Source organism: Eutrigla gurnardus (assembly GCF_963514095.1).
Source record: "Eutrigla gurnardus genome assembly, chromosome: 13".
Taxonomy (NCBI): Eukaryota; Metazoa; Chordata; class Actinopteri; order Perciformes; family Triglidae; genus Eutrigla; species Eutrigla gurnardus.
Window position 1 is genome coordinate 2,636,055 of NC_139936.1, and position 54,033 is coordinate 2,690,087.

Below are 54,033 nucleotides of genomic sequence, written 5' to 3' on the forward strand. Positions count from 1 at the left end.
ACTCTCCCCCCGCTACCTTTCTGGTCAGGTGGCCGGTGGGAATCTTGCTTTTTAAAAATGACCCCCTGATACCAAAAATCCAGCCTCCGTCTGCGTGTGTGTGATGTTTTTTTTTTCCTCGGGCAGGGCCGCGAGACGTTCACAGCCCCGCAGAGAGAAAACGAATCACAAACCTCCAATTGTGTCTCAGGTGGAAAATCTTTCAGGATTTTTTTAGGTTATCTAACGAAAATATTGTCACTGGGCTCATTTCCTTCGTCGGTGCCAGAACGGCAGACGAGTAAATGTGTGAACAGTTTAGTGAAGGCCGACTCTTAACTCCACGTGTGTGTGTGTGTGTGTGTGTGTGTGTGTGTGTGTGTGTGTGTGTGTGTGTGTCTTCAGCTCGGGTTTCAACACGTCTTGTTTTCATATCGAGGCCACGCTCGCCCCGACCTCTCAGGTCGTCTTTGACCGACGCACGCCAGCGTACAAGCCGCGATGATCGGCCGTACTCGCTCATATTTTATGCTTTAGGCGACAGGAAGTAAGAAAAGAGGCATAAATAATGAATAAAAAACGTATCCTGGGTGAAATTTTATTTTTTGGTTTACCCTCCTTCTGCTCTGTGAACCCGGAGCAGGAATAGAACAGCAGAGAAGCCTGGATGTGTTTTAGAGAAACATTTAGATTCACTCTAAATTATGAAATAAAAAATGATTCCCAAAAGTTCAATAAATAGTCGGACGCCACTCTCATATACGATAAATACGAAGCTACAATAAGCAGCCAGTTTAGCATAAAGGGTGAAACAAAATGCCAACGACTCATTGATGATGATATATAATAAATCCAGTATTTATTACAGTAATTTATTCTCACCGGACATTTCATAACAACGCTTACTTTTTTATTTAGGATTTCCAAATAATACATTATTAAACACTTCTCTAGAACAGTGAGTTCATTATTGGAAAATGAATAGTTTTATAAAAGCTGTTTCATTAAGCGCATTTATCGATAAACTGGCGTCCTGTTAAGAGCGAGAAATTTGTTAATCCAACGCAAAACAAAAAGTAAACGTTCACATTTTTATCACACAGGTCATTAGCAACTTGTCGATAGTCATAAGACTCAATGTGACTTTAATGTATTTTTCCAAAACCCAACTACGTGGTTTTGTTACCTGAAAATGTTTTCCCGTGATGACGTCACGTATCGTGTCATAGTTTGAAGCTGTATTTGTGAATTTCCCCATTCTGTAATCAATAATGTTGATCTCATCTCCGTTACACTGTTTATGTTTTATTATTAGTTTCTTTAAACACTCTTTAAAGCCTGAACGTCCTCCAAACTATGTCAAGTATTTTAATAAAGAAGTAAATTTAACCTTCATAAACACAAGAGGAAGTCCAAAACTCCCTGGATCATTTTCGCGCCATTCTACAAACGCACGTAAAAACTCCGACGTTTCTGGGACACCTGAACGCACCTCGACACAACAACGCGGTTCAAAGTGGAAACATCAGGATACGAACGTCAACGTACTTAGCCGAGTATCATGTGACTGTAGTCACGTTGTAGTTATTTACCTGTCAAAAGATTATAATCCAGCAGGAAGACGCTCGTCCCGCCGGATTAACGCGCCGGCCGCCATCTTGGCTGGAAGTAAACTTTCGCTTTGCAGCCGATTTCCAGCTCGCGGTGTTTTCGATTCGGCGACAGAGAGGCAACGAGTGTGACGTCACTGTGATCCTCCCAGGATTGTAACGATAGGCTAACCGTTTCAACATTCATAGTTTTTATTACTATTTCAGTGTTTTTGGGAGATTTATGTCATTTTTATTCGGTTTTATGGAAATAAGTTTGTGTTTTTAAGTGAAATACCCAGTAAAGACAACATGTAAACGTGACCAAAAACACAGACAACCAGAGTGTTGAATCGTCTCATTAATGTTGTATTTATGTGTATATTAAAGACAGTCGGAGACGTTCAGTTGTATCTGAGTTTAGTGGCGATGTTGACTCTTACATATAGATTTAAACCAGCTGAAGGTACGTTTTTCCTGCTTGTTTCTCCATTTACTCTTGAATGTTTATATAGTTTAGTTTACTTACAATGGATTCCTATTATATAACTTCTTACCTTTTCAATAAGACCATATATGTATATATATATGGTAACGACAAAGGAAATATATATACATATACATAAATAATGTGGGAGAATTCCTGTTTTTTTTAGGGTTTACTGGATGACAGTGCCAGCCGGCGGCCGTGGAGCCTCCTGTCCTCGTCTACACCTGAACGCCTCGCTGTGAGCTCACCTGGCTGCCGGCCTGAAAGGAGGTGAGGTTCAAACCGATTGTGCCGTCCGTCCTGTGTAAACACGACGCTGGGCCGTGTTTACTGTAAATGGGAGCCTTTGTTGCATCTGTTTACTCGGCTTAATCCACATTTATACCAGAAACCCGTTCATTGTCCTCACAACTCCTGTTTCTAGCTACCCACACACACACACATGCACACACACATGCACACACACACACACACGCACACACCCACACACATACACACACACGCACAGACACAGTGTTTCCTGTTCAACATATTATTCTTGCATCTAAATCAAAGTGATCTCCACCACGTAATGAGGAAAAGAAACATAAAAGTCAACAAACTCCTTTCAGCGTCAGTTAGTGGGCTGACAAGTGAAGATGAATGGCAGCAGCGTAACCGTGCCAACAAGCCCAACACCTGGCTGTCAGATTGAAGGCATGATATAAACCTAGATATATATTTATATACACATATAAATATGTATATATATATACAGATATATGTATCTATATATGCCACTCCCCGTGTGCTCCTGCAGACATTATTAAACGAGTCAGGGAGCCTCAAACAAACGTTGTGATGTTTATCTCGTGGTCATGTGACCCGGCAGGCGGTGCGTGGAAGCTTGCCGGGCCACATTGAGGAGCTGTCAGCGAGATGAAGGAGCACCCAGATGGTACTTCCAAGAAGCCGCCGCCCCGACAGGCGGCCCGGAGGCTTTTTATGGGCGTGGCCTCGGCGCTTCCAGCCGCACAGCTGTATCGGTATGTCACCTGAACTCCCCCCCCCTCGCTCTACGACCCCACCCTTCGCTGCTACGACGACGGCGAGATCATTCTGTCACAGACAAGTCATTCGTTGGAATGGTATCAAGCGTCGGAGAACGAGGTCAACCATCAAACAACGGAATGTGCTGAACGCCACCTCGTTAAAAATAATAATAATCAGGTCTATCCTCAGGGGACCAAGAACCTGCATAGCGACCCACGGCGCTAGCACGGCTGCTAACACATAAAAATAAAAATCAGGTGGACATTCGGGGAACACGTTACCATGGTAATGATCACTGAACAGCATTTTATTTTAATGTTATCAGGAGAAAGACATTATTTATTCATCAAACCAGTCAACTTTGGTCAATTAGCAACTTTAACATTTTTGAGAATGCACATGTGACAATGACAACAAAAAGGGTTTTTATGGTCTGTACGAAATAAATAGCAACATTGCTCATTTACAGCTTGGCTGAAAAAAAACAAAAACAACAAAAAAAAGGGTTAATCTTCATATTTAAAAAGGCATACAGATGAGTTGTGATACTCATTAACTCATTAATTGCTAAAAAAAAAAACGCTCTCCTTTTTTAAATAAAGCTTTTCATGTTTAATATGCACCTTCAAGAGCCTGTTATAGTTAAATAAATAGAATGCTTTCCATTTTGTAACATGCACATCCAATTTGCCCGGGGAAAGTATTTACACTTCACTGATCCTCCTCGTCCAACAAATCCTTTTTTTTTTTTCTTTCTTCGTCTTCTTGTTCCCCTCTCTCTCCTCTACGACTCGTTCTCACCACAAACTCTCACACATACACAAATGTACAGTCACTCTTGCAGACATGCTGCATCTAGTTTTACTATTAACACAATATCTAAACCTATCCAAAGTGATCAAAATGCTAACGGTGAACATGGAAGTCCATGTAGTGTAAAGGAAGGAAACAGTCCAAACACCACATCTTTACCAGGAGGGGGGGGGGGGGAGGGGGGGCGGGGCTTACAAAAGGTTCAGTTTACATTTGATCATGCACTGTATAAATTCACTGTCGTTTTGGATTTGAGTTTTTAATCAGCAGCTTCAATATCTACTTGTTTTCCTTTAAGTGAGCAAAGAAAAAACTAATATCTCAAATCCTACTGAATAATCTCGAACAACATTTACCCCCCCCCCTCGGGAATCCTCCTACAACAAGTGGTTTCACTATCTGTGAGTCAGCACACATCACCAGGAGCTCCTAGCAGGTTTCTTCTGCGGCGGCGGCGGCGGCGGTCGTGGAGAAACGTCGTGTTTCAGGTTCGGGGACGGGAGGGTTAGTTTTCTATCTGTGCTGACGGGTGTGTGTGTGTGTGTGTGTGTGTGTGTTTTTCCCGCTCCTCCCCTTTCATGATGCGAAGTAAGAGTTCTGCATGGAGTAGAGGCGGTCGATGGGGTTTCCCACGCGGGCCTGCATGGAGTTGACGTCCGACGACGCCATGAAGCAGTCGCTGAGGCTGGTTAAGGACGTGTCGCTGTCGATGTCGTGGAATGCAGAGTCGTTGCCTAGGAAACGGAGACAGACGTCAGGGTTATGGGGGCACTTTAGAGGGAAAACAGCACAAACACCCCCCCCCCCCCCTCCCTCCCCTCCATCACTCTGACTGTGAAATCAATGCAATCTTGTATTTGAGATTTACAGCAGCGTTGGGAAATTATAATTACTAATAGTCACTCTGGGAAGCGGCTGCTGCGTGTCATCACAATCGGCTCGGCGGGGTTTTTTTTTTGCTCGATATCAAAGCTCACTTTTTGCGGCCCTCGCCGGGACGATAGCGGCCTGCGAGGGAGCATGTAAACAAGGGGGGCTTCCTCCTAAAAGATCTGGCTAATAGCGAACGGCTTCCGCCTTTCATAAAAGCCCAACATGTTATTTCTCCGGAGGGAATAGTTAACTTTATTACACTCTGGATCTTAATGATAGTGTTGCACAAAAATGGGGACAGTGTTTTTTGAGACGTCTCTTTTTAATGCCTTGCCAATATTGTTCTTTTCCCCAAACCGAAGGAGTGATGAGACCGGGGATTTGGTGGTCGCTCACTACCGCCGTGAACTAAATGGAGGCAAATTATAAGGAAGTTATGAACTTCGGGAAATGGTCCCTGTGGGAGTTGTTGAGGACATCACTCAGAAATGTGTTATTCCAGTCACATCCTGTGGACTAACGCTTGATTGACTTGATCCGCCCCCCCTCCTCCTTTGCATGTTTAATCCCCCCCCCCCCCCCCCCCCCCCAGTTGTTTCCCCGCTCTGATTCATTAAACCCTCCGTCACTGTCCGGCTTCATCTCGAGCCAACCACATGTTGTTTAAATGTCTGGAAAACGTCGAGAACGGAGGGGGCGTGTCTCCGACGCCAGAGAGTTAAAACCATATTAAACAGTTTTTAACTTATCTCATGTGGGCGGAGCTTCAAGCTTAGAGGAGGGCAGCCGTGAGGTGGATCAAGGGACAGACATGTGTGTTTCCTGGAGATGTGTTTGGTGTTTCGGGTGGGAGTCGGTGGATGCTCACCATATGGGTTCATGTGGTCCCCGGGCATCTGTGGGGGGGTGAGCCCCTGCTGGAACGGGTCCGTGCTGTAGCCGTTCTGATCCATGGCGACCAGCTGCTGCTGCGGCGGAGCCAGCGGCGTGAAGGAGTTCATCATCCCCTCCATCCGATTGGACATCACCTCTGTGGAGGAAGCCGGGACAAAGAAACGATGATGAAAGCGTGAAGACTCCTTTCTGTGTTCTCCACCGACGGAACAGAGAAATACATGCATCTGTAAGCGTTTCCATGGAAACAGACAGTAGTCTTTTTCCTGTGGCTTTCTCCCACAGTTCCCTTCACCAACACGACTCTAACCGACTCAGGCGGCGGGACACAAATCTCCGTCATTACCCTTTGCAGTGGCTTTGAAAAAAAAAACAACAAAAAAAAAACCACAGACGAGTTTTTGAAGTGACGTCTTCTTGTTTACACATATTTCCTCGTCTGTCACCGAGTTATTTGTCCTCGCAGCACATTTGACGACGCTGCGACACAACAGTGTTCTCTGATAATTAGTGGTTATTTTATGAAGCTCCAAAAGGAAGAAAACCTCAGGGAAAGAAACTGAAGCACAAAAAGATGGATAAATAAAAACGGATAATAATAAAAAATTTAAAAATCTGCTTTTATTCTAAAAAAAAAAAAAAAAAAAAGTTAAATTGCTCCAGAATCTATGAACAGTGTATGTTTCCACGTTCCTCTGGACCCTGATTGGCTCCCAGTTGTGATGTCACAGACAGATAAACAACACGGTGAAGCAACAACAAGCAGACTGAGATGCAGGACAGCGTCCGGGTCGTACCTTGGCCGAGTCTCTGAGAGTTCTGCTGCTCCTGTTGTTGCTTGCTGTCTCCTCGCCAACTTCTTCATCTGCAACGGAGGAGTCGGAGACGTGAGGAGACCCCCCAAAACCAACATGCCGCTCTCTTTTAATTTGAAAGGGATGCTCCTCGCCCGTTCACCCTGGAGTGAACCGCGGCCCGGTCCGTCTCTGAGTGCACTTCATTGTCAAGTATCAAAGGTTGCCGGCCAGATAGCGATCAGCAGAGAGGAGGGCGGAGAACGCTTAATGCCAGATTTGCAACTTCTTTTTTTTTTTTTTTTTACATTTGTGGAAGAGGATGCGGCGATAAGTTTAACACGCATAGTTGTGGTGATTTATGAGCATGCTGGGATGGAAGGAGGCTGTTCCCCGACTCACCTTGGCTCTCTGGTTCTGGAACCACCACCTGGACCACCCGAACGCTGAGCCCCGTCTCGGCGGCCAGCGTCTCCCTCACCTGCAACACAAACAACATCATCCAGCCTCCGAAGGAAACACACTGAAGTACTTTCAACACACACACAATCTCTGATTTACTTTGATTTCAGTCGACTTTTTCTTGGTTATTTGGTGCTTCAAAGCCTTGGGCCGTGTGTGTGTGTGGGTGTGTGTGTGTGTGTGTGTGTGTGTGTGTGTGTGTGTGTGTGGGGGGGTGCTCCCCTATCTCAGTATGACGATGGGTGCAGGCGGTCTGCGTTACACCAGAACTGCCTCCGCTAACACAGACCAGAGAGCTGCCTCGCCACTTCAAAGCGCCGCTCCGAGGTGGGGGGGGGGATTTTTTTAATTTGAGAATTTTATTTGTGGAACTACTGTAGGGGCTTTGTGGTCGGCCAAAAACAAGCCAGGATCCGCACCTTCCTGCAGGGTTTGGAGGAGACCTCGAAGGAGGCCTTGAAGGCCCGTCATCTGCTGAGTGGTCAGGATGGTTCTGGGTCTCTTGGGCCTCCTGGGGTCCTTCCCGTCGTCCCCCCTTCCCTGGCCTTCCGATGCCTTTCTCCGGCTTGATGTCCAGCTCCTCGTCGTCGCTTTTCTCTGCAGGAGAAAGAACATTTGTTCTCCGTCAGCACACTGCTTGAACCGGCTCCACCCCCCGTTACCCCCGGTGACAGTCCGGCTGATGAATACATCTTTTTTCTGTTCCTATTCTCACACACACACACAGACACACACACTCACACACACACACACACACACACACACACACACACACACACACACACACACACACACACACACACACACCAGCGAGTGCATAATCAAAGGGGGGGAAGACATGTGTTTCTGATAACCGCGTTATCAATTTATTACAAAAAGGCAAAAAGGGCCACATGTATAGATTCGACTTACAGGAGTCTGAGAAACATTCGTCACCGAGCCGGACGCCGCGTCAACCGCCGATTATTGCTCTCAGCTTTGTCTGATTTACACTAAATCAATCTCTGATAAGACGAGCGCTTCAAGGCAACGGGAGGACGTGTGCGGATCGCATCTCCCGTCACACGGCAAGAAAATACATCTTTCCTTCCTTTGTTTCAGGCCTGAAAACGCCGACAGCTTTCAGACGGACGGCTGGGTTTTAACGCTCTGGGTTGTAAATGTGTCGCTTTTATGCTTCTATTCTACGAGCCCTTAAACCCAATACTAACTCGGTGTTATTAGATTTCTGTTATTAGTTTATTTTAATGTTTTACACTAAAGTCAGCCTGCTGATTACATACAATAACCACACATCCACTCTTCTCCCAGAACTGTTCTGAACGTCTTTGCTCTGAAAACGACGTGAGAGTTGATTCTCCATTAAAAGCAACTTTTCTTCTGATTAAACTGTCTGAGTCGTGACTCATAACATGAAATAAGTCACTTGATTCCGACGTGAGGGGCCGCGGCGCTGCGTGAACATGTGGAGGAAAACGCACAAATTAATAAAAACAAAACATCAATTCTCCGTCTGTGTGATTCCAGATGTAAAGCGGATGATTTCGGGGGGGGGGGAGTTGACGGCTCGGTGTCTCTGCTGGTATCTGCCTCTGATAAGAATCTACATTCTCTCTCTGCGTCTCCTTGAAGGTCGACCTCCGTTCACGGCGGCGGCGAACACAAAAGGAGACGAGGACGACGCGGAGCAAATATTCCCACAAGTTGACAAAAGTTGACACAGGCACAGATGTATTTGACAAATGCCCCCCCCCCCCTCCACTGCTTTTGTGTGTGCGTTTAAATGCGAGCCAGATGGCGTCGAACAGTGAGGCTTGGCGAGATGCCTCGTTGTGTGTGGAGGCTTCAGGAGAGGAACACTGGAGCTGATAAGAGCTTTCTCTGCAGAAAGCCCTCCGTCACTCACCGGGATACCGGGATTTAATTCTTTAACACGGGGGGCTCGTCCTGGTTCCACGTCCTACTGAGTCACAGACCAGCTCTGAATGCTACAAACACCGATAATTCAAGCACTTCAAGGTGCATTTCCATGCTTTTCCAGCCCCTTCCAGCTGTGGTAAACTCCATCTTTGTATCAATCCAATGGTCAGTATTCAGTCTACTTATTATGTCACTTGTTCATCACATTAAATGAGATGTTATTGTCCTCTAAACAACCAACATGATGTTTGGAGACAGCTTTTTACAGAAGGACCACAAATGAAAGGAAAACTAATTCCACTAACAGATCCACAGAAATATAATCACCAACTATTTTCATCATCTGTTCATCATCAAAAGTCATTTTTCATAAAGAAATGTCAGAAAATGCTGTTTTCAGTCCCTCAAATATGGAGATCTTCTTTTCTCTGTTCTATCATAGATGTCATCACATACAACACACATTTCAAGACCTTTATTCTAAATCCAAGCACCTTGAAAACACCACACTGGAATCCAAGTGGTTTTAAGATCTGTGAGTAATCTCTTTCAACAAATGATATTTAAATATTGTTTTCTGTGGCGTGTGTGTTGGCGAGCACCGTGTCCAGAATACAACACCCGGGCGCTACATGGCGGTGGCACCGCGGTGTCGTTCTCACCCCGGTGTGGAGGGGGGGGGGGGGGGGGGTTCACCTGAGTCTGAGTCATCGGGGCTGACGGAGCTGAGCAGGTCCTTCTCCCTCTCGTAGTCGATCTTGCAGAGCAGCTGACCCTCCTTCAGGACGAACTCGTCGCCCTTCCTCAGCTGCCGGTCGCACACGCAGCAGCAGAAGCAGTTCAGGTGGTAGACGCACTCCAGCGCTCGCATCACGAACTCCGTGGGCGCGATCTTCTCCAGGCAGCCGCTGCACTTGGTGGCGAACAACCTGCGGGAGAAAAGAGGAGGATTGTGGGTGATGCTGTTTACAGAAACACGATGGAAGAAGAAACAGAATATTCTGGATGTGAAACATTAAATGAAACGGCGAGATAAAGACACAATGTTCTGGTAAAGCTAAAGAGGAGAGGCTGGAGCTGTGAGTCACGGCCAAATATAGACCATCATGCATTGCTCTGAAGGAAAAATCACAGTAGAGAGATGTAGACAAATCTATGACAACAATATATTTCATGTGTCAAACGGTCACAAAGTACTTTGGAACAGGATGTCCTCCTTTCATTCTTAACCTTTCACAATAAAAGAGTCGAGACAAGAAGGTGGAATCACTGATTACCAGGGTAACTTAAATTACAACAAATTAGCTTAAAATATGGATTTATTCCAAAGAAAATATGTGGATTATTATTATTATTATGGATGGTCCTCTACCTAGTTTTAATGTTTTTAGAAAACACTCTCTCTTCCAAATGAAAAGCAGAAGTAAGAAGTCCTTCATTCCATCCTCCAGCCTTGTTTTTGTCGAGTTGCCCATCGAGGCTTTTTTCTTTTTTGACTAAGAGTCAAGTTGGCTCTGTGATCCTGTGGTCAGCCAATGAGGTGACTCCTTTTGGCAGCGACTCATCTGTTAAAATGTCCAGGGTTGGGCCCGGCTGGCTCTCCTCACGGGCACCCAGACCTGCTCACAGTCCTAAACCAGAGACCGGATCACGTTCTGGAGCGCTCACCGCCAAAACACCCCCATGATCCCTATCGAGCCCTTTACTGCCACTCTTCCACATCCTCGCCGAGCATCGGAGACGGCGATCCACCGCCGACCACCGGCCCGCTCGTATTTCATCTTCCAGGCTAATATCTCGCCCCCTCGCGCTGCCTCCATCACCATATCGGAGACGACACCTCCGTCTTCTTTTACACCCTTTCAGGAAGATGTTTGCATTGTTTTATTGGCGGCTGAGAGGCATTTAATTCGCTCCTCTGTTGTTCACAAGAAGCCACATTAAATGGAGCAAGAAGGCCGGGGAGTGCGGTTGATCTTGTCCAGCCGTAAAAGCTGGATTTATTAGCGGCCTCTTTGTTTGCCCTGGTCTGGAAGACAGCTGGCAACCGCCTATCTATTTGTGGTGAACATCTATTTCATTGTGCGAGGCAAAAAGGGAGGGGGGGGGGGCAGAGAGAGGAGCAATTGACATCATGTGCTGGTCGGTGGTGGAGGGGGGGGGGGGGGGGTGATAGTGATGAATATAATGTGTAAATATGAGGTTTTTGTTATGGTAATGCTGTTATAGGTGCTGATTGATACGGCGTGTGTTGGGACACGCGTGTGTGTGTGTGTGTGTGTGTGTGTGTGTGTGAGCAGCTGTGTAGAACAGATAGTGTGGTGGTTGTCTATACGCAGCTTGGTTTTGATGTCACGTTATCTTAATTAGATCCCATCATGGATGGTTCGACTGGTTCCCTCCTCCAGCATCTCCACCTGTATCTGGATCAGAAATATAACCACTAATAATTAAAAAAACGCGAGGTTTCCCTCCCCGAACCGTCCTGCAGCCGCAAAACAACAGAGATATCAGGAGCTGGCACTCACTGGGTTCATAAAATCCTTTAAGCTTCCATTTATTACAATAAGTTAAGAAGATTATTATTCAACTATGGAAAAAAAAAAAAACTCCTCAAGGATAATCCCTTGAAAAGGAAATGTTGGCACGTTTCTCAAACAAGCGACCGGCCAGACCTGGATCCGTCTTCTAAACAAAAGTTCAGATGCTGGAAAACAACATCTTATCCTCATAATAGAAAATAGAAGTCAAAAGAAAGAGGGACACACTGTTGTGGAGAAGCTTCAGTCGGGCTTCTGTGTGGTTTTGGGAGGATTAGCGTGTTAAGTGGCGGGATCAGAGGAAATAGGTGATGAATCTGTCAAGACAAGTTCCCAGCTCTGCCTCTAATGTTTAGCTAATGATCGCCGGCTTAGAGCTCAGAAAGAGAGCTAAAAAAAAAAAAAAAAAACGAGTGGAGGAAATGACTTGTTAGCGGGTTTTGATGCGTCCAGGGCGCCGCATTCACCTCGCGACCGCTCTCTCAAATCTTCTCATCTCGATGAAAACATTCTCATTCAGCCTCCTCTTTCTTCTTTCTCCTCGCCGCGTCTAATCTCGTAAGCCATTATTTTTCTATTTCCCCTCTCTGTCACTTTGCATTATTTTTGCCGCTGTAATTCCCATTCGTCCCTTCTGGAATCTTCCTGTCCCGCCTTTTGTCCTCCGGGGTCTAATCCGGACTTTCTGCCTGTTCTCAGTCCCCCCCCCCCCCCCCATTCTCCACGGGGTTCAGATGGAAACGGCCAATGCATGACGCCCTTCCTCTATGGCAACCGCAACCTCCACAGGAAGGCAACGGCGACTTCTCGGATGGGCAGAGAGGGCCTTTGAGACGCTGGCAGCAGAAGTAAATCCTTCTCTAAGGAACAAGGAGAATTAGCAGGGAGCAGTGGACTAGGGATTTAACCCTACCCCTCTCCTTTGAAAAGGCACAGTCGGTCCCACTCCCGCGGCTCGCCACAATCAAACAGATGAGGAGTGGGGAGGTGGCGGCGGGGGCGGGGGGGAGAACACAAACTCCCTGAATGACACAAGCAGTGGATTGTGGAGGAGCCCTAATCCCACTTTAATACCTTTCCAAGTTCAGCTGCTAAAGAATGCTCTTTAAAACAACACCGCTGTGTGAGCGGTGGAGGTTGACCAGGGGGGAGGCGGTCCATTCAGCCGGCCCGACATTACCTGATTAGGGGTTTGAGGGGAGCGGGGGCCGCCGGGGCCGGCGAGGATGTAAATGATCATTTTATATATATAGATATGTATTTATAGAGAGGAAAACAGAATGTTAGCAGCTGAAGCTCCGGCGGGATATTACAGATATCAGTGCTGTAGGAGTGGAACTGGAATCAGATTTAGGTGATCGTTTACCACATCCTGCCTCTACTTGATCCCGGCGACCCGCCACACTAAGACCTCGCCATTCTCCCTTAAAACCCACTCTGTGGACGCTCAGCTGCTCGGGGGGGCGCACCGCTCCCGGTGTGGCGGCGGCGAGGCCGATCAGCTCCTCTAAGCCAGTCCGCGTATAAAAAGACACCACAAAGAAAGACCACCAGCATGACGGCCCTACATCCCCCTCCCACACCTGAGCGCACAGATCAAGTGATGATCCTGTGTGGATCAATGGCAGCATCTCAAGCAGAGGGGAAGTGTCAATATTTACCCGAGACCTCCCCACAACCCGGACTCATAAATGAAGGGAAAAAAGCGTCTCAGCAGAAACGTGGCCTCCCCGAGGAATCATTACGTCCCTGCTCTTAATCCGGCGTCCGTATACCTGTAATCCCTCGTCTGGTTCTTACGTTCTCTCTGAGCGATGATCACGCCGTCGAGGCTGCGTTTTTTAGCAACAACAACACAAAACACCCGGTTATGAAGGAGACGAAGGCCGACGGGGACCGGCACTTATTTTGTCTGATGAACACTTCAGCCGAGCCAAGTGCAGCTGAGAGACCTCGGCCTCGCCGCCGCTCTTCTTCTACTCCTTTTTTTCAGGCCCTTTGGAGAACTATGCGCTCTCCCTTTGAACAGATTACAGGCAACTTAAAGTGTGACAACGTCTTAAGCTCTCACCACATGTTGCCAATGATTTCCCTTCTACAGACATTACATTTAATGCTTCTGCCGCAGTGATAAGCATCAGGAGGACGGGGCGGGATTAAAGCGACCCAGAAGAATCACAGACAGGAGGGGGGGGGGGGGGCTGCTTATGGCGCTTGATAATCATGCTACATTTAGCAACACGTGCAACAGTCTCACCTACTCCCCTCTCGCCGGTGAACAACACTCGGAGAAACACCGTAACAATTTAGGGAAGAATAGCCGGGCCATTATGTCACCGCAGCCCTTCAAAGAGAGGATGAGGATTATCCCGCCGGCAGCTGGAAGCCGTTACTTTGAAGACGGGCTCTCGTGTTTGGAGCAGGAAACCGGCGGCCACGCCGATCACGGGCCCCGAGGTGAGAGAGGAGGCCGGGTCGGACCAGGGCCTCCGGGGCGGGGCCTCTAGGGCGGGACCAGGGCCTCTCGGGTGGGTCCAGAGCCACCGGGGCGGGGCCTCTAGGGCGGGCAGGGCTGCTATGCCACAGTCGGTTAGCTTAGTATAGCTTAGCATGAAGACGAAGTGTCAAATCTGTACAGCAAGTTTTGGGTAAATTTGCTTTCTTGCCGTGAGTTCAGATGAGAAGATTTAGTCTCACATTTGTTCAGTAAATATAAGGGCCGTCTATTAGCTTAGCTTAGCATCAAGACTGGAAAAAAAGCCAGACATTCGTTCTTTAAACAACATCATCAGTGAGGATTGTGGTATCTTCATACAGAGCCAGGCTAGCCCCCCCCCCCCCCGTCCAGTCATTGCCAATGCTAAGCTACGCTACGCTAGCTCAATTAGCTCTCAAATGAATGTGAATGACTTTACGGGTTGAACGCTGTCGTGCGTCTCCGAGAGGCATGTGAGGATCGGTTTCTTAGCAACAGCATCAAGAGCGGCGAACCAAAGAGGGAAACATTTGACGCCCAGATGTCGAAGGAACCTTTTTCAACTTTGTCTCGACATGATGAAAATTACTTTGCTCTGTTTCGGTTGCTGTTGTCCTCTGGAAGCAGAGACGCTGACCACACCGTGCTAAAAATAGCAGCCTGAAGTTCGCTAATACGGGTCTGATTGCTTGCAGAGGGGACGGATGATAAAAGTGTTTAACTCGGTGAGCACGTGTGAAGAAAAAAACGCAGCTGAAAGGTTAAAACTTCGGGGTCGGCTCAAACACCAGGAAGGTGGAGTCTCCGTAAAATGATCTCGCCCAACCGGTTTCATGGTATCAGCATTTCTCTTTAGATTCATGGAGAGTAATGAAGCCAAATAAAAAGTGCCATCCTCGGGCTCCCAGGGGCCAGCTCCAGTCAGCTCTAAAAGCTGCTTAATCACCATCCCGTGCTTACTACATTAGCATAATAATGGCCTTTAAATTGAGCCTCTTTGTTTTTTAATTAAACTCCCAGCAGGTAAAAGTAAAACACATTAACGGGAGATGTGTACGCCGCTAACGGCCCAGAGGTGCCGTCTTCATCACGCCGCTCTGGCCACAGGGTTCTGCTTGTTCCCGCCGCCGCTGCCGCCGGTAGATTGCACTCGGCACAAGCAAAGATGATGGCGAGGAATGCGTTGGACGCCATCATCTCCGATGGGAACGCACTTAGCAGTCGCTGCCGAGTCCGTAAAACGTTGGAGCTCGTCTGGAGCGTCTTCCAGAGAATAAATACGGCCACTTTCTTTCTCTCTGTGCTGGAATGTGTTTCTGAACGTAGCGAAACCACACAGCTGCACAAAGAAATCCTAAACCTTTAAAGTCGTCAGATGATGTCATCGCAGGAGCTTCCCAGATTACTCAACACGTGAAATACACGAGCTGCTGATGTCTGCAGGGCTCTGAAACGCATGCAAATGATGTGATTTCATCGGTTTCAGACTGTGGGACGTGACTAAGCGCTGCACAGCGACATGAAATGCGACAAACACGCTGCATGTCGGTGTTCGTCGGAGCTCCGGCGTCCCTCACACGTCTCTGCTAATGAGCGTTCGGGAGGACGGCGTGGAAATAATCCTCCCCGGCCGCCACACAGGTAGAACAAAGCCCGGGAGAGAAAAGGACGGTGTTGTAGGCGGCGGAGGAGGCTAAGTACACATTTAAATACAAGAGGAAGCAGGCAGGCACACAGCATGCTGTTTGGACAGCTGCTGGAGCCGAGGATGTTCCAATGACGGCAACATTTAGGCTTCTTTTTTTTTAGAGCTCACGACAAACAAAACGCAGAGCAACAGCAGTAAAATAAAAGATATTCTACCTTTTTGCCTTAAAGTGGATGCTTAAACAAATAAATGGAGAAGACTGTGAATTACAAGGCTGTTAGGAAGTGCTCTGCCTTCTGTCAGTGTGTGAAGCGCTTTGAGTTTCCATCGCTGCTGGAGACGTGACATGTTTACAACGCCTCTAAAAGCCGAGACGAAAGGAAAAAAACTCCCGTTAAAAGCACCTGTAAAATCATCTGCACCCGTTTCTTTTTTATATGTTGTATTTCTTTACAATCCTACGCTCTCGTTTCTAATCTGCTTGGAGGCGGAGCAGCAGCCCCCGCCATTCAGGGGGCTCGGCCTCAGCGACGGACCGCCGCTCCACAGAAACAGCCGGGAGAGTGATGACTACAATAAGTGTAATGGCTATCACATGTAGCCGACTACACACACTATCCTCACAATGCTGCTGTGAAAAAATGGCCTTAAAAAGGGGATAAAATCAGGAAGTAAGTCTGTTTTTTTGTGTGTGAGAGAAAATAATGGACTCATCTGACTGGATTCAGAGCTGGAATGGTTAAAAAACAACATTTGGATTGGAGGGCTTTATAATTACTATTGACCCAGAGGTTCTGGCTCTAAGAAATAAAACAAACAGTAATATGAGGTGCTCTAAAGCACAAGTCTGCAAATATGCAAAGACGGGGTCTGGAGGAGAGCATCACGCTTTGGCTCCTTCTCCTCCGCTCTAATCTGTGGGCCTACACAATATTAAGACGGCTTTGGAGCCACTTGTGACCCAGCTGTGCACTAATGAAAAATTCCACAGCTCTGTGCAGAGGCCATTGGAGCTTGACCCCCCCCTCCACCCCCCCTCCCTCCTTTTTCCAGCCTGAACCAAGCAGTGTCCATCTTGAGGAGTTTACCCGGCCTGAAAGATACTGGATTAATAGGTAGCGAAGGAGAAAGAGAGACAATCTGTGCCCCCCCCCTCCAAATCTTTAGTATATTGGTGTGAAGTAAAGTGTTTGCCGAGGTTTTAATGGCCAGAGATGATCTGTGGATCATTGTGATGGAGAGGGGGCTCTGTTTACTTAACGGAGATCCAGTCTAAGCCCAAAATTAGTTTGTGGGAGGGGGGGGGGGGGGGGGACCCGGGAATTAGACGTCGCTCACAAGATCCGGATTCACGCGTTTGTGATCCGGCTGCCCCCCCCCCCCCCCCCTCTGATCGAGACAAAAGAAGAAGACAGTCAGCGTACAGTCGCCATGTTCAACAAGCAGCTTCTATCAGGATGTTTGGTCCTTTCATTATATTCTTATCATCATCTTCTTCATGGCATTTATTTATCTGCTGGAGCTTCATGTAAAGATCACACACACACACACACACACACGCAGAGATACACACACACACACACACACACACACACACACACACGCAGAGATACACACACACACACACACACACACACAGAGACACACACACACACACACACACAGTCCAATAACACAGAGGGAAAACAGACTACGGGGAAAATGCAGCAAATAAATAAATAAATTCGTTTTTTTCTGAAACATCCAAGCCGATGGATCCGATGGATCCGAGTGAGCGGGATCGATCCCGAGCATGTAATCCCCCCCCCACCACGCCGATAACACTCCCCGTCTACGGGGGAATCCCAACCAGCCACGCTGGTAAAGTACCACATACTCCAGGAGACGAGTCCATCTTTGATGAGCTCGAGGGGAAAAGACGACAGAGCTGGAATAAAGGGCCGGAGGGCGGCAGCGGGGGAGGGGGGGGGGGGGATGAAGGGAAAGCAAATGAAAAATAAACATTGTTATTGAAAGACAGGATGCTTTAAGACCCGGGGGCCAGGGATTAACATTCAGATTAGCATTCAAATAATATATTTGAATTTGTGATCAGCCGTCCTTCAAAGAGCTAAACCCAGAGATTAGCAGGTGTTATGCTAAAAAGCTGTGTTATTTTGTTGAAGAGGGAGGGGGGCGTAGCTACACTAGCCAAACAAATATGTCTTTTGAGTGCGAGGGGCTGGCATGGATGTATGGCTGTAACCATGGCGACGGTGGTCGTCGGGAGAGACGGTGCAGCGCTGGAATGTGTCAAACAGACAGAGGGGCGCAGAGCAAACCCCGAACCTGCTGGTTCACTAGAGACCGCCGTCACCGAGACCACCTACACATTCCAGAGAGTGGCTGGTCGCCGCGGAAACCAAAGGTCAACCCGCATCATCACCCTGTTTTTTAATTATTATTATTTATACATTCTTTCCCCAATGGGTTTGATTTAAGGAGGCGGGGCTGAGAGGAGCCAAACATGAAAAATGATGAATTCATAGAAGAATGAAAAAGAAAAGAAAATCACATTGTGAATTTTTTTTTTTTAGGAAACGTGTTGTTTTTAAAACAAAAAACGTCCATCGATTCCTTCATAATCTGATGTTTTTCTCTTCCTAGGAAACTAAATATGACGTTTACATCGCAGCCGATTACATCATCACATCCATCCATCATCTCCATAGTTTAAAAAATAAATCTTTTTGATTTGGAGTTTAAACACCGAATTCTGCTACTTGGAGTTTATTATTATCATTTAATTATTATATCTTGCACAAATATTCCATATTCACACTCACAGGTGAAATACTGTTATATTATAGAAATACAAATAGAGAAAAATTACCCATCGTGTTAACTATGAAACAATAACAACTAAATAAATACATTTACTTTAAGTACTGTGCTCAAGCTATAGTTAAAGATTATGACTTATTAGGACAAAAATACGACAATCTGACAAAATATGATGCTTTTTATAAACCAACAGTCTATAAGTGCAGTGATGCTACTAATAATCTAATATGATTTATAATGCTCTAAAACTCAACAGGTGAAGAACGAGTTATTTGTATCTTAAACTCAAGCAGAAATAATTTGAATGTATTTTTAGCTTTTCACAGTAAAATCATTTTCTGCAGAATCGTCTTCGTTTCTGTCGCCAGACATTTCTTGCAAAAACGTGTTTCTGTTGATAATTTCATCATTTTTATCTCCAAACATTCCACACCAGGTGTGAAAATAAGAACAATACAGGAATTGTCTGAACTTGCTGCGACCTGTGTGTGTGTGTGTGTGTGTGTATGTGTGTGTGTGTATGTGTGTGTGTGTGTCTATGTGTGTGTGTGTGTGTGTGTGTGTGTGTGTGTGTGTGTGTGTGATGTTGAGAGGGAAATTCTGTCTGCATCGTAGCAGCTAATGTTACTGTGAAACTATGTTGTTCACGTCTGGAAAGGTCTGCCTGCGTTTCTGCCCCAGGAGGTCAGACAGACAGACAGAGAGATAGACAGGCAGACAGACAGACAGACAGACAGATAGACAGGCAGGCAGGAGGAGAGACATGGAGGATGAACCTGGGGGGTTTAGCTCAGGAGGTAGAGCGGGTTGGCTGATAACCCCAAGATTGCCGGTTCGATCCCCGGCTCCTCCTAGCTGAGTGCCTGGTGTCCCTGAGCAAGACACCTCACCCTAATTGCTCCTGACGAGCTGGCTGTCGCCCTGCGTGGTTGACTCCACCGTGTGTGTGTGAATGTGTGAGTGAATGGGTGAATGTCAGTCATTACTGTAAAGGGCTTTGGATAAAAGAGCTATATAAATGAGGACCATTTAGGAAGGTTGAGGAGGAACGTGGAGGAGGAAGGTTGAGGAAGAACATGGAGGAGGAACATGGAGGAGGAAGGTGGAGGAGTCAGTTTGAGGAGGAACATGGAGGAGTAACATGGAGGAGGAACATGGAGGAGGAACATTGCGTCCCTCCAGCTGGGAGAGAACCGGTTCTGCAGGGTTCCCGTCCCCCCAAGGTGAGCCTGGAAGGCAGAGCAGGTCTGTCTCACCTCGACTCAACCCGGCGGTCTCAGCTGACTGTCATTATGGGCCTAACTGGCCCCTCCCCCCTGGGTACTGGCCCCTCCCCCCTCAGTGACTCATTGACTTCTCAGGGACGCCCACGGAGATACAGGTGCCTCCACTCGTATGAATCCTCCAGAGAGTTGGAGTGCAGCTGTAGCTATGCAGCCTCTCATTGGGGGGGGGGATACGGGAGGCTTCGCCCTTCAGACCGCCGCGATGACAATGTCTCCCGCCGCAGTGACACCCGCGGTCAGGCCTCTCAGAGGAGAAAAGGTTTGTATTCACACACCGATTTTACACTCTCTTTTAGTCCAGAGTGTCTTTGTGTTGTTGGGGGGGGGGAACAAGCAGCTGGTTCTATATCGCCGTGGCAGCACTTTATACTGCAGAATGATAAATGAAGGGGACGAGCTGCAGCTGAAGATCACACACACACACACACACACACACACACACACACACACACACACACACACACACACACTCTGCAGGTTAGACTCCTGCAGCTCATAGCCAGAGGTTATGAGTGTTGAAGGGGGGGGGGCTAACAGACTGACACGTCCCACCAGTCCCATGGAGACCTGAGGGACCCGGGTTTGGTCCCACGGGGGGGACCTGTCGCTCCTCTGTCCTCGGGGCAGCCATCTTCCTTTTTTTGTTCCAGCCAGCGATGCCGGCGCCCCGAGGCCTCGCCGCTTCACCCCTCTCCACGCTCCCCGTTGTCCCACACAGGTGCCTGTCAGAGGGGTGTCTGCTCCGTGACTGGTGTAGCCGTCCACATAAAGGCCTCCCCCGCCCCCCCCACCACAATACTCCCACTGTCCTCCCCCCCCCCCTCCTCCATGGCCCCGGGCTCAGCCTTTCATTTTGAAGTGGCGGACCAGCTCTGCACCAGCCTGAGCCCTCGGCCTGCAGCCTGCTCCATTGTTCGCCTCGGAGAAAGACTATTATTTCAACTCAATTCACTGGGAGTAAACACTGAGTGATAAGGCCCCCCTGTCCTACCCCTCACACACACACACACACACACACACACACACACAAACACACACACACACACACACACACACACACACACACACACACACACACACACACACACACACACTCCTCCCCTCCCCTGAAATATACACTGCCAACAAATCACCGCTCTCAGCCCATTGCCATCAAGCGGCTTTAGAGCGGAGCTCACTAATTCACTTTCCAACGCAGATCAGCAGACAGGCCTCATGTGGTCCAGAATATGGCGTTTAAAGGCCGGCCGTTATAAATGTCGAAGCAAACAGCATTCTCACACCTTCAGCGGACCATTCACATGCTAAAATCAGGGAAAAGACGGCATCTTAAATCTCTCTTTTCGGTGATATCAAAGCCCTCGGAGAGAGATCAGCTGATCTCAGGAACATCACGACGCACAGTGACTCACGGCTGCAGGAACAAGCCGCCGCCGCCGCCAAGAGCATCGTTAGCGCCATTAAAGACGCAGCCAAGGCAGAGTGACGTCATGTTTCAACTCTTCTTTAAAAAAAAAAACCCACAGTTTTTCAGTGTTGCTCCACAGAAAAGCCCTCGATGCCTCTCCAGCACGACGACCCGTACTACGTCTTAATTACACCGAATTATCAGCCGGCTTTAAATAGCAGTCGTTTTGCACCGTCTCCGCCTTATGTGGCTTAATATAATTACCGGGGCGCCTACTTTATCTCCGGCAGAAAGAGGCTGACAACAGTAGCACAAACTAATGTGATAAAAGCTTCGCATATCACGGCTTGATTCAGGGATTTTAAAGGTAAGTGTTTATGACAAGGTAATAATGCCTCATGCAAAAGGCTGGCGCGGTAAATTGGTTAGTTAAGGCATGATGGATGAGGGGGAGCCTAACCTTATTTCCAATAGAGCTCTTGATTTCTGGAGCTGTGGATAATGAATTTGATTTAATTAGACCGTCCCTCATCTAATTAAGGTCGGGAGAAATCTGACCCTGTGTGTAGTCTTAAAAACAGGAAACACCCTGAACCGAACGGACGGAGCGGCTTCACCTTTCTGGAAGAAAAAAAAGAAGAAGAAGCCTCGTTAAAGAGGCGTCACATTTAGCCTCCATTATTCATCCAACCCATCCTTCACCAAATTAAGTAACAAAAACTTAATCAATTAAAAATATGACTATTGCGTGAAATAAAAACAAACTACCAGCCAATTAAAAATAAGAGTTGAAAAGATGGTACCAGGGATTAGGCAACAGCTATAAAGGTCCAATTAAAGTAGTGATTCATCATCAGATTATTAATGAAGCTAGCGAGGAGGGCTCCTCTGCAGGATGGGTAATGGGCTGCTTGGCCTATCTTCCCTCCGGTGCACCTGCTCCTTACACCGCCAAGGTAATCTCTTTAAAGGCCAGGAAGATCCAAGCCCCCCCCAAAGGCACCCTCCAGTTCACTCCCCCCGCCTGCTCAGCCTCATGGAGCTTGACAACTCTCATTATGGCTCCAACTTTTCTCGGCTTCACCTCGGAGAAAAAAAAAACCCCACAACCTCTCTCAACGTGATCATCCTGACAGCCCCGGGTGTTGTGTTTGTCATCCTCCGACTAACTGGACGTACTCGCAAAGAAACCGCCGGGGATCCGAGGAGAAAATGATGTAAAAAAAAATAAATAAAAAAAAAGTTGTCCGGAGCCAGACCCCCCCCTCTACACGGCCCCCCTGCCCCCCCACAGCTGGGATTCTGATCTGCTTCCGGCTCCGGCCATGCGGGAGGAAAATATCTCTCGCTTCCAAAATATCTCAAATCGGCCGTTATTCCAGAAACAACACTTATCATTGACAGTCCATCTCCTGGTGCCCCTTGTAGGCTGGAGAACCAACACACACACACACACACACACACACACACACACACACACACACACACACACACACACACACACACACGGATGCTTATATAGCCAACAACACTGCAGATCCAATTACCTGTAATACACACTTTACACAGTTTATCTCACTCCCAGTCATTATCTAAATTATGAGGCTACCTGCTTGAGAAGTGTGTGTGTGTGTGTGTGTGCTTCTCTTTGTCTCCTAATGGGGCCCAGAGGGAGTGTTGTTTTGCTATGTAACCCTCAGCAGAGCTGTAAAGGAATGAGCTTTATAACCGTTTTTTTTTCCAAAACAAAAAGCCACGCTGGGGGAAAGCACCCGAACGCCTCGCCGTTATGCAGCCAACACAAACGGTATCTGTCATGACGCGGTGAGTGGTGGAATCAGGAGATTAATTATGGGATTGCAGGGAGGGGAAGGAGGAGCGGTCCCCTCATTACGTTACCTGGCGGGCCTCCAGAGGAAGCCAATTGACTTTTGGGAGGCTGATTGAGAAGTGTGACGAGTGTTCAGGGCGGATGTTCGCTCGGCCTCGGCGGCGGCGGAGCGGCTACACGAGGGGAGGAATAAAAAAATGGCGATTTGCACTCTTGTTCAGATTGATGGAATACTTTGGATTTAATTGGCACTAAATTCTCTTCGTGGAAGGTTCTCTGTCTGGAGAGTGTTGTTCTCCAGCGAGACCCCAACGTCTAAGAGCTCAAGAAAAAGAAAGAAAAGAAGCAAAAAAACACGCAGCTAATCCTGGTGCATTTAAATTAAAATGAAACTCTTAAAAGCAGTCGAATGCCTTGCTTTTTAAATTCCTAGATATTAAGAAAAAATCATCATGTGAGTGTATTTTAGAAGCTACATCTGCAGTCGTCCCTCCCGTCTTTGCGTGGCAGGTTTCGTATTTAATGAGCCGACCAGACGAGGACCACGGGAACTGAAGGCCGATCGCATCATTCAAATCAAGTCCACGCCAAGTGAGACGACGCCGCTGACACCCGGCCGGCTCCTCGAGTGCAGAGGAGAGTCTCATCCATAGGGACGCTCGCAGGCAATAACCCCCGCATGAGAGACAGACAGGTAGATTGAATAGAGAGACAGCTAGACAGGCAGAGATCAAGTCCAATCCCGCTGCCGTCATCTGGGCTGTGTGTGCGCTCACAGGTCAGGCTTAGATAATCTAATTCCTGGGCTTTTCCCACACACACACACACACACACACACACACAGAGAGAGAGAGAAAAAGCCAAGTGCCACTCAGGCGAAGTGGCTGTGGAGAGGGAGAGAGAGAGAGAGAGAGAGAGAGAGAGAGAGAGGGAGAGAGGGCTTGAATAATTATGAATCAGGGAGCTTAACCTTCTGGGGAGTTAATTTGAAGAGCACTGGGGATAGGGTAGTGGGACTCTTTATTTCCCTGGGGTGCCCCTAATGCCATTGTGAGGGAATGGAGAGATCAGGACACGCAGCAATATCGTGTCTGTTAGCCGCCATATGACGAGCTGACCCCCAGAGCGCCGCTCCACAATCACACCTGCCGTCATCGGGGCTAATTTGTTAAACATATCAATAGAGCTCCGCTGGCCTTTTCTCTGCCACACCGGACCATTGATCCAGCCGCTGAGTGACAACACCCCCCCCGCCCACCCCCCCCCCACCCTCATCCACATCCACATCAATCCACCGGCTTCCACTCTCTTCTTCTTCTTTCTTTGCAAGCAGGAACAAGTTGGATGAGCACAAATATATAAATCAAAATAATATCTGTTGGATCTCGTGCAACAGTTTCGTGCCAATCTGCCAGATATATATACGAGGCCGACTAAAAGCCTACTTACATCCATATCTGTGGTTTTATTCAAGCAGGAAGAGACACAAGAACTAAAAGGACGAGGCGAGACAAAGACAAGAGCGAGGTTAGATAAATCACAGCATGCACAGAAACATACTCTGCAGCCTTCGGCTCTGAGAGCTGGAATTCTAGTATTGGGAGGAAGAGGAGGAGGAGGAGGAGGAGGGGGGGGGGGGGCTCACCGGGAGAGTCTGCTGTCATGTTTGCAAGCAAGAGGTTGAGAGATTGGCTGGCAGAGAGAGGCTGTTGTGTGTGCAGCAACAGCATTAACAGCAGCAGCATTAACAGCAGCATTCACAGCAGCATTAGCAGCAGCAGCAGCAGCATTAACAGCAGCAGCATTAACAGCAGCAGCATTAACAGCAGCATTCACAGCAGCATTAGCAGCAGCAGCAGCAGCATTAACAGCAGCATTAGCAGCAGCAGCACCATGGCAGCAGCAGCAGCATTAACAGCAGCATTGACAGCAGCAGCAGCAGCAGCAGCATTAACAGCAGCAGCATTAGCAACAGCAGCACCATGGCAGCAGCAGACACACATCTGGATCCGGTTTGGGAGCTCAGACAGGCCGGTCTTCCAGGAGAATCTCTCTTTGATTCCGACTCCCACGGCCGCTCTAATTGTCATCCCTCATTATTTAGTCAAAGGTGGAGATGAATCATAAACTATTACAGACAAATGACAGGACACCCCCCCCCCCCCCCCCCCCCTCTCTCTGCCAGCTGATAAGGACCATGAATTTCAAACACGGCCCGAGTGCAAAACTTCTCATATCGTTAAGAATGGGGGAGGGGGGGGGGGTCTGATGACAGTCCTGATTAGAGAGACGGGATGCTTCCAAACCAGCCAATAAAAGCAGCGATGGCGGGGAATACTGCAGATAACACACTGAGAATCACAGCAGATGAGGAAATAAAACACTACACTGCAATTTTCTGTTTCTTATCACGTAAACTCATGGATTTGGACATGATTTAGAAAAACCAACCACACAGTTGACTAAATATTAGATATTCATGTATATAACCAGATTTTAAATGCTACACAGAGTGCCGGTGAGGACAGGCGTCAGATCCAGACCAGAACTGGTTTTGTGGACCTGCAGCAGATCCTCCTTCCTTTCATATGATGTGAGAGCGAGCCCCGTCTGTCATTCACAGATCCCTAAATCCTTCATTTCATCTTAATGTGAAGCCGACAGGAAGTTCTCCAAAATAAAGCTCCCTGTCTCGCTGCCTCCTCGGCCGTGACCGTCGTGTTCCATGAGAAGATGTTTATCAGCGGCTCCTCTCTCACTGCTTTCACTCTTTGGCTTTTTTATGGCGGCCATCATTCTCTCACCACCGGCCAAATGAGCCCCCCCCCCTCCATCAGATTAAGCAGCGTCTGATCCCGGGACTAATTGTGCACGTCCACTTAAGCGGCTGACAGGCCGGCGAATGAGGAGGCTCGCAGGCCTCGGCGGGCGCGACACTCATCCATCACAGCCTAACCGATCGCATCCCTCTGAAGGCTCAACGCGCTAACACCATTAGCTCGACTGCTGGGCATCTAACTAGCACATCACTCACGCAGGCTACATGCTAACAGCATTACGGCTAATGCTGCGCCCTCTAACTAACACATCCGTCATCGGGGCCCTCGGATCCTCACGTGGAGACACACTGATCTCGCCCCAGTTTCGCTTTTTGGCCTCTTTTTTTGCTCGCTAATTCGCTCGTTTGTCTCCGGAGATGAGGCGAACGCCACAGAAGAGAGAAGTTGTTTTTATTCGGTTTCACGCTGCCCACCAACAACAACAGATCCGGGGTTGAAGACTACACGCCTCTGTGAAGGGAGCCATTCAAATCAGATTATGATTTCATATTTCACAAAGACGGCACACCACCAGGATGGTTTTTAATTAGAAACAGAATCGGTCTAAAAAAAAAAACAAAAGGAGGAGAAAAGAAAGAATGGGGCACGGAGACAATAAAACGAGGAATGCATTCATCCATGCAATGATTCTCCAGCTTTATTTAAGATCTGTGCCAATGTGCTAACAGCATTAATGAAGTTATAAAGAATTATGAGGGGAAATCAAATTTGCCTCGCCACTTGAGCGCCACTAAAATGCCAAACAATAAACTACCAGATTGCAAATTAGATCAGTAAAAAATATCAAACACATTGCGGTGCAGAGGGAAAAAAAAAAAAAAATCCATAATTGCATTTAGTGCCTGGCGTCTCCTGGGGGAGGAGACACTAAAGATCATCAGCCGGCTACACGGGAGCCGCTATTGACAGAGCGGTAAAAATCGACAGGCTAACTAAATAAACACTCCAGGCTCCATTAAATATTCAACGGCTGAGATTTGACAGTGTAGCGTTGCCCGCCTCCCCATCGCCTCTCGTTGGCTTCTCTCTGCAGCACATCCTCTCCCCCCTCCCTCCCTCTCCTCCCCCCTCCTCCCCTGTGACTCCTGACAGCAATAAATGATGCGGTGCCTGAGGGCGACGCTCCAGTGGGAGACCTGGAAGGATCGAGCAGGAGAGCAAAAGAAATAAAGGGGAGACAGCCTATGACCAATGGCCATTAACCAAGGAGTGAGACAGGGCCCTATGACATCCGCTGACACCCCCGCACCGCCCCCCCCTCCTCTCAAACTCACACTGCAGCCTCCTCTCTCACAGCCGGGTTGTTTATGCACCAAATACGATGAAGACGAGGACCAGCAGAGAGGTGGTCACCTTCATCACAATCACAGTTTATCCCCGCGTGTTCGAAACCCAACACCCGGAAGCAGGTGGAGAAAAAAAACACCCCAAAAAAACCCCCACGCCTGCAGCCTCGGATCACACGCATTCATCTGCGGCGGCGAAGCCGAGGTTATGCAAATGAGAGATGACAGTGTTATTGTGCGAGGAATATCAATGGAGTAATTACTGTTCCATGTCGGGCTCTTGGCCCGCCGCCGCCGCTGCCGCCCCAGCCCCGGCTCGCTTCATTTCTCAGCCGCCCTCTCAGGGGAGAGATGAGCGGCGAGCTCTAGAGAGCAGAGCTAATAATGGCAGCGGCGGATACAGGGAGGGGGGGGGGGCTTAGACGAGCCCCGGGGTCCTCGCAGCCGCAGACTGCTAAACGTTAGCCGGGCGTCTCAGGAGAGCCCCCCAGCAAAGATGAAATGATTAAAAAAGAAAAAACACACAACAACACCGCCAGGCAACCTGACTGACAAGCTGACCATATATATATATATATATATATATATATATATATATATATATATATCCATCATCGGACGACCCCGTGACCTTTCAGGATGCTCGCTGCCTGACAACGACTCTTCAGAAATCAACACGATATTGCCAAGAAGTGCTGCGGTTGGTTAAGCAGCAGAAATGTGCTTCACATTGACACACGAGTTATTAAATGAATGGATTGAAGGATCAGGTGAGAGATCGCTGATCACAGAAGGATCCTGTAAGCACTTTGCTTCCCCGACACGCTCTGCCAGATCACAACGATCTGGTCCGGCTTCTTTCCAGCGACTTGGCCGACGTCCAATGAGTGAACTCCTCTGGCATGTGAGCTCGTCGACAAATTTAAAGCTTAAATTCACGTTTTGGAGGGGGTGGGGGGGGGGGGGCCTGTAAAGGCATCAACTTCATCATCTTTTATGTGAGCGATTGTCTAATAAATAAACATGCTACGAGGCCACAAGTTCACCTGACGGGAGAACAGCAACGCTGGAGAAAGAAAGTTCAAAAGAATGACGGCTGCTTCGGGCCCCGGGGCCGAGAATTAACATACCGAGAGAGATGAATGCTTCTCCCACACGCCTCGGCGAAACAGCAACCTAATCACTTTCCCTTCCTTTTCTGGAGAAACCAAAAGAATAAATCCCGTCGTTGTGTATTTCTTCATAATTAACGTGACGACATGCGACTGAATTCACCGAATGTTCAGAGTTTAGGAAGTAAACTAATGTATTAAAACTATAAAAAAAAATGTCTTTCTGCTGAAGGGAATGCAATCTGACTTTTTTTCGGGGGGAGGAGACTATACGATCTTATTAATGCTTCCTCACCCAGGATTAATATCTCGTTATGACTCTCCATTTACATATTACGGTCATTATCGTACCAATACTTTTATAATATTTGAGATATTAAAAGGGAGAGCATTGGCGTCTGAAGTGAAGGGGAGGGTCCAGATCAAATATTAATGAGGCCTAATCTGCATATTTAAAGAATGAAACGCTTCCTTGTCCATGAACAGATGATGAAAATAGTTGGTGATTATATTTCTGTGGATCTGTTAGTGGAATTAGTTTTCCTTTCATTTGTGGTCCTTCTGTAAAAAGCTGTCTCCAAACATCATGTTGGTTGTTTAGAGGACAATAACATCTCATTTAATGTGATGAACAAGTGACATAATAAGTAGACTGAATACTGACCATTGCATTGATACAAATATGGAGTTTACCACAGCTAGAAGGGGCTGGAAAAGCATGGAAATGCACCTTGAAGTGCTTGGAAAGTGCTCGAGTGTGACTTTGTGACCCTGTTCATAGTTCCAACACTAACCAGTGGAGCGTCTGCAGCCTCCTGGTATCTGCGTGGTGATCTCGGGCGTTCACGTCGCCCGGATGAATAAGGAGGTGGACGCGCTGCACTTGCACCTTCGCACCATTAGTTTCCAGGTCAGGTGCTCCTCTCCGCCGTCCGACACCTCATACGTCTCCGCGGGCCTCGACTTATCTCCACACTTATCTCCCAAGTCATAATTCCCACTTAAAGCTGCAGCCTCAAGGCAAAATAACACGGAGAGGACAGCAAGCTGGGTTAGGGTGGTACACCACTCCCACTGCTGCAGGACGAGGAGGAGGAGGAGGAGGAGGAGAGGAAGAGGAAGAAGGCAAAGGCGAAGGAGAAGACGAAGGAGGAGGAGAAGGCGAAGGAGGAGGAGACGAAGGAGGAGGAGGAGGTGAAGGAGGAGATGAAGGAGGAGAAGAAGGAGAAGGAGGAGAAGAAGGTGAAGGAGGAGATGAAGGAGGAGGAGAAGCAGAGAAACACTAAGCACTTTGGAAAAAGCTCATAAAGCTGAACTGATTCTGCTGTGAAAACACGGTGAAATGTATTTATTAGCCTGAATGCGACGCTGCAGCGAGGGTCGGGGGTCGGGGGGGTTTTAGTGAACGCGTTCAGCTAAAACAGTCAACTCAATCAGCGACTGGCGGCCGACGAGCGCCAGAGAAGAAAGCCGAGCCGAGGCCAACACAAGCCTCCTGTGTGACGCTGGATCGTTTCCTCGTAGAGAGCGAACCGGAGAATCACCCGGAATGAAAAAGTCAAACAGCATTTCCATCCCATCGGGAGAAAAGAACCAAAAAACGAGGTCTATTTGTGGTCTGAAGTCTCTATTGTTCTTCTTTTACTGGCCCGTTTTTTGTTTTTTTTGTGGATGTAAAAGTTTCACGGCAGTAAAAGAGCAGAAATCATAAATCTGATTTGTATGACTAACTGGCTCGTTCTGTTTATGATTCCTGTTTCGTTGCTTCACGTCCTCCTCGACAGAGCTTTGATCCCGCCGACCTCATGGATGCTCACCGTAAACACGTACCTCCCCAGGACGTTTTTATCACCCGCGGGCTCCATGCCAGGCGTCTGTGCGGAAACGACAGATAAAACTCAAGCCGTTTACCAGCGAAAAGGAGGGCAAAGAGGACGTTTACAAAAAAACTAAAACCGGCTCCATGGACCCCTCTGGTTCTGGTCTGGGTTGTAGATCGTTTGGCATGAAGACATATCAGACTAACGGGACTATCTCACCATCGTAATGAGAGGAGCCTCATGTTTTGGATTGCAGATCACCAGTGTGATGTCATGAGAACATCCCGTTATTCTGTCGACCGATCTCCACATGCAAGCAGATAAAAAGCCCACGCTGCTTCTGGGTCACATACTGATTATTTAGATCGCATTTTTGGAAATATTTAAAACACACACACACACACACACACACACACAGCCACCCGTGAATGGTTGCCAGCGATGTTTCTTTGAGCAGGAGACCACAGGAATTGTTTATCGCTGCGGATCAGAGTGACTAATCAGAAGCAGGCCGATCCTCCGTGAACCTGTACGAGGTCGAGATGAAACCCAACGTGCCACGGCATGACCCTCTCCACCTCCTCCTCCACCCCCGGGTCCAGGTCCAGGTCCAGAAGGGGACCGTCATGACGTCCTGCGGCTCCGGCGAGACTACAAAGACCACGAGGACCGTGCCTTACTCGACACAAATGTTCCCTTTTGGTTCTGGTTTCGCCGGCCCCGCCCCCTTTATCTTAATAATTAGCAGATAATGCATATTCTTTCCAACCTTCACTCTCGGGGCCGCGGGTTTGCTTCACATCAAAGACGCCAAAAACAAATCATTATGGTCAATTAAGAAGAATAAAGCGAGGTTAAGAAGTTTCCATGAACATTTGCCAAAGCACCATTAAAAGTTACGGGGGCCCACGTTGGTCAGCACAGTGGGAGTACGACATGGTACACTGTGTAGGGCCTCCTCCTGGGCCCGGGGCCTCATCCTGGACCCGGGCCTCATCCTGGACCCGGCCATCGCTTCAAAAGAAGAAGCCGCCGCCGCACGCCGGGAGGGAAAAGCACCACGAGACAAAAACCGTAAGAAACGTAACGCTCCATGTCTCCCAGTTAGTTACGCAACGCTCCTCCGATACAAACAACAACATGACACCCTGCAGGAATGAGCGGCGTGGAGCCGAGGCGGTGGCGGAGACGCTTGGTGGCGGCCGCCATAGAAGTGATGGACGTCTGCAGGCCGTGAGGGATGTTTCACAGCCACTCGAACGCTTGTCAGAGCAGTTTATTACTTCCGTGAAATATCTGCCGAAGAGGAGCCATCGAGCAGAAAGAAAGCGCTCTCAGAGCCGGCGGTGTAAATCTCTTTTAATGCCGCTGATCCGCCGCGTTAGTGCCGCTTCCAGAAAAGCTGCTCGCCGTCTCCGCCGTCTCCGCCTCCCCACGGTTCCCTCATTACGGCCACGAGGAGAAACGGCTACCTTCGCTCACTCCGCCGTCTCAAATATTGCAAAGTAGAAGCGTTTTTCTAAGTTATAACTGCAGGGGCTTCGTCTGCCAAGAGCCTGTCGCTTACACCCCCCCCCCCCCCCCCCCCCCTGTATTCCTGTGGCTTGGTTGGGAGACGAAGTCACGAAGCCAAAGTTGTGATGTTGACGTATAAACTGGATATGGATATTCGTGCTACCACGCGGGACATCTCGCTACTTAAAGACTTGATCGAGAAATCCTCATTTTGAAGAAGAAGTGTTGGTTTTTCTTCTCCTTCTACTTTCTTCCACTAAGGATTCTGACATCCCCCCCCTCCCCCGTTTCTCCCCCAGGTTAGGTTAGTTCCTGGTGGGATGTTTTTGTGCAGAGAGGCCACTTCTCTTTCTTATCTTCCTGTCATCTCAGTGGGACGGCAGGCCACGACTCCGTCTCTGGCTCCAGAACCACAGGCTTCCCCCGGACACCGACCGCCGCTCCACGCCGCCGCGCTCTCTGAGAGCGCCGTTGTTTAGGGCGTGTCACAGCTTATTAGCGCCAGAATGTGTGAAAAAACCAGAGCTGGATGAAAGACTACTCGCTGGAAAAAAAAGGGGGTTTGTTTCGCTCGTCTTGAGTGTCGGCAGCGCTGGTTTTTACCACACGAGGCAGCGCAGGGAGAAGTCTTTCTGTGATTGACACTTATCCGTTACCATAGCGATACTCTTCATAACACCCTCATAGCCATAACTATGTTTCTAGAACTTTCTCTGCTAAATATAATATACATGTTTATTATATTTTCCTGAGATGACAGCTCATAATGTAAACAGTCTTTTACTTAATAATGAAACACTCATTCTACCACCAAACTTAACAGTTTACACTTTCTTTAAATGTTCATCAGCTCATTTTAAAAATATGACTTCATCCAGGATCAACTCTTCACATCGGTGTAAATTAGATCCACTCAATTAACTTATTCAAAAAGAAGCCACTTTTACAGCTGGTTTGTTTGCTGACGAGTAATAAAGCATTCTCTATTAAAACGCTATTCCTTACATTCTCAAACCGGGGCTTCATGACATCACTTCCTGCTAACTTCTGTGGGTTTTAACTGAATATACACCTGTAGGATAAACTCTAGTACGTGTCTTCATTTCAACGTGATATTAATGATCATATTAATGATACAGGAGTGATGTTACAGCGGTTGTTAACAATAATTAAACTGTCAGTAATTAGGGCGGTTTGGTGAAGTTTGCGTCTCTAATGAGCCTCATAAAATAAATCTTCAAAATGAACAAGTGTCAACCTGTTTTTAGGTGGATTTTAAATTCCAGAATAAAATATATATGGCAGAGAACACAGAGTTCACCCCATCGGTGCTGACTCCAGATCTGTCCCCTGATATCTTATATCTCTGTCACTAGTTGCTCTTTAGGTTTTCTACAATATTTCCCCCTAGCAACGGCTGCAGCGCCCCCTAGTTACAAGGACCCCCGGGTGTGATCGCTGATTGGAAGCATGTTGACGTGACCCTCAGCACGGTTTACAGCCGGCGATGACGACCTCCACAGCCAATAGGAAACATGCAAACAGATGGGTCTGAAGAGGAGCCGGGCCGGCGGCCGGCGGGACTCGGTGCTGTGTGTGAGTTGTGGCGAGGCTGAACCCTATAATAAAAGCATGAATGGCAGCGTGTGTGTAGATAGGCCCTCACATAGACATACTTGTGGGCAAGAAGAAAAACATACAGTGCGTACCGAGGCGCTGGACCTGCATGCAGCCCGGAGAATGTTAATAAGGATTATGGTTAATGCACTTAGAATATTCTTCGCTAAAAAAGTGTTTTTTCCCCTCGCCAGTCTTTGAAGAGGCCGAGGCTTCTGCCAACAACACCAACTCTCCTGTTTATGTTGCGAAGAGGAGAGAAAAAAATGTCAAATTTAAGCAAAAAAAAAAGTGCGGCTAAAATAAGTGGGAACCCTCGAGAGGAGCAGATAGAAATTCCTCCTCTGTCAGACCGAACCAGGCCCTGAGTGCTGTAATAATTCCCGGAGCATGTAAGCCATAAAGGGATGCTGATGGCGGAGAGCGTGCCGCGACCCCGCCGACCTTACGCCTGCTGCCTGGCCTCTGGTTAGTGTAAGCGGCATCCAGCTGAAAGCTACCAGAGGCCTTCATGTGTACGTGTGATGTTTCCAAGGAGAGATGGACCAATTAATCTGATTACAGTCGCAAATCCTCCGACATGTGTAGGCCTGTCTGTGGCCATGTGTGGTGCAGATGGGTAAGTGTGTGTGTGTGTGTGTGTGAAGCAGATAAGGTGATACGAGTGAAGGTATGGCTCCGTGCATTCAGAATCACGGAGGAGAATAGATCACCCGCAAGGCTTCTAAAATATCACATTATGCAAACGTTTATCAGGGTGATGAATGGAGATTTCTTCTTTCCAGTAAAAAAAATAAATACAATGAAAACAAAGGTTTCCAGGGAGCGTGAGCGGTTCTTCCTCGGAAGTCAGAATGCGACAGTTAAAAGTACCTGAAATGAAATATGGGTGAAATAGGAAACCATCTGTCAGAGCGTCCGCGGTCTGTTTAAGAACACAACGCGCAGCACTTACGGCTTTTAAACAGCCCTCCTTTTTCACCGCGATGAATATGCTGTTCTGAGAGGGGCCATCATTTCATTTGATTTTTTTTTTAAAGCCAGAGATCCGAGTCGGTCGCTCGCCGTGTGTTTGCCCCGCCGAGGGAGGAGGGGGGGGGCAGAACGAGGAGCTGACAGACAGGCCCTGATACTGCACTTCCACCACAGGCCAATCCCCAGCTAACCCCTGTGCTGACAGCCAGGATGTAGCACTCATCCACAGGCCACAGCCCAGGCTCTGGGGCCCGGGAAAGGAGAGCATGGAGAGCAGGGAAAAGGCCAGTCTGCTGATGATAGAAAGGGGGGAGGAGGAGGAGGAGGTGGAGGAGGAGGAGGAGGAGGTGGTGGTTTGGGTGGCACGCACCACTTTTCTGCCTCCAGAGCAACACGACCGGGAGGAGAATCCACAGACTGTGTCGCCTGCCAACAGCATGTCCAACGCTTGGCCGGGCGACAGAGCCGCTGCACGCACACACACACACACACACACACACACACACACACACACACACACACATGCACACACACGCAAGCACAGTCACGCAGGAATGCGAGAGACACGATCCGAACGCAAAGCGAAGCTGGAACCTATAAGACACCATACGATAAACACGGCCCGCTTTGAGAGACTGGGAGACACATTCACACCACAAAGTGGCATTTCCCCCCGAAACCAGACTTTCTGGTTACTTCACAGATTCTAAATGTGAAAAGCGAGCCCGTCCAACACAGACATAACAGATGACATTGTGTTTCCCCGACAGAGAGCCGTTACTGACAGCACGAGTCATGTGAAACATTCATCTGGATAATTGCACCGGCAGAACTAACATTCGGGGGTAGATAGATGGATGTGCTTTGATATGAATATGACCTCATCATTCCCCGCTACTTGTTGTGAAGTCTCAGAAGAACCCCGAAGGCGGCGGGGTCGATAAATAATACAGTCCTGGTCTGTGTGATGGAGGTCGGCGAGGCCACCGGTGACCCCGGCTGCACGCTGCGACTCAGAGCCAGAGCTGTCTCTCCAGCTGGGATCACAACACAAACGTCGGGGCTCTGGTTTCAGAGCAGCACTCTGGCCCCGGGGTCTAACCTCCCCCCCCCCAGTGAGGACTGGGCCTGCAGGGCTAAAAACGCTAAAAGGCAGACAGGCACCCTAGGGGTCAGCCAACCCACCACTCTCAGTAGGAGGCAGCGACAAGCGAGGAGGCCAGGAGACTGATGGGAGCTGCCTCCGACCCAAAAAGCTCCTCTAGCTGAGTTCGGGTTTGCATCAAGCCGCTCGTCTACTGAGCTATTTCTGTTCTACGGGGTTTCCAGGGAAGCGGCCCCGGAGGCGGATTCTGTGCATAAATAATGTGCCACGAGGGCCACGAGGTTGAATCAAACAATACTATGTTTTTTTTATAAGATGAATGGAGCGAACGGCAACACATTTTTCTTATCAAGGCGAAGCGAATAGAAAAATCTCCATCTTGAGAGTTCACGTATGAAAGAGCTTCGTGTTTTATCCCCGTATCCATCGTTTGTGCAGCGTGCAACGAGACGCAGGATTTACAGGGAAGACGTATGGAGGCGGCTTTCTGGGAAACATTAATATCCAACCGGCAGAGGGGGGGGGGGGGGGGGGGTACAGACGATCAGTATCTGGGCATAGAAGCTGCTGATAGCATGCAACTCTCCTGTTTGCCACCGTTTTTGTGCAGAACATGACGTCTGTGTTCCAGCTGTCCTGCAGGACATCGGGGCCGGGTGTCTGGAGACGAGGCCGAGACGGGCAAGTCATCTTCTCTGCACACACACACACACACACACACACACACACACACACACACACACACTCCCCCTGTCATCATGGCTGCACTGCAGATTCTCCACATCTGCCTTGCCTTACACCGCTCCGACCGAGCCCCCGTCATCTCGGCCTCTACCCTCCCACGTCTCCACTCCCCCCATCAGGATCATCCAAATATTTCCCCTCGCTGCTTTTTGAAGCTTCCATGGGTCACGGGACCTCGTGCACAAATCACGCTGGCTTGCCGTGGGAGGGGGGGGGGGGGGCGAGAGTCAGACGCATAGAAACTCAATCTGCACTGTTTTCATACGGGGGTTACTCCTCTCGCCGAGGCAGCCATCACCAATCAGCGGCGGCCTCTAAACAGCGAGGTTCTCCCTCGCTGTAGATGGCGGTCCTGGCAGCTGATTTCAACCATATTCCCCAGCCGCGCCGGGGGGAAGAGGCGGGGAGTAAATTCACAGAGCCTGACAGCCTGCAACGGTTTAACACGGGGGTTAGCCCCCAAATACATAGCTCCGGGTTTATGTTGATGGATGGATAACCAAATCCATCTCATTGTTTGCAATAAAACATAGATGTTGGTTTTTACACCGTGACACCACACTCACTACGCCGCTGAATTATGATCCGCTGCACTAAAGAGACAGAACTCAGTCAGACGGCAGCTTCTCAGCTTGGAAACAACAAACTGGAACACAGGAGGATAAAGGAGACCCGTCGACGGGCCGGGATGTGTCGGGATGTGCCGGCGAGGAGCGTCCCCACCTGCAGAGCAGCTCGGGGTGCTGGGCAGGAATCTGCAAGTGCTGGTTAAAGTAATCACATTGGTTTCACTGCATCTGATCTGCAGTCTAACAGACTTCCAAACAGTTGAATGAGTAAATAAAGTGCCCCGGGGGACTCCCGCCGGAGATGGATTACCACCAGAGTGCACACACAAAAGGGAGCCCAAGCCCCACAACCCCGATGGGAGCCGCAGACAAAAGGCCCCGGCGCTGGACCTCGACCAGGGGACCGGCAAACTTTATTAATCTCACCCTAGACTCACCCTCCCGCCACCGGCCGGGGCCCTCGCTGCCGGACGAGCAGGGGCGACGGAGATCCCGGGGATCGGACAGGTGGGAGCGAGCGTTTTTAACGTCATGCTGAAGATGCACACATGTGTGAGTGTGTCCACTCGAGTGCTTAGACCACATGGGATGAGTCTCATGCTCACTTGGCTGTGGAGGTCTGGAGGGGGGGGGGGGGGGGGGGGGGGGTGCTAAGGGCCGTGGCATTCGCCCCCCCCACCCATCCCAACCCCGGCTCCCATTCTTCACTCCTTTTTCTGGGCCCGACACAAATAAAAGGATTAGGAGCCCCCGTTTCCGTCAGACCCTCCATTCAAGACAAAGCAGCGAACCGGCTTAGTGTCACACTTAATGATAAAAGTGCAAATCTCTGTCAGTCACTTTTTGAGCAGGAATACCGGTATTTGGGGGGCTAATCTCATTTGATGAAGATTAAAAAGAAGAAAAAAAATAATGTGTATCGGTACAAACATCTATACTGGGAGACTGAAATCAGCGTTAGATTAGAGACAAAGAAAGAAAAAGAGAGGAAGCAACACACACAGGCCAACACCCTTACACACACACACACACACACACACACACACACACACACCCCGGGGTGGGTGTGTGTGTGTGTGTGTGTGTGCTCTGCCCATTGCCATGCAGAGCCAGAATGTGTGACGCGGGTGTGAGAGTAAGTCTTGGGCACACAACAGTCTGAATGCAGCACTTGCCACTATGATGCCAGTCCTCTCGGGTGTATCTGTGAAAAGCCTACGTGTTGGAAAAACATTCCAGAGCCGGATCACATATACACAGTTTGGGGCCAGCAGCGCCGCCGCCAGCCAGCAGCCGAGGCTCGATTTCTCATGCACGTTCGACCAGGAGCCTCTGGAAAGACACGAGTGTGGGGCTATTTCCATTCACCAGACAACACACACGACAAGCCTCCATTAAAAACCACCATTCTGTTCACCTTAAAAGGATATTCACACTGAATAAAAACATAAAAATAAGAAATTTCAAACCTAATCTGGCAAATTGAAATTGAGATTGAAAACATTCGCTGAGTGAGTGTATTTCTCGGTTGAGAAACCGATTTAGCCAAAATCTAATTTGTAAATTGCATTTAATGGGTTTGTGGTTTGCTTTTTTTCTTTTTTTTTTGTTGTTATGAAGAGTTGTCACGCTGTGAAAATAAACCTGAAGGCCCGTTGGACTCGGAGCCAGTAATGAAAATCACCACGTAGCTGAAAAGCCGAGGGCTTCCTCTCCACCGTCGTGATTAGCGCTCCCGGCTGACTGACAGTCCCATGGCCGCCCAACAGCCGGCTCCAACAGATCAGCTTCAATTGTGGCTACCAACAAATTGCATGCTTGAGTTCCTCTGCTATCATCCAGTGTAATGTGAGCACACCCGGCAGATCCTCACACACACACACACACACACACAGCCACAGAGACCTCTTTCCACATCCCTCGCCACCAGTCTGGCCTCTAAAGTGGTGATGGGCATTACCGTGGCTGAGCCTCTGTGGCTTCCCAGAGCATCCTGCAAAGTGCTTTGTGCTCCAGCTGCTGCTGCATACTCAGTCAGACACTACTATATTACTATACTACTATACGAGTACACTACTGTACACACACACACACGGCTTCCACTCATTTATAGCCAAAACAGACGGAAGAAACGCCCTCATAATACAGGGTCGCCCATAAACCTGGAAAGACAATAAAGATCTATCTATCTATCTATCCATCTATCTATTTACCTACCTACCTACCTACCTACCTACCTACCTATCTATTTACCTACCTACCTACCTACCTTTAATTCCACCTGGGTTATGTGGACACGTAATGTGAATCATTGCAACCAAAAGTGATGACTGATGACATTTAAATAATAGAATAATAGAATAATAGAAGAAACAGAGGATCTTTATGTGTAAAAACCCTGGTGAAATCACCTGATTTCATGACACGATACAAAAACCATCCAAGTGAACACAAACAGAAGGCTTTCCTAGATGTAACTGGTGCAAAGAAATGTATAACGGCTCTGTTCATATATACAAAAGGGTAAGACGATACGTTTGAATCAAATATTTATGGCTCGGAGGACTATTTGTGGGAACCGGAAAAGGACACAAAAACAGAGAATCCAAGATGGAGCTAGTGATGCAAATAAATAGCACGCCAACAGGCCCTTTAATGGGTCTGAGTATGTTGGGGGGGGGGGGGGGGACAGTTAGCAAAGCGTGAGATGACAGATGATGCATCCTCGTACGCTGCTGGGACAGGCCGAGCCGTGTTGACTTAAAACCCAATACTTCCTTGCAGAGGAACGGGGCCGTTCTTGTGCCGAGCACTAAAACATCCCAGCAAGCTGAAGCAATATTATCTGGCTTAGTGTTTCTAACATTAGATTTGTCTCTCTGCAGAGGTCCTTCTTTTATTTAAACCCAGGAGCTAGGCCGGAGAGGACTTTTAGCCTTTTTAGGGAGAATTTAAGAAACATTAAAAAAGAAAGTGTAGCTGGAAGTCGGCTCAGGGCTGCTGGTGAAGCCTTCAGCAGGACGGAGGAGCGTCTTTTAATTAACTGCTAAACTACACAGCCGGGTCGACGACACCAAGCACACCCTCGCTTTGTTGTTTTTTTGGGTTGTGTGTACGAGCGTTTCACAAAGTGCCAGGCCACACGGGAGTGCCCGAGTAAAACACACACTTGGTGAGCTAACACAGAAAGACTAGCCGTCAGCATCTATCCGGCTACACACACCACACGCACACACACACACACACACACACACACACACACACACACACACACACACACACACACACACACACACACACACACACACACACACACACACACACACACACACACACACCGCTGCAAGAGTCCCAAGCACAAGCTAATTAAAAAACAACAATTTCACAGGAGGGCACTCCAAACATTTGTAAAAAAGCAGCTCTCAGCACACCGGGGGATCGTCCTGCAGGTTCTAGGGGGAGCTCGGCTTTTATGGCTTCATCACCGCTGGTGTTTTTCTACTACTCATACTACCGTGACCTGAATTTTAATTTTTGCTTACTGCACGAGAATTAAAAAAAAATTGTAATAAAAAAATAAATAAAAATCTGCATGCTGGTGTATTTGAGTTAGAAATTCAGGCAATAATGCAAGAATGTAAAAGTTTATAGAGTACAGTGGGTGGAGGAGGAGGAGAGGTGGTGTATGATGGAGGTTAGTTAATGTTATGTTTGGTGGATGGAGCCCGTGGCCAGCTTGTAACGCGGCGGCGGTCCATTACAGGGGTGTTGTCACACACTCTGGTCAGAGCGATCGGCCTTATTACACGGCTGCTTTCAAACATCTGCCTCCTCGGCGAGAGGGAAGGTCTCCCTCGGGAGAAAAGATCTCCCTCCTTCTAATGATGTATAATTGACCTCCAAACACCAGGGCACAACACACTCTCTCGGGGTGGTGTAATTCCACTCTGCCTCCTACATACCGCCCGTCTCGTTGCAGCTTGTTCCTCCTCCACGGCTGATGGCTGCCGCCCAAACTGACAGCTCTGCCTGTTTGCCTTCAATTCCATCAAACTTCTTTTGAAATATTCTCACATAAAAAAAGGCACTATTTCCTCTTCTGAAATATATGCAATTCTATTCCCCTGCCCTTCTGGAAAACGCTGTTTTTTTCTATATTCTATATCCTGAATCTTTAAAGAGATAAAAATATATATATTCTATATTCTGCTTCTTGTGCGACGGTGAAGCCGGGTCAGCGGTGTAAAAAGAGGAGGCCAGTATAATCCAATCTTGTTACTATATAATTGCACTATATGGAGCCGGTGTGTTGAACTGTGTTGGTGGGAGGTTTAATAACACGGTACACAATTGTTTTCCCCCGTCTGCACTTAAACCTGTTCCAAAGGTGGGAAAAAAAGACTGCTTGCCAATTCCTTGATTTATTATCGCTAGTGAGAGCTGATTACGGGGCATGAATCAGTTGCTGTAGGAATGTAATTAGGCACGAAGACCTCTGTAAGGCGAGGAGCTCTCTACACAGCCCAGAGCAGTTTGTGGGCTGACAAATGCATCTTAAATGGGTGTCATAAAAGTCAAAAAGGTGCCAATTACATCTTTAAGTATCCCATCAATAGAGGAAAAAAGGAATAAACAAAAAAAGAAAAGGGATCCCTGTGTCTGTGTGATGGACGGACCCTCCAGCTAGCGTTTAACCTGGGAGGGGTAACAACAACAACTTCAAAAAAAAAAGAAGAAGGTGTGGAGGAGGAGGAGGGCGAAGAATTAAAAAGATGTGATGAATAACGGTGTGTGAGCAGGACGTCACCCAGCAGGACGCCGTGTTCGGCTGAACCACACAAGCTGCACCAAATCTCCAAAAAGTGGATTATTATGGAAGCAAAAAGAAATCTTTACCTCTTCACAGCATAAATAAATAAATACAAATCTAACTCCACAACAAGAAGGAGCTCCGCGTCTCGGACCGTCTCGGCTTGCAGTCACCTCTGAGCCGTGACGCCGTGTCTCCGGTATCCCATAGTTACCGCTATGAATCCCCCCCCCCTCTATTGTTATCGGCCGACCGCCGCCGTCACAAAGCCGGGTGAAAAGGCACGCATGGCAATAGATGTAACCCTTTGTCGCCTTGCAAGGTGTCTAGCAGAGAGCTATAATGTCCCGGTAATCGAAGGAGAATCGCTCAAAAGGCCGGACACAAAAAGCTGAACATTTAGTGACAAGCATGAAAAAAGGCGTCCATGCGATGAGAAACACAGGAGCACCCCGGGGTGCTGGCAGGTCCCAACCCTTCAGCACTGCAATATTTACCTCACTGTATCATCTGTGCAGATCATATTTCAATGTATTAAAGGTATCTCCTCTAAAGGCCACGGGCCTCATTTAGAAAGGTTATTAACTATAAAAACAAAAAAAGAACAAGAGGGAAAATATCTACATTATCATTTAATTAAGTGTTATTTTTTGTTGTTTTAATATTATTTATTATGTTGTGTTTTTTTAAGTTGGCTGAATAAATTATACAAATTATGATTTACATCACATTAGTCTGGTGTTTTTATTACACTCAAAAATAAAACGAAATAAGTTGTTTTTATAATATATATATAAATATATATTTTGAAACGGTGAAATTTAACACTAAATTACATTTATAGTGTGTATATAGTAAATAGTGTGCGCGTGTGTGAGTCACGTGCGCAAATGCCTCGCCGTGTAACTATTTTTACTCACTAAAAGCGTCGCGTGTTCGGCTGTAAGTCACTTAATAAACGCGCAAGTTGCGTTTCATTAAACTCGTTAAATCTCGTGCAGCAAAAACACGTCATATACAATTCAATGAAATACCCTAAAATAAATATGAAAACTGCAGAAAATATTGCATTAAATTAAAACAAATTCAAACACACGATATAACAGTGATTTAAATTAAATCAAGATTTTTCTTCCAACGTGATTTCGGTAAAAATCCAGACTGAGGCCGCTCGGAAAAATAAACTCAAACTGCGCTTCTGATGATGTTTCCCACATTTCTTCTTCTTCTTCTTCTTTTAATGAATCTGAAGCGTCTGATTGTGATTTTTTTGTTTGGGTCGGAAATGATTGCAGGCAGGAAATAGCTCAAAGTGTGCGACATAATAATAACAAATAAAAGATGAATAAAGTCATAAACGTCGAGGCTGTCGGCCGACACGTTGCCGGGCCTGAGTGCCATCACAGACACACCGCGGCAACACCAGCATCACATGACAGCAACATCCACACATCCACTCACTACTCAGTCTTTGGCTGAATTCATACCCATATTAATATATATATATATATATATATATATATATATATATATATATATATATATATATATATATATATATATATATATAAATATAATAAATAAGGCAGAATTCAAATAACTTCACAGCAACATGTGAATGTCACACACCGAGGCCTCCAGCCCCCCCCCTCCCAAAAAACCCTGATATCCTTGTTTGTCTTTTCTGTGAAATCACCGTGAAGAGACGCAGAAAGAGAGAGAGAGCGGTGATATCGGTAGAGAGAGGTAGACTTACTGCTGGTAGTCGTGTTTGCAGTAAAGTTTCCGTTCTCGGAAGTAGCAGCTGGTGGTGAGCGGCTGCTGACACACGGTGCACTGCAGACACTCCTCGTGCCACGACGAGTCGTTGACGCGCATCAAGAAGCGGTCGGAGATCGGCCGCTGGCATCCTTCACACACCGACGGATGGTGACAGTCGCTCCCTGCGTGGGGGACAAGAGACACGGCGGAGGCCCGTCAGAGGAGCCGGGGAGAGGAGAGGAGGCCTGGGGGTCAGAGAGCTGCTGCTGCTGCAGGGGGAACTCTCCAAAAAGTCCCATCATAAAGAAATCAACTGGTGTTTAATTTAATAAAACATAGAGAATTTAATGGATGGATTTGATGAAGGCCTCCAGGTCACATCCATCCTCCAGCCTGGTTCACGTTCACAATTACATAACAATAAAAGTGTGTTTTTTATTATCTCCACTATTATAGTTTAATCCACCGTGTGTGCGTAAACTTTTTTAATATAAAAAACATTCACTGTTTGACATCACACACTGATCTTATTATTATATTTATTTTAGCTTTTATTAAGTAGATAAAATAAATGAAAATAATAAAAACTTACCGAGCATTACACCCAGCGTGGCTTGTCCCGATCGCAGCGGGTGATCCTCGATTTTTATGCCGTCCAGCATGATGCACGTCTCGGGCTGTTCCCCCGTGGAGAGGCGCTCCAGTGACACCAGACCTGTTGCAATATCCATAAGAAGACGGTCAGAGTCGGCAAGAGAATCCGGGAGCAACACTAAAAAAAAAAAACTAAAAAACTTCGTGCGGAGGACTCGAGGCTTGGAGGAAGAAGTTCCGCCTGCAAAACTGAGGAAAAACAGATGGAAATGCGCGTAAAAGTCAGGTTTAAAGACGCGGCGACGCGGATCCAAGCACCGGTGCGTCAGGAAGACGCGCGCGCGGACACAGAAAGGAGCACGAGGAGAGGTGGAAGACAAGAGTCACCTGTTCGGATCGCTTTTATCTGGTCGTCCTCGCGCCGACGGGAGGAAGAAGACTTTTCTTCACGCGCGTGGTTAAAAAAAAAAAAAAAAAAAAAAAAGGTGCAGCAACAACAACCTTGACAACAAATCCCACAACCCCCCAAAAACACAGGCAGGAGTGAAACGTGCGCGAGCTGTCCCGGCTGTGACTGTGTTGGTGGACGTGCAGCGGAGACAGACGGACAGACGGTCGGTTGGTCGGTCGGTCGGTCGGTTTGTGCTCCTGTCGCTGCTGCTGCAAAAAAAAGTCTGAGATCCAGATTGAAGCGAAGTGGATCCTCCCACTCCTGCATGCATGGCTACACTTCTCTTTTTTCATTCCTCCTCCATTCACTGCCATGGGATGCTGCTGGAGAACACACACACACACACACACACACACACACACACACACACACACACACACACACACACACACACACACACACACACACAGCGTCCAGAGGAGAGTGATGTTTTACAGAGGCCTTCACGCACAAGCAACGTGATAATAACAACAATAACAACACACAACTACTAATAACAGCCAATAATAATACGTCATTAATCATCCGATATTCTATTATGATGTCATAATTTGGCAACAAATAAATACATGCTAAAATATTAAAGGGAGTTATTCATTTATAATATTTCAGCCAGTAGTAAAATAAATACAGCCATAAATAAATAAAATAGAGATCAGCATCACGTGCCTTCGACGCCTTTGTGTATTGTTTCCGGTGGAAGGTGACGTCCGCTTGCAGCTGACGCACCTGGAGATCAGCGGTGATAACGGGAGGGCAGGGAGCACCGATAATACTAAGAATAATACAATAAAATAATAATAATATAAGAACAATAATAATATAATAAAGGCCTGTCCTGTATTTAATTTACTCGAACACGTCAGATCTATTATCTGAGGAATGAGGCCTCGTACAATAAACATTATTATAAAATATGTATAGGAAAATAAATATATATATGTATATATATAGTTGAATAATAATTCACTGAATAATAATACATATTTATTTTGTGAAGCTGTGATCCAGACGTGTGTAAAGGTGCAGAGGCGTGTTAGAGAGGCTCATTATTATTATTATAATTATTATAAAGTTATTTAAAAATTAAAAAGACACAACAGGAAACGTGCAGTTAAAACCGGAAGCACGTTAAATCACAGCAGCAGTTGCTCCATCTACGATCACATGAGCTCACTCCAGCCTGTTTTCTCCAATTGGAATAAATGACATAATTATAATAATAGCTGCTCGAGCAGAGACGTGGAGGGAGTGTGAGTGACGCGACGCTGCTAATAACCCTCTAGAACAATCCGTTGCAATCAGGAAAAAAGGAGAGAGGATTAAAAAACTCCACATTGTGATGGTTTCTGCGTGCAGGTCTCACCTCCAGCCAAAAAGGCCTCGCTGCCGTGTTTGATGCCCTTTGTGGAGCATCGAGCCGATGACCTGTAGCCCACTTTGGGGGTGAAACAAGAGGAGCAGACTGGCGGCGTTGCCCTCTGCTGGTCACCGAGGGAACTGCAGGCGGCGTCTAAAATAAAATACAAAAAAAAAAGAGCCAGAAAGGAATGTTTCACCTACTGCTGCAGAAATAATCATGATATCAACACTGATCCAGAATCAGCTGCCAAGTCATGAAGCCCTGGTGTGGTGGTGTAGTTTTTTTTTTTTTTTTTTTTTTTTGCAGCACTTCTAATCAGCATGGGGTCAATTACATCCGCCTCACACTATATTGGATTATCTTCCCTCTAAGAAGCATTACGAGCTGAGCTCTATCAATACAATCAATACTTCTTCTTTTTTAAAGATGTAGAGCCTAATACAGACCCTGCTACCCCCCCCCCCCCCTCCATTCAGGTCACTTGTGTGAATGAGGACATCAAACATTCATTCAATAAATCAATCCGCCAACTTTTAGCCGGCGGTGTTTTAATGAGCCTCCGCGTGACAGGCCCTCCCTCGCCTGCTGCTATAAGACAGGAAGGAGGAAAAAAAGCACGTTACAGCAGGTGTGCACTACAGAAAGCAATGGTCTCCTAAAGTTAACCAATTGACTTTAAAGTAAGCAGAACCGTTGCGTCCGTCGGAAAGGTAAGAGAGCATTACACCGACGCGCCAGGCCGGTGACGCGCGCTCCCGCGGGGCTGCTGGGGTTTCCATCAGCGTCCACATAACGACTCGATTATTAAGAATGAAACGACGCGGGGCTTTTGAATACGTGTTATTATTATTATAATAATAATAATAATAAGGGGGTTAAAAAAATAAAGTTTAAAAAACTTTTTAAAAAAAAGTTTGGGATTTTGTCGCAGAGGAAAGTTTGGATAAAAGTGCGCAAAGAAAACGGAATCTATCAGCAGCGAATGATGGATTATTATTACTATTATCGTTATTATTATTTACAACATAAATAAATAAATAACGCCTAACTATAAAAGTAGATAATGAATTAAATGAATGGTAATTCGTTGCGTTAACATCCAAACAAACGCATCAATCAAACTAAATACATATTATATGTAATAAACATACTTAACATTTACATTCACTCTGCCAGGCCTCAAATCCGCCCGCAGCCTGCAATCAATGTATAACACACTAATAATAATAATAATAATAATAATAATAATAATAATAATAATAATAATAATAACCGTCAGCATGTTAATCTCAATATTTGGCCTCTATTTGATGAAATATGATCATTTTCAATTATGTCTTAAACCAACAGGCACAGATAAGCATTTAAACATGAATATATAAATAAATATATGAATACCTTGGACATGGAAAGACACTTGAACTCCCTAAAGGACAAACTGAGCCAAGCGAAGACGTAACGGGCTAAACGCGACAGTTAACTGACTTTGATGTTTTTAATGAGTCTTATAAGCTCTCCGTGATGCTTTTATTTTTCTTTTAAAGCTTAAATCAAAGAAACAAAGAACAGGCTTCTTTCATTTGTTTGCAGAGTTTTTAAAAACACACCAGAGCAGACTGACTGAGCAGCAGCGTCTCCAGTTTAATACTTGGGAGGAATTTGGAGAATAAATGTTGTTTGATATTTATTTTTTCCACATATTGAGTAAAACATTATTTTACTGTGGATTTATTCCAACGAGTCGCCGAGCCGATGACCGACCCTGGATCAGTTTAGTGCGACGGATCAGATGTAATTTAATCTAATCTAATTTCTTAAAGGTGAGTATTGTGATTTCAGCCTGTAAGCAAACAGGAGGCTGCTGTAATAACAAATAGAAGATCCCCCCCCCCCCCCCACAAAACAACATTAGATTTTAACTCCATCTGATTTTCTCTAAATACATATATTTTAAATATTTCCTATAAGCGTCAATACATTTTTTTTTACATCACATTATTTTCTTCGGTCAGTCACATTTTTTTTGCTTTTATTTGCCTAAACCATACAGCCGAAATTAAATTAAATAAAAAAATAAAATAAAAAACATAGTGCAGACCCCCGGGCTAAACCAAAGTATAATACAGCACTGTCAACCCATGGCTAGATTTGTTTATGTTATGATTTATTGCATTTTTTGATTTTTCCCCTCCCTGACAAATGTATTGAGTTCCTGACAGATGACCTGACAGGCAGCGAGCTGACATTCCAGTTTACCTGCATGTGTTTGTTAAGACAGCGAGGCTCAAACGTAATAAACATTAAATCTAATAATACCCCCCTCCCAGTGATAGACCACAAAACAGCCCACTAATACACATTACATTAGAAGAAATACCTCCTACCTGTACTACTACTGCTACGGATTTATTGTTTTGAAAAGCATGAAAAAAAACTAAGAATTTAACAGTATTTTAAGTTGAAAACTAGAATAATTATTGTAAAGTAAACAGGCTGTTAAATGACAGGAAATAAATAATACCCACGTGTCAGAGATGCAAACAACAGTTTAAACTCTATTTATATTTATTTCTGGTGAAGTTTGATGTTCAGAAGCATTATGGCACTTTTATGGTAATTTAAAAATAATAACCGTTTCGTTAAGATCCGTTGAAAAGTAAACTGGCTGTTGTTTCTGTGTTTTTAAAGCCTGTATTTAAAGTGCCATGCTGGGAAGGTCATGCTCCCCGGTTGAGAGCTCCGGACCACACAGCAACACTGTGGTGTCATCTGATGACAGTGATCTGGGATGCAGGCAGATTTATGCACCTGGTCCCCCGGCTCAGGCTGAACACATATCAACCTCCTCGTTGTGTGCTGATATTACCCGAAACACCCTCCAAAAACTCACTTATCTGAATAACAACATCGCCCCCTGCTGGAGGCGAGCAGGCAGTACAACTCACTCTGCTCGTCCTCAGCCTGTTTCACATCTTTTAATTCATCCATTTTTTGTGTTATAATGAAGTTTAGAAGTTTTGCTGAGGAAAGAGGCCTTCATACTGTAAATTAAATATAGGAATTAAACAAAATTAACATTCTATTCTTTCAAGTCACATAAATATCGTCATGTATTTGTTAAATAATAACAATACAATATATTCATGTTAAATATTTAACTAAAAGAAAAGCTTTATTAAAAAAACATCTTCATCTATCCATCTATCTTCACACACACATATATATATATATATATATATATATATATATATATATATATATATATATATATATATATATATATATATATATATATATATATATATATAGGGCTGCACGGTGGTGTAGTGGGTAGCACTGTCGCCTCACAGCAAGAGGGTCCCGGGTTCGATCCCCGGGTCGGCCCGGGTTCCTTCTGTGTGGAGTTTGCATGTTCTCCCCGTGTAAGCGTGGGTTCTCTCCGGGTTCTCCGGCTTCCTCCCACAGTCCAAAGACATGCAGGATGGGGATAGGTAAATTGGGGACTCTAAATTGTCCGTAGGTGTGAATGTGAGTGTGAATGGTTGTCTGTCTCTACATGTCGGCCCTGTGATAGACTGGCGTCCTGTCCAGGGTGTACCCTGCCTTCGCCCAATGATAGCTGGGATCGGCTCCAGCCCCCCCGTGACCCTGAATACAGGATAAGCGGTAGAAAATGGATGGATGGATGGATATATATATATACACAGTATATATGTGTGTGTGTGAGATAGAGAATGTAATTTAATTTCTTTTTTACTATATCTTATACAACACGTTATAAAACCTTTACAAGCAGACTTCGTGGATTCATTTTCCAGTTTAATTTCTCTGTAACTCTTTTTAACGAGGACAATAACAGAAACACACAGTCTGGTATTTCTACCCCGAATTTAAATACGCTGTTAATTTAAAAAAAAAAAAAAAGATGTCATCCAACGTTTTACTAAAAAAAGGTCTGTTAAAAATCTTTAATTGTGAATGCTTATTCTAAAACTCTGAAATGCAAATACACAAGCTACTAAAGTGTGACATTATGTGTACTACTTTTATCATAGTATTTATATTTTGACTTGTATTTTTGTCTTCTTTAAACCGTTCATGTGATTGTTTCTTACCTCGTAGTATTCTTGTGATGAGACAATGAACTATTTTTATTCATTTTTGTTGTTGTCAAAAATGTAAATATTACTGTACATAATATATATATTATTAGTATGCTGTTAAATATGTTTTTATGCACATTCAGTATAATTTAGCAACAATAACTTACATAACATTTCACTGTTGGTTTATTCTTTAACTGTAATTATTCTTAGAATAAAGTACTGAAAAATACAAATTATTATAGCATTTTTTTTTAAATACATGTTTTCATTTTATTAATGAATTGCCTCAAAAGCACTACACAAGTTGTATTTTTCATAATATTATTATACATTTTGTTATTTAAAATTGTGGCCAATTATCAAAATTACAAAAAATAACATATTCTTCACCTTTTCTAAGTCATTTGTTATGATTTGCAGTTTTATAATAACACAAAAGTGTTTTCCACACACACACACACTGTTCCGTGGTAAAGTCATGATAAAAAGAAAACGTAAAATCAAAATGAGGTCTTTTCTGAGTTGAGCCATGCGATAACAATAAAAGAACTGAAACTCTAATGTTTTCGTTCGAATGCTATTCTTTTCTTCCGAAGGGATTATCTTCAAAACATTGGAGTGGTTTCAGAGTCGGATCACAGATGGGAGCAGATGAAACGTTATGAAAGAAAAAACAAAAGGGAGATGTGTTTATCCTGTGATGTGGGGATCTCCCCGTCCCTTCTGTTTCGCTTCACGCACACAAACACGCCGCTCACACACATGAGGAACGACTTACTGCATGGGAAATTTAAAACTAAATTAAACTCTCCAAATGTCACACACCCACATGTATTTGTGACTTTCTCTATTCTAGATGAGAAACAATATGAAATCTTTCCCCCCATCGAGGACGTCCAACATCCCTCGCCGAGGTGCAGCGACACGGAAACAAACCAACGTTCTGTGTGTGTGTGTGTGTGTGTGTCAGCAAACCGACATTATGCCGTGATGTCACAGCGGGATACTTTTGTTATGTTACTGTTTTCATCATTAGCTCAGGCAAGATTTGCAGCTCCTTTCATCAGATGATCATGTTATTCAGTGGATTTGTCCCTGCAAAAAATAATGTTTCCTCCGACACACGAGAAAAAAAAAGAAAGAAGAAGACGAAGTGGAGGCTGCAGGAGGCCAGGAGCATGATTTTAGGATGTGTGCCATTAACAACAAGCGTGGGCCTTTCTCGAGCCCGCTCCTCATGTGGAATGCATAAATTCTGTGCCTGCTGAATAAATCGCATGTGCGCTCGCAGACTGGGTTTTTTTTTTGGAGGCCAAAGTAGTGAAAGATATATTCTAAATGCATCTACGTGTACGTAGCGGCTGTGATGAGGGAGACGTGGAGAACCAACCTGGTAGCATCCACTCAATCATGTGTGAGGACTATTTAAAAGAAAATCAATTAAAAACTTCAAACATCTGTATGTGTGTGATTTTTTTCTGTTTCCTCCCTGAATCAAAAAAAACCCTCTGAATGTGTGTGTGTGTGTGTGTGTGTGTGTGTGTGTGTGTGTGTGTACTGGATGTCTGATGGTGGGTGTGTCATTAATGGGCTGCACTTCAGAGGGAAAAAGGTAAGAAATCCAGCCAGATGTTGTGCAGCTGGGTGGATCTGGTAGTGAAGATCTAGACAGCATCTGTCACAGGCCAGCATTTCTAATCTGTCCTGAACATTAGGCAGAGAGCACTAAAACCCATCACCGGGGCGTGTGCTGCTAAAACGTGCTAACCGGCGACCTCGAGGAAAAGATCCACAATTAAACAGGAATAATGTTAATATTCCTCACGCAGAATAAAGGAGCTGCTTCGACTTCTTCTCCTTTAAAGTGGAGTGTGGCGGCTGAACTCTCAGAGAAGCAAAACAAGGGCCAACAGGCCAGCCGGAGTTATTAGGGCAGAGAGGCCCGAGGCTAAAGACCGGTGCTTTGAACTAGAGGTCCAGCAGAGCTTAGTGAGGTCAAGATCTGGCACACAGCGAGCAGAGCTAACATCACCCGTTTCTTCAAAGAGCCTCAGTTCAGCGTTAACAAGAACCCACGACGTGCTGACGCCCTTCCATGCGTCCTTGTAGTGTAAAGTTCAGAAGAGGAGGAGAAATAAACTTCAGATGGAGCTGCTTGCTATTTTCTAGAAAACATTTCAGGGCCGGTGAGGAGGCGTTTAGGTAGCTGGAGCTCAGGCTGGGAACTGTGGGAAAGGCTCCACGCTGACCTTGATGGTCTGGAGATATTCCCTTCCTGGGTTCACGTGCCTAGTTACCAGTTGGTCAACCCCCCGCGCCCCGTGAACTGACCCCGTCCTCCCTTCCGAGGTTTGAAAGGAAAAGAAACCCAATCCTCCGGGGAGCGCTCCGACTAACAAGAAAACTGCTGGCCCGAATCTCTCAGAAGTGCTGTGTTTTCCCACCGGACCACTTTCAGCTTAATAAACATCTTAACTAGCCAGAGGTCCCGCGGGAGCCGCTGGGAAATCCTCTGGGCAGCCAGAGAGCTCAGGAGCCGGGCCCTTTATTGCATCCAGGTGGCTGTTAAAGAAATGCTGGCCGGCCCTAAATGTCCAATAAAATGCAAGTGGCACCTCCAGGGGTGGACGGGGTCAGTGCACCTGTCTGTGGACGAACGCTCGCCTCGCTCCCTCCTGGCCAATCAGTTGGACGTCACACTCCACAAGTATGGAAGTGCCACGGCCGTGCCCGCAGAGGCATTACTAAACGGGCCCTCACGGACGCGGGCCCGAGGGCCCACGAGGGGTCAAAGGGCGACTGGTGCCGAGCCAAAACAACCACATAGACGGGGGCCCACAAAGAGATGCAAACGACCAGCAAAAAGATGTAAAAACGACTTGCAAAGCGAAATTAAAATGACACAAAGCTGCGAAACAACCTGAAAGACACACAAAGAGACCCCAGTGTGGTTTTGTGTCTCTTTCAGGGAGGGGGTCTCCCTCCTGTTTGCCCATTTCTCTCATCAGAATCCAGCTGCACCAGCTGACATCCTCCAAAACAAGACAGAAGTAAAACAGCAGATTCCTCACAAAACATCGGGTTACGTCGGCCCGCTGCATTAATGCACGACTAACAGGTAAATTAGGGGGGATGCGAGTTGAAATTACGTCTCCAATCGCTTCCCGTGTGTTTACGAGCGCTTCACACTAAGCCGACGGTGGCAGCAGCAGCAGCAGCAGCAGCAGCAGCAGCAGCAGCAGCAGCCGGCCTTCATCCGCCCGCTCGCTGTCCAGAGGGAGAGTTAATTGTCCCGCAGGTTGTGGAGAGACCTGGACGGTGTATCCAGCCTTTGATCAGACTTGAAAGGAGTTAATTGATTTCTGTGTTACGGGCCAGTCTTAAGAGGGACGGAGGGAAAAAAAAGAGAGAGAGAGATGCTTGCTGGTCATTTCACAACATGTGGAGAAATATCTGAGAGAGAAAGAGGGAGAGGGAGGGGATGAAGAGAGAGATCACCTCACACCCGACTCCATCCTTGCTCAATTACAATAATTTGACTCACATGGGCCGGCCGCCATGGCAGAGAGGGAGGGAGGGGAGCCGTGTGGGGGAGGCGAGGGGATCCCTGCTCTGGGAGATCACTCATCTTACCTCGAGCTGAGGTAGAAAGACAGATTTGACGTGAGGCTCCCCTCAGAGTGCAGCCTGGGGGCTTGTTAAGGTGGCGGGTACGGGGGAGACCACACGTCCGACCTCCCGCTCCGAATCCCAGCGAGGCTCCTCGGCGCTCCATGACGCCGAGGCGGAGGCTGCTGGTGGAACCGCCGTTCCCCTAAACCTGCGTTGGTTTTATTCTCCTTTTCCTTCAGCATGTCCCAGCATGCACCAGGCTGAAGGAATCACATTAGAGGAAGCACATATTTCTGTTTTTCCCCCCTTTCTCTCTCCTCTCGTTATGAAAACAGGAATAATGTGAACATTTAGGCGTTGCATGTTCTGTCAATGTAATTTGCTACATCACCTGCCTGTGGGTCTGTTCACCGTGGGTCCAGGTCTGGTCTGGACCTGCTTTGACAGGTTTTCCTGCCTTCACTCCTTCACCTCTCCCTGTCTCTGGTCACCCCTGCTCAGGGGGAAACGGGGCTGTCAGAGGGAGAGTGGCAGGCTAAGCCTGTCTTAACACAGCACCTCAAACCACCTCATAAATACAGGCTTCCTTTTCCAATTTCCAAGCGGCCCATCCACCTCTGTCTACATGCTTACACACTGCTCCATGTCATGCGCCGGGGTGTGAGTTTAAAAATGACCACGGGACATCTGGCCGACTCGCAGGAGGGTGGGGCTTTGATGTGTTTTGCTCTGCAGTTCAGCTCAACCTCGGGTTGAGGCAGCCGTGGTGAGCAAGGCAGCAGCAGCAAGGAGCCTGGAAGGGGCCTGCTGGGTCGGAGATAGAGGGTTTAAAAAGATGCCTAGCAACAAATGTGACCCAAACAGCCCTTAATACGTCGCTGCTCAGCGGCGACCC

At 46.9% G+C, this 54,033-nt stretch overlaps 1 protein-coding gene across 1 annotated transcript; it reads right to left on the reverse strand.

Annotated features, from left to right (window-relative positions):
• Positions 1–3,384: 3,384 nt before the first annotated feature.
• lmx1bb (LIM homeobox transcription factor 1, beta b) lies at positions 3,385–43,946 on the reverse strand. The gene is given in 12 exon segments (XM_084023983.1): positions 3,385–4,637; positions 5,645–5,806; positions 6,468–6,507; positions 6,509–6,535; positions 6,867–6,890; positions 6,892–6,945; positions 7,346–7,393; positions 7,395–7,472; positions 7,474–7,523; positions 9,543–9,775; positions 43,008–43,194; positions 43,605–43,946. Coding segments are annotated over 12 exon segments (1,200 nt in total). The 5' UTR covers positions 43,744–43,946; the 3' UTR covers positions 3,385–4,479.
• Positions 43,947–54,033: the final 10,087 nt, after the last annotated feature.